Raw genomic sequence first — 57,045 nt, forward strand, 5'->3', positions numbered from 1 at the left:
TGCTTCTCTTTATGCTCGCACATGTGCCGACAAACTTGCAACAGCTCTAGTTTTGTCAATTGGGTCAGAGAAGGTAGTGTTTGGGCTGGTTCTGTCGTTTGAGCCAGGATGGGACCATTTTGTCCTGTGGATCTCCAAGAGGGCCACTTTGGCCCACCACAGTCCCTTTATCTTGCGACAGGCACCCACCTTGCATGCTATAGTTCATGGCATTCTCATTTGTGCTCATTAATCAGCTTCACGTAAGTTCACTTGTTCATTATTATGGTTAAGTGTCATTTTTAGTTCTAGAAGCATTCGTGAAGAAGCTGTCGGTATTGAGAAATTTTTTTCACAAGTGTTATAAAAAAAAATGGTGACTATTACCATTTTTAATGAAAAGGGTTATATGGCTCCTTTTTACCATTTACAGGGCAACGTTTAGTAAAAATAACCTTTTTTCAAATACGCACAATTTCTTCGCAAATACTTTTAAAGCAGAAATGACCATTAACTCTTATTATTATGGTGACATCTGAATTGTTCAAAATACAGTTTGCAACCCATCTATATATATGTTTTTTAAATCTGAACTCTGAGTAATTTTCCTAATATTCTACTTAACACAATAAAGTTAAAAAAATGGTGGGGTCATGAATAAAAAAGTAGGATTTTGAAGTGGGATGATCCTATAATCACGCCGGGCCAAAGCATCATTGTTGGTTTGGTTGCTTTCCGTTGTCCTTGTCTCTGTCATTTAAGAATATGGGGGACCCTTCCCAGATATTCGATCCTTATGATATTTTTTTCACATATTGGGTCCCAACTAATCTATCAAACTCCCAACTATTTTCCTTGTTTTTACACCCCATACCTATTTCTCACCAATAATGCCCTTTTCACAACACATCCATGTTCTCTATGCTCTAGCTGCTTGCCTTCATGATTACTCACATCATTATATTCCATTTACATAATAATTAAAATGGATCTTGTGTGTGTTTAAATGAAATTCATTTGTTACGAGAGATTGTCCAGTTAATTTAAAATTTATTTAGTTAATTAGGAAATATCAAAATACATCATGAGTTTTTAAATATAAGAATTAGTTGAAGGATTTGTTTTGATTCTAAATATAAAATCCAAATCAACTTTGTCTCACAAATTTAATGTAATTGTTTTCCCAAGAAATCCTATTGATTGCATATATTAAAGAAGGTATAATTTCTAATACAAATGACTACCACTTTGTTTCTATACGTGAGTCACTTATACCCTATTCTTACATATTAAAGAATACATTAAATTGATAAAAATTTTCGCACTTGCCCCTATCAAAGAAAGGTTGTTGGAAAAGAAAAATGTTTTACATTCTCTCTTACTATTATTATGTTCAACAGGGGGATAGAAATAGAGTGGTAAAGAGAATATTGTACCAAAAACAACACATATTTATTATAAATAATTAATTAACTAATTTTTTAATATTTATAAATTAGTTATCTAACTTCAACATTTAGAATATAAGGGAGTGATGAATACTCTCCCTTCCTTGTGATGAGAAATTTGATGCTTTCAATAATTAATAAATATTTTCCCCTCTCCCATGTACTCATCATATTTAATAAGGGGGTAGTATGAGAGTAGAAATTAGTATGATGGAAACTTAGTATAATTAATAAGGACAACATTAAAAATAACTTGAATTTTATAATAGTTTAATGTCTTTGATTGTTTTTAATTGTTTATATGATATATGTAAATTAGTCAGAAGTGAATTATATAAAAGATTAGAAAGTATCTTTTAAAAGAATTAATGATATAAATAAAGATTCTTATATTATAATAAACCGTATGAAAAAGCGTTGCAGGTACTATATCCAGTCTCAAACATAAGTACTAGTTTGTATAAACTAGTTCTTATATCTAAAACACGAGCTAACATGGAGAGATAATTGGACTGAAAAAAAAAAAAACTGTTTTCTGTTTGTATGGGTCCGCGTAAGGCTGAGAGAGGAAACTAGAAAGGATTTTGGCTGAGATTCCAGAGGGAAAATTGAAGTTCTTTATTCTTATAACAAGTTAACAACCAAACAGAAGACAACGAACTGCGAGAAAAACGACAGAGAAGCAAAGCAAGAATAAAGATTCTGTGATTAAAATCCTTAATTTCATATTTTAGGGTTAACATGTTTCGGATCTAAACAGACGGATGTCTTGTCAGGGTAGGGTGGAATCATCAATTTACAAGCAAAAGTTCAAATTATAATAATGCCAATCCCATGTGATGAGTGAGGCTATTTGTTTATTAAACTCATGGATTATCTTCTTCTTCTTTTTTTTTCCTTTCAAAAAAAGTGAAAATAGCTTTGTGAATAAGTTTCCTCTTTATAAGGACATATCCATAGTCTTATTTTTGGTCGGCCACATCTACTAGTCTTTGATGTTTTAAGAGTTTTTTTTACCTATCTATTAGTTTTAAACTCCAAAATATAATGATTTTTTCATTCTCAAGCTGGATAAACCAAAGATATTATTAAAGTGTTTCTAAGAGTTTTTAACATTCAACTAATTTTTTAAGAAAAATTATGAAAAAAAGCTCTCATAAAAATTTTATTGATGAGAAGAATCTAAATCAAGATATGTAAACTGTGTACACAAATTTACAAAAACACCAATACCTTCTATGTATAAAGATTTATCATATTTTCCTTACCACTGAAATAAAGAAGATTTTTTTTTTTCATTTTCACCTTTTACCTTAAAAAATGATAAAATTATTATTTTTTTTTTAAAAAGGACATGAGTGGGTAACTTTACCAACTGTTCTATCACTAGCAACAAAGTAGAAAAGTTGAAGGAAAAAAAATAAAGTTTCAACTTTTCAACTCGTGGGCTGTCCTCGATTCAAATTTGTGCAATTACCAAGACATGGATACTCATTCAACCAATAGGAACTGGGTCTAGCGAAAGGATTAATCCTTACAATATGACGAACTAATATTCGAATCTCCGTTAGGAGATGTGCCCACATTTAGTGCCCAACGTATCTCGAATAGGATTGCTTCTAATAGGAGGATATCTATGCTTTAGCAAAAAAAAAATCAAATCCTACTTAAAATTAAATTAAATTAATTTTTTAAAAAAATCATACTTTATCTCAGAGTTAATAAAAAATTTAATTGATCTAAATATATATTCATTTTGTCTCTCATATTTATATATTTTGTCCTTAACTCTTGTTTATTCCTCAAATTAGTAATTTACCTTTTAATTAATTAAAGACTTGATGTAGTATTATTTACAAGTTTTAAATTAAATAGTGCCTCTCATGACACGTTGATTCTTAATGTGACCCAACACAGTTTTAGAGTCGTCATATCCTCCCTTACCCTCAATGGCATTAATGGTACCCACGGCATCAGCGAGGTGTCGTTCAAAGCATCTTCAACTGGTCATCTTCTTCGACCAGAATGAGAAGGTATGGATTAAGCAGCTCGCTCAAAGAACCAAAGTGAAAAACGGGAGGTGGACTCACAAAGTTGGACGCGCCTTCCCTATTGCCCAAAGTCGGTTGTTTCCCATTATCAGACAGAGAAGTAAGCTTAGCAGAAATCTCTTAAGATAAAGTTCAACTTTAGCAATGGAGGATTTAAGATCAGAAATATCCTGAGAATGCTTATCTAGCTATGTAGGACAGAGTCAATAACAGCTTGTTGCAGGTTTAAGCGCTGCTCAATATCACCGAAGCGTTCAGTGGATCGTGTCTCCAGCATAACAGACCGAAAGGCAGCTCTGATACCTTTGATATCAAAGTTAGCGTCACCATCGTTAATTATCTTGATTGACACTGGGAGCACCCATAATGTGATCAACACTATCATGGCCAAGAGGCTCAATCTGAAGGTTACTGAGAGGCCAGAAATCATTTCTCTCCTATAACTAACTCATAAAAGGCAATATACGCTATCCAAAAGCCAATTATAGAAAACCCCCTGTGCGTATTATTTATTGTACTGCATATATATTATTTACCATATATCACTACAACTCAGCATACTGGGTTGGTGACAGCTCAAGTTAAAACACAAATTCAAGTGTAGTTGAGAAAAAACATGAATGATGAACACTTGTAGGGCCACAAAAAATTCTTTAGGAGTCAGCAACTCCTAGGTATCATAGACTGCCTATGACCTAAACCTTGCAACTGTATAAGTTAACCATTGTGCCTAAATTCAAACAACTTTAGTTCCATATTTGCACTAAAATGACCCAGCTTCCTCAACCATTAAGTACCCAGGATAGCATCATATCCACCTATCTTCATGACTAAAAATCATCACTGAAATGGTGGCCACTTATTTCCCAAGACAAAGCAGAACAATGCTTAGTGACACTAACCTTGTGTGAATCAACAACTATTAGATAAATTTGTTGTAGTGTTTGATGAACCAAAGCAGTTACCCCCTTCTCAACCTTTGACCATGTCATTCCTCTTAAAGATGACAAATCAATCAACTACAAATCCTATCGACATGGGCCTCTCCAAAGGTTGAAATTGAGAATCAAGTGCAGCAAATGCTGGATAATGGAATAATTCAGAGAGTTGTAGCTCTTTTGCTACTTCGGTGGTACTCGTGCGTAGAAGAAAGATGGCATATGGAGATTTTGTGTGGATTATCCATGATTGAATAATGCTAGTGACAAGAATAAATTTCCCATTCCGACTTCGGCCTTCCGAACGCTCCTTCTACTTTCCAAGGGCTAATGAATTATGTTTTTAAAGCATATCTACAAGAGTTTATATTAGTCTTTTTTGATGATATTTGGTATATATATAGCAAGGATTGGTTATCCCATTTACAACATCTGGAGATTACTCTAACAATGTTGCTGCAACAACAACTTTTTGCCAAGCCTCTAAGTGTACTTTTGCAGCTAGACAGATTGATTACTTAGGTTATATCATCTCTAAGCAAGAAGTTCAAGCAGACCCTAGGTAATCGAATGCCATCTCTTCTTGACCAGTACCTACCTAGTGCGTGAATTACAAGGATTACAGGCTATATAGCGCTATGACCAAGCCCTTGACTAAGTTGTTGAAGAAAGACAAGCGGTTTGTGTGGACCCTTGAAGTGATTCAACTGTTCAAGTGCTTAAACAAGCCATGGTTTCTCCACTAGTCCTTGCTCTTCCCAACTTTAATGACACAATCATTATCAAAACCGATGCCTCTGGTTATCGCATAAGGGCGGTCTTATCTCAAAATGGTCATCTATTGGCTTTTGTCAATAAAGCTCTTGCTCCTAGAGGAGGAAGTCACTATCTGCCTATGAAAGGGAGCTCTGGCTATTGTGGTTGTGTGAAACAATGACGTTCATATATGTGGGGAGGCAAATTCATCATCAAAACAGATCACTTACCACTCAAGCACCTTTTGGAGCAAAAAATTCTCAATCATAAGCAATTAAGTAGCTACACAAGATGTGGGCCTGAAATATGACATAGTATGGGTAGTGAAAACATTGCTGCTGATGCTTTATTAAGAAGGGCAGAAGTGTTATTGCTACTCTTCCATGTCGGTTTCACCCCTTTATGATAGAGTGTGAAATTCATGGTTAATTGATGATAACTTGCAAAACCTGGCTCTGATGCCATTGATAGTAGTAAGAGAGAATAGAGGCAAATTCATTCAACAAACCAAAAATGATCGAGGTACAGGGCTATATTTCCCAACCCCCTAGCCATGTCATCCTAAAATCATCTCTCTCCTGTAACTAACTCGTAAAAAGGAATATACACTATCTAAAAGCCAATTACAAAAAACTCCTTGTGCATATTATTTACTGTACTGTATATATATCATTTACCATATATCATCTCATGATTGTATTATTATGCGCGTGTGTTTTTATTTTATAAAAGATCAATTATATAAAATGAAAAAAATTATACAAGTAACATGGATAGCAAAGAGCTGGGAAGTAGGGAACTAAGAAGATATCAATTTTGTAAAAAAAGGTGACTAGAAAAAATTTTGAAACAACATGTAAACTTTTTTTTTTTAAATGCCACTTAAATCAGAACGAGCAAATAGATTATTATGCAAATTTATGACTAAAAATGCAGAGAATGGCTGAGCTAACAACAACAAGAGATGCAGAAAAGAACCCTTTTTATAAGTTTCATTGTATTTATGTAATAAACTGAATGTATATATATAGTATGGTACATTTTGGGCTGGAGAAGATGCATGCACGATACGCCGGGATTAAAATTTGAAATAATAAAAGTCAAACTTTTTTTTTAAATTTTTGGTCAAATGAGAAAAGTCAAGTTTTCATTCTCATCATGCCTTTGCCTCACTATCGTCAACGGTTCCCCCCCTCCCCAAAAAAAAAAAACATCATCAACGGATAGAACTCAACGCCTTTTTTCCCCCCCTTTTAAATACAGTCATTATTATTTTTCCTCGGAAAATATGGGCTTTGCTTTTGTGCAATCGGAATCATTGACGTGAATAAATGCCTCCTCCTCCTCCTCCTCTTCTTCTTTTTTCCTTCTTCAATAAGTCGACACCATTATTCTCAACCTCAACTTGTATATATACTTTTTCGCCATCCCCACGCGCGCTCATTACTTTCAGACAAATAAACCAAAATAAAAAAGAAAATTAATGATTGATTTTATATATGCAAGCCAGATCTGTGTTAGTTTACTATTCATATTTATATACAGTCAATTGACTATATATTTAGGGTCACGTTTATGCAGCTTTATGTGCACCATATTAAGGTGGAAAAGATCAAATGGCAGGCCCAAAAAAATTACTTGTGGGGGAAATCTGTGTCTACCATAAATATTAATTTTTTTAAAAAATATAATATGAAAATAAAATGTATTAAAAGAAACAATACAAACGTTAAGTAATATGATATGTTGTTATTATTATTATTGCTTCTTAGAATTTACAATTTTATTTATGGAATTTAAATATACCTTATTATAATTTGCAAGTTTATAAAATTTATTTTTATTTTCAATATGTAAGTGAAAAATTATATTTTTTAAATACACACACAAATATATATATGTGTATGTATATGTTAATATGTATGAGATTTAAAAAAATGTTCAATAAGAGTAAATGTGACTGGGCACAAGTGAAATTTTTATAAGGATGAGAAGTATGAGAAGTAAATCATTAGGGTTTATGTATGGAATTTAATCCCCCTGAAAACCGAAAGGATCAGCTTCTAAGGTATGAAGCCTGGAGAATGATAATGTGAAATATATCGCTTTCTCAGAGATGCTCAAAACGACAGGTCGTGCGCCGCCTTTAATGCCTAAGTTAGATTTTTTTGGCCTCAGTGCTTTAGTTAGAATACAGGATCATCACCTTACGTATGCGTTTTCATATTCCCTGGACTTTCCTTTTTATCTCTAATTCCAAAGCAATAAAGTAGCATCAACATCAACAAGAATCAGAAAAAAAGAAAAGAAAGAAAATCCGATTCCTCTTATGAAAGAAAGACGGGGTAATTTCATGGTGTTTGTTACATTTGAAAATTTCTTTGAATGCAGAATTAGTTTGAAAGTTTAAAATTATAATAATATTATCTTTTACTGTTAAAAATATTAATAGTTAGCATCATAATTTTAACTATAAACATTAGTTTTATTAATATTAAAGGTAATACTACTTCTAATTAAAAACTTTCAAGGTAAATTTGCATATTAACTCAATAAAGATTAGGTTGCCCAATTATAAGTCACTAAATGAAATATTAATTGTTAGGATTGTTATCAAGTGCTTCTTACTTAAGCATGAGATTATATGTTTGATCTATGAGTTCTTTTTGGTTTTAATATTACTCATATTTAAACTTTGATGCAATTTTTCTTTTTGGCTTCACAATATGTAATTCATAATTTCACATAAAGGTAATTTTATTTTATTTTATTTTCAGGTGGATTTTATGACTTTTTTTTTTTAAAAAAAAAAGAGTGGTTAGAAGTGTTTTATAACAGGCATAGCGTAATAATGAAGTTTGCTGAAATAGCTGAATAATCTGCAGTATCTTCTTGCATATTTTCAAGGAATGAAAAACCAATATCTCTTAATTAACCCCCAAAAAAAAAAACTATATCTCAGGGGGAGCTGGCTTTTTCCAATAATAAATTACAAGTGGGCATATATATTTCGAAATATGGATGTGAAAATAAAATATTTTGAGGAAGAACGTCCACGTCATGAAGTGCAGGGGCTCACCTGTTGGCATCCAGCTGGTTTTATTTAATTTGGCTTCTTACTTAGAGTAACAGCCACTGCATTATAAAATGTTTCTTTTTTTTTTTTTTAAATTTTTATAATATATATATAAATAAATATTAAGAACGGATGACCTAATATTTGACTCAATCAAGTTTTACCTCAATCATTAAGGGATTAAACTTACTGGTGACAGCATGAAATTACTAAATAAATGGGATCGCCCAACTAGCTTTCATATTCTGAATCGTCTGATCTCTTTGCTCTCTGACAGTGACCAAGTAGATAAGCCTGCCCTACCTTATTCCACTCATTCATATTCACAATTAAAAAGTTATATTAATAATAATTTATAAATAGTGTGGTTGGTTGTTTCAAATTTTAAAGCTGAAAAATATGTACAGATTAATGTGCTATTATATATTACTCCTCCAATTCTTAATGTAAGACTTAATGAATTAATTTAACTAGATTAATAATATTTATTAAATTAGTTAATATGATATTTTTTTAAATATCCTAACAATCTTCTTTAATTCCTTTCCTCTATTTTCTACTTGATTATTATTGGGGAACATCAATAAAGACTAATTTGCAAAAAAAATAATAAAAATATCAAATAGGTCTTATATATGAGACTAACATTCACTTCCTAATTAACTCCTACGTTAAGAATTGAAGGAGTACTATTTAATTGATTATATTGGCTACATAAATATATATATTCTAAGTTATTAGAAATAATACAAATCTTGACGGTGGTTTTTCCTGATTCATTATTAGCGATGAAAGGACCAAACAAGCAGGATTGCACAACTAACTTCCATACTCCAAGATTTTCTTTATTTGACTTGTGGTTCTGGTTTTTCAATTGGAAAAGCAAATCTGCCCAGGAAACTTCGATTTATTCATATTTACAAGTAATTAATTAACATCTACTTCATATAATAAATAACGAAGGCGACGAGACATGCTACAATCCAGGTATTAAAAAAGTTTGTTTGGAATGGCTTATAAATAATACAAAATAAATATATAAGAAAAATTGCATCTCATCTTATTAAAAGCACTTAAAAAAAACAGGTCTAAAAGAACTAAAAATTATTTGGCTTACTAAAATCTAAGCTATAAAACTCATGTAGAGTTTAAACTACTAGTTACTAAAATCTTAACTTGCTGGTAAAAAAAAAAAAAAAAAGTTACTGAAAAAATCTTAACTGGATGACACAGGCACAGCAGATATAACACACAAAAAAATGAAGGGAAAAGGGAAAAAAAAAAGGAGAATTAACTAAGAAATGCATCTCTTGTATTTTAGGAAACTTTTATTTGTCATATTCTAGACTAGATATCGAGATTTTTTTTTCTTTCCTCCAAATTAACAATTTTGCAATAAATATGATATCAGATAATAATTAAATCCTGATTTAATTTCTATTTTAGTTAGAAAAATTAGTCTAGTGCCATTTATAGTTTGACTAAATATTAATTTTACAGTAAAAATATGGGTACTTTCTTTAACGTATAAGGAATCAACCGTTTGCTGTCATTCCGGTGCAACCAACTTAGTTTACTAATTAATTACGTATCCAATTTCACCAAAAAAACAAAACAGTTAAAAGTTTACTGGTGTCTGTTTTAAAATGATTACTTTTAGCTATTACAAATTTTATTTTGATAAAATTAGGGCGTATTTATTCATCGCGATGGTAAACTTAAAATATCCCTGCAATATTAAGAAATATCATAATAATATTATTCTTTTGCCATCGTATTATTGTTTTAAAGAATGCACTCAATAATCATAAGGTATCATAGGAATGGTTAGATAGACTGATAGGGTAGTGAAAAAAAACACAAATTCATTCCTATAATTTTTTAAAATTTATTTTAAAAATCTTTACTAATTTTTAGAATTTTAGCATATTTCATTTTTTTCCTTTACAGCTTTAAAAAAAAAACAAAGGAGAGGCATTGAGCATGTTCTTCTGTACCAATTTTCTACCATGGCACATGCAGCAAAACAACCTACGCGGACTCGTCTTAATTATATTTTTAATCAAAAGTACTACGAGTATTATATAACATCAAAATAATAATTAATGACTTTCGCTTTCAGAGTTCAACGGTTGAATAGCCAACTGTAATGACAAGATTACTTTTCTAGTTGTCTTCATTATGGTTTGTCTTCTTGTTCACACAGCCCTTTAATTTCGTCTGAGGAATAACAATTTCATAAGTTCTAAAATTTTCCATTTTCACTAACCATTATTAATTCATTACCTCCTCGCTCTCATTAATGCAATAATTCTGCACCACAAGATCATAACATCCTAGTCAAATTACTCTCTGATCCTATATCCTATATATGAGATTCAAATAACTGGCTCACGTATATAAAAAGTCAATTAAAAATAACAAACATATAAAATGTGTATTTTACTTTTTCAAAATACCATTATTTTTGGAGAGAAAAAATTATCATGAGTAGAACAAATGTATGAAAAAATTTATAAATGCGTGATATAATATATAATTAATAGAATAAAAATAAAAAATTTATTTAAAGATTTAAAGATTTTTTTATGTATATCTTATAAATAGGTCATACTTATCTCAAAAAAAAAATGGCAATGGAGTATTTATAAAAATGCTCTCATGTATCCCCTCCTAATTATCAAAATAGTAATCATTTGTAAGTATTATTTGAAGAAACATAATCATTAGATTTAAAAAAAAAAGAAATTGCAAGATTTACTGGTGAATGAGATACCTTCGTACCATTTTTAATATCTAATCCACTTGGTACTTATTTGAAATACCTTAAATAAACACTTATAATTATATTTTATATGAATTGGGATAAAATTTTTCTCACTATTTATCTCATATTTTATTAATCATGATTAAAAACCTATTTATAAGTATTTTCAAACGGCCCCTTAATAGTGCAGTCACTATAAAAAGAAGGGAATCTCACTAGAAGGCAATCGTATGCTTTGGGAATGTTAATTATTCTGTAATTATCCTCCATTATTTATTAATGAAAAATTGTTTAAAATAGAAATACTTGCAGGCCTTTTAAGACTAGTCTGGATCATACTGTTTGCCTTTACCAAGTTTTTTCCTTGAATTAGCATCATGTTCATGATCTGGATGAAATCAAATATTTAACTTTCCATTAAGTGATTTCATTTATTATGTGAGAAATGGAAGACATAATTTTTATGCCACAAGGAGCTCATAAATTAGGAACAATTCCATTTAGTATATCAAAATGTAAATTATATTGCCAACAAAGATTGTTCTGGCTAGTATAAAGAATTCGGAATAGTAATTTCATTTGTTATAAACTTTGACTTCTATGTTAATCTATCAAAATGCAAATTATGTTACTAATAAATATTGAACTTAAAAGGGAGGATGCATCTTATAGCTCACAATAATAGGTTCAAATGTCCATTCTTAATGTGAGAATTTGAATAATTCATAAGCATAAATGAATTTCGGTAATTTTTATGTAAAAACGAGCTCTAGAATTCGAAATAATTCCATTTACTATTAAACTTCATCTTCTGTGCACCAAAATGCAAATTATGCTACTAATAAAGATTAATTCAAACAATAAGAATGCATTTTATAATTCATAATGATGGGTTCAAATCTCCGTTAGCAATGGAAGGACTTGAATAATTCATAAATGCGAGTCCTAGAATCGATTTATAAGTATTTTTAAAATTTGAGCCATACGTAGATTTTGGTAAGTATTTTTTATTTTAGCACCATCTAATTTTATGTCTGTAAAAATTAAATTGTATAATTTTCTAAAATTTGTTAATTATTAAAGTCATTAAATCTCCTTTTAAACTAGAAACAATTTCTGTTCAAAAATTTTTATTGAGTTTTGTTGGAACAAAAGAATTGTTAAAGTAGGTGAGAATTAAAAAAAAGAAGAAGGCATAATTAAAAATAGAAGAAAAATGGTTATTGATAAAAACAGAAGAAAAGGAACCGTCGATACGGACCAATGACCCAACAGACAAACAGAATGAACGAATCCAAAACGACCACTGTAACTGCGTAGGAAACGCGGCTCGCCTCGCGTGGGTCCCACTCACTCGTCTCCGGAAAATTAAAGGGGAAAATATATGCTTGAAAGGTGTGAAACGCTCTCTTTCGTCTGGTGCTCCCTCCCCTCATCTCTCTCTTCACTGTCTCTCCATTTTTTCTCTCCCTCTCTCTCCCAAGGTTTCAACTTCTCATAGGGTGAAATAGACGCAGCTTCAGCCAGTAATCGCGGCCTAAAAGTTTCATTTTTTTTTATTTCGGATTCTTTTTTGGGCAATGTCAGCGACGCCGTCTCCCGGTGCTGCGCCGGCACCCAAGTCGCCGCCGGCTCCGGCGACCAACAATACTTCCCCTCCACCCAGCCCTTCAGCTCCTCCACCGTCCACACCAGCATCACCTCCGCCAGCCACGCCCTCTGCTCCGCCGCCGGCGACTCCTTCATCTCCTCCTCCAGCTCCGGCTACACCTTCTCTGAGCCCTCCTTCTCCTTCCCCTCCATCATCAACCTCACCACCACCAGAATCTTCAGCGTCGCCTCCTCCACCGTCCAGTACCAACAGTCCACCGAGTCCGGCGAGTCACAGCCCGCCGTCTCCTCCATCGAGCTCAAATTCGCCGTCTCCTCCGTCGAGCTCAAATTCGCCTTCGACTCCGAATCGAAGTCCGCCGCCACCGTCTTCGTCGAAGTCGTCGCCGTCTCCACCTTCGTCATCGTCCTCATCGAGTAATATATCAACTGGGGTTGTTGTCGCCATTGCCGTGGGGGCTGTGGCGGTTCTTCTTGTGTTGAGTATTCTCTGCATTTGCTGTAGGAAGAAGAAGAGAAGACGTGATGAGGAATACTATGCGCCGCCGCCGGTACCGCCTCAGGGACCCAAAGGTGAGACCTTTTTTTAAATATGTATGATATATAATATTTAGTGTACATAATTGAATCCATTTTCATCTTGATTCAGTTAGAATTAGGCAGGAATTAGAATTCCTCAGCTGCTGCAATTTCTTTGTAGCACGCGCTTGCGTTCGGTGCTTTCCACTATTTTTAAAAACTGACCTTTGCACTGTTTTTCTCTTGCGGGATCTGATCATACCCACAAAATTAATCTTCAGGGTGCGAGGATCTAAATCGAATCTTTTATCCTTTAATCCATTCGTCGACTTTAACACTTCGATGGGTTCGGATTATCAAACTATCAATTTTCAGGATTAATGTTTCAGTTCGTTCTTTTTCATATACAGCTTACAGCTATATAAAGCGATCTATGTATGTTCGTGTGCGCATTGATTTAGTTGACTTTAGTATCGGATAACAAATCATTGTTATTATGATGAAATGGCTTCTGTTTTTATCCTGCTTTCATTAGGTTTTTGCCTGACATTGTTCTAAGATGACGATGGTGTTTTTGACTAATTTCATACTATTTTTTTCACTATTGCCAGTTGATCCATATGGTGGCCCACAGCGTCAGTGGCAACACAATGCTCCCCCTCCTTCAGATCACGTGGTCTCAGTAATGCCAAAGCCATCGCCTCCACCACCACCAGTTGCATCACGGCCTGCCCACTCACCCGTTTATGCTCCTCCACCGCCACCGCCTGCTTTCATAAGCAGCAGTGGTGGCTCTGGCTCTAACTATTCAGGCAGTGAAAACATTCTTCCACCTCCTTCTCCAGGCTTTGGACTGGGTTTCTCAAAGAGTACATTTACATATGAGGAGCTGGCCCGGGCAACAGATGGCTTCTCTGATGCCAACCTCCTTGGACAAGGTGGATTTGGCTATGTGCACAGAGGCATTCTTCCTAATGGAAAGGAAGTGGCTGTGAAGCAACTTAAGGCTGGAAGTGGGCAGGGGGAGCGTGAATTTCAAGCTGAAGTTGAGATTATTAGTAGGGTTCATCACAAACATCTTGTTTCTTTGGTTGGATACTGCATTACTGGGACACAGAGGTTGCTTGTTTATGAATTTGTTCCCAACAATACATTGGAGTTTCACTTGCACGGTAAACCTCATTTCTTCCTGTGGAAAAACCCTTGCTAAGTTGAAATTGAGCTGCAAGCACTTCTGTTTTGTGGCATAGTGACTTTAGCAGCAGGAGGCATCTGATGGGTGTTTGAACTGCAGGAAAAGGGAGGCCTACCATGGACTGGCCCACAAGACTGAAAATTGCTTTAGGATCAGCAAAAGGATTGGCGTATCTTCATGAGGACTGTATGTGCCATGCACCTGACTTTAAGTTCATCAGCAGAAACTGAATCATCTCAATTTTAATGTTAATTGCAATACCTGTGTGTACAGGTCATCCTAAGATCATCCACCGTGATATCAAAGCTGCTAACATTCTTCTGGATTTTAAGTTTGAAGCAAAGGTATGCTTGTCATTTTTCTTGTTAGCATCCTAAATTTTATTACTGGTGCTCATGTGTTCTACTGTGGCATGTTGTTTTATACTGGCAGGTGGCAGATTTTGGACTTGCAAAGTTTACGTCTGATATTAATACTCATGTTTCCACTCGAGTGATGGGGACATTTGGGTAAGACTACTTTCTATCTTTCCAAGAACCTCAAAAGTGAAAAAGAGGTGAAAATGCTGCTTGCTTGTACCTGTTATTTGGCATTGTTTCAAGCTCACATTAATTGCTGCTTGCAGTTACCTGGCTCCAGAATATGCTTCTAGTGGGAAACTCACTGACAAATCAGATGTTTTCTCCTTTGGAGTCATGCTTCTGGAATTAATTACTGGACGCCGACCAGTTGATTCAGGGCATACATTTATGGAGGATGGTTTGGTAGACTGGGTAAGCTTGAGTACACCTTCCATTTTCTGGGCCTAAATTTGAAATTGGAATCATAAGCTCTTAGGCAACAAGAAAGGGTTTTCCCCTTTTTTTCTTTTTCTGAGGGCCACAGAGTAGCCTTTAACTGCATCTTTGTCACCGCAGGCAAGGCCTGTGCTCGCTCGTGCTTTAGAAGATGAAAATTTTGACTCCGTGGTTGATCCAAGACTCCAACATGAATATGACCCCAATGAGATGGCTCGTATGGTGGCATGTGCTGCAGCTTGCATACGACATTCAGCAAAGCGCAGGCCAAGGATGAGCCAGGTAATTTGACCCAGTTTTTCTTTGGTTTTTTTTGTTCTAATTATTTTTCATGATCCAGTTTTTCTTCCGTTTGTTTGTTCATATTACTGTCTGTTACATTTAAGAATGTTTCTTGTGTATCTAACATGTATGCATCACAGGTTGTTCGTGCTCTGGAAGGAGATGTATCTCTAGCGGACCTTAATGAAGGAATTAAGCCCGGCCATAGCTCTGTCTACAGTTCTCATGGAAGTTCAGATTATGACACAGTTCAATACAAGGAGGACATGAAAAAGTTCAGAAAAATGGCATTTGGTGGAGGAACCAATGAGTATGGTGCCAGTGGCGAGTACAGCGGACCACCTACGAGTGAGTATGGCTTGTATCCTTCTGGTTCAAGCAGTGAAGGCCAGAGTCGCCAGACCACAAGGGAAATGGAGCTGAGAAAGATGAAGAACAGCCAAGGTTTCAGTGGAAGTTCATAGCATCTTGTTCCATCTAACTTGTATAAATCTATATCTTCCTTTTTTACACCTGTCAGTCTCACTTTGGTTGCTTTGACTGACATTCTGAGTGAGTTAACTTCTTTTTTAAAAATTGTATCTATAAGGGTTTTAATTATAAAACAAATAAAAACACCAGTTCCATTCTTTCATTTGTTTTTTTGGCTGCTGTTTATCTGTCATTTTGCTGGTTGTTGGAATTGTGGGTAGGGTTGGTGTTGTTAGCCTGTTGATTTTCAAACTTGTCATATGGAGTAAGTTTCCTAGATCTTGTCATTCTCAACCAAACTGTAACATTATTTCCCTTTTGGTTTATAAGAAAAATAGTGATTTCACCTCTGGCCAGATAAATAGTTGCATCTTCAGTCCTCAAAGGTGACAGAATTTGAAAGTAACTTTGTAGCAGAATTTAGATCTTGCAAATGCTCCAGGTGCATGAATGTTCGATCTCAGGTTCATCCCTGCATGCGACTTTGTCCTCCCCTTGGATGCTAAAATCTAGTAAATGAAGAGGAAGATATGCCTTTTTCATTGGGACAGAGATGCTAGATATTGAGTCACATGCATAGGATCAATCATTGAAAAGGGACGTTTGACGCAGGACAAATGTGCCACCATATTACAGGCACATGCCATTCTGCATAAAGAACTATGTAGTGGACCTCAAGTTGGTGTTGGCGAACGCTAAATTACCAAATGCTTCAAAGCGTATATGACCTGTAAAGTAGGTTGGCATGCACATGGCCATGGCGTGGTCTCACGCCCAATGTAGCTCAACTTCAAATGAATTTTAAATGCTCATAAAGAGTAATAATATACACGCGCACACGCACATATGTATTGTTGCTTGGCACATAAATTCTTCATTGAGAATCGTAGTCCTGCACAAACTGACTGGCTCAGTATGCCCATCATATGGCATATCTATTCATTATTTTATTTTTTTTTAAATCAGAAGAAACGGCGTGAAGTTTCAAACGAAATTGTACTTGTGACCTCCCACTAGTAAGAGTTTTCTTATGCTACTAGAATACAAGGTAATTGGTGATATCTATTCATATTTGGTATTCCCCAACTTGATTGTAGACATCTACGCATTGAAATATAAGGGGGCTAGTCTATTTTGTCCCCTCTCTTATTATGGGTTTTGTATAAAAAGAAAATGAAGGACCAAAAAGCAAAAAAATTGTCTTTTCCTTCGTCTCTTTTCTTTCTTTTTTTTTTTTGATAAGCATAGGAATAATCTTATTAGAGGTAATCTTGTTTGAGGTACCGTGAAACATTAAATGTAAGCACCTCTTTTAATAAGAATTCAAACCTTGATTTATTACGGACTAACCCACATTGTTTTCCTTCTCTTTAAAGTTTTCAAGCATTCAATAAGCATGAGCATTGAGCAGTCATACTTCTGGGCCTGGGAATCCCTTTAATTTTGTTTTTGGTACAAGTCCCTTTCATTGTTTGTTCGTTGCATCCCTTTGAATTTTAAACTTTAAAGGTTCACCTGGATGTACATTTTTCTGACCATGTAGTTCTTTGGGCCTGATAGGTTCATTACGCCCTATGCCCAATACAACTTGGGTTTTCCTCACACACCTACCCGATATTATTCATTCACATTGCTGGCCTCATTCATTATTCATTCATAATTTTTTATGATTAAGAACTCAATCCTTCTTAAGGCAAAGTTGATGTTCAAGTTTTGTGGATAGAAGTCATATTAAGAGAATTGATTCCAGCAAAAATAAACAATACTCAGAATAATTTTTTTAAATTTTTTTCTAATCTTGTAAAAATATCATGACAAAAAATATGGTGATGCAGATGTTAAAACTCGTGACGCCAATCATGAAATATTGTACAGGTAGAGAGAGATATATGTATCTGTGTAGATATATATATATATATATATCTGTGAATTGTGTGAGTGTTTGCAGGATTCACCTTTGATTTTGAGAAGTTTATATTACTCGCACGTAAGAGAAATAGTCTCGTTCACCAAAGCGCCCCGCCGCCCGGGGGGAAGGGTGAGAGAGGAAACAGGGCCTGTTGTTTTTTTTTTGGTCCTGTATTTTTTATTCCCAAAACAATTTTTTAGAATAAGTTTTTAAAAACAAAAAAAACTTTTTTTGGATAATAATTTTAAAAAAACATATAAAATCATACTTGGCAGGTGGTAGTTGTCACTGATAATAACAAGTGACGGATGATAGGTGAGAAGAGAAAAAGACTTCTTTAATTTTACAAAACAAAAAATAAAAAACCACAAAAAAATAAAGTTGTTTTATTCTTTAGTTTTTAAAAACAGATTATTGTTTTTTTGTTTTTTTTAAAACAATTAACTAAAAACAAATGATCAAACAAAATTTTTTATTTTTAAATAAAAAGTTGTTTTCAAAACAAGAAACTAAACAACCTTAGAGCCTGTTTGACTTAGTTTTGGAGGGCAATAAGTTACTTTTTTTCATACAGAAAGACATTTAAAAATTTTGTGGTATTCGAGTTGGTCATAGAGTAATCTAACTTTTGCATAAAAAGCTACAATAAATTATAAGTAAAAATTAGCTACTTATGACTTTTGAAACATAAAGAGAGAAAAAGTTAAGAAATTTAGTATATCATCTAGTTTTTATTATAAGCCTCAAATAACTAATTTGTAAATAATAAAAAATCATTTAAAATTAGTTGAAAGTAATAAATAAGTTAAACATATATTTTTATTTTCAAGTATGCCTATAGAAATCTATTTTTATTTTCAAATATGCCCTTATAATAAATAATAAAAAAATATCATATTAACATAAGCTTATAAATAATTTAAAATTATTATATTATGTAAATTGATAACTTTTTTTACTTTTCATATTTAATGAAATTCTTATTTATTTTGTTAATTTTATAAACTAAAATTACTTATTTAATCATAATTCAAAAAAATTATTTTTACAGACTAATTTTTATAAAATCTAATCTGAATACAGTAATATTCATATTACTGAATTTAACCTTTTCACAATAGATTACTTTTCTAATTACTAATTCAAACGGATTTTATAGTCTTACTTGCTGGGAAAAACAATCAACTGACGTTTCACGATGAATAAAATTTTATGGCAAATCTCATTCTTACTTAACAAATTACTTGACCATCATTGACAACTCTCTTCAGGAGCGTATCAATCTGTATAACAGGAACCAGATTTTCTAATTTATTTCTTTCTTCTATATGGATATCCTTATTATTTGGAGAAAAAAAAAATCCAATCTTTACTGATTGGAGTACGGACAAATTTTCATATTTCTGTGGATTTTGGGTTTGAGCTCAAGAGGGGGCCACAGTTGAAACCCCAATCACGTTATCAAGACGGAAGGAAGCTGAAGATATTGCAGAGACATATCAATCTTTGAAGGGCTAGGCAGAAATGCGATCCCTCAATATCCTTCCTTCATTGCCGTCGCTGCAAAACCTTACCTCGGACCACATTCACCTCTTCAAACCCGTTAGCCCCTTTAATTTCCACCCAAGTTCCAAAGCCCTAACCAACGGTTTTTGCTACAGAGTCCAAAGCTGTGGACTCCATGGCCGGAAGATTAATTGCAATGCTTTTAAGGATTCCGGCGAAGAAACTAAGGTTGTCTTGGACTCCAGTGGCGGCGATGATGGCGGAGGGAGTGGTGGTAACGGCGGTGATGGTGGTGAGGATGGAGAGGTGCAGAAAAAAGATGGGTCTTCGGGACCTTTGCCGGATTGGTTGAATTTCACTTCTGATGATGCAAAGACCGTCTTTGCGGCACTGGCAATCTCGCTTGCGTTTCGGTCGTTTGTGGCCGAGCCTAGGTACATTCCTTCCTTGTCAATGTATCCTACGTTTGATGTTGGAGATCGAATTGTTGCAGAGAAGGTAGTTCAACGCTTCTTCTTTTTCTTCTTCTGTATTTATTTTTTAAGCTTTCTTTAATTTTCATGTGGGTGAGGAGGTTGGTGTTCTTTCTTTCGTAATGTGAAATTTGAGTACATACTTGAAGTAGAACCGTTTTCTTTGAGTGTTAAAGTATTCTGTGTTGTAAGTGTGTATCTGAGACTGCCATTTTGAGTGCTAGGCATATGTGAAGATTTCAATTTCCAGGTCTATCTTTTGTAGTTAAATGTGTTTATAGTTTCACCTCCAGAAGCTTGCATTGCATTCCAGAAGCATTGCATTGCTTTGGAATTTTGACTTTGATATCACCATCCAACGAGCCTTCCCATTATGATACATTGTCATTTAAAAGATGCATCTTCATTGTTTCAGGTTTCATACTATTTTAGAAAGCCTTGCACAAATGACATAGTAATATTTAAAAGCCCACCAATCCTTCAGGAAGTTGGGTACACCGATGATGATGTCTTTATAAAACGAGTGGTTGCAAAAGAAGGCGATATTGTGGAGGTAAGATTTTGATACTCTCATTTCATATGTTCTTTTCCTTTTATCCTTATTAAAGTGGGTCAGAGTTGTAACTATGAACTGTTCCATTTCCTGATAGCAATGGCAAATAAACCAAATCAGGACAGACTAGAAGAAACTCAAAATTCGTATTGCACTTCCAGAAACACTTTTTATTCCACAAAACAAAATTAGAGTTTGTCCAAAATCCGGGAAAATCCCTTCTAAATACTGATATTTCATAATCTGTACAGTAGTCTCAATCCAATATTTAATTTCTTCTAGGGAAAAGAAAGAAAAGATATTATGGTCCCTGCAATTACATTATTATTTGTGCTTTTGTTGTTTGTCTTGCACTATAGATAACTTTCACAGACGCACATGAAAATGTCACAAGTAACAACATAAGGAATTGCAAATCTTGATTTTATTTCAAAACTGTGAATGAACCTGATTGGTATGGGTACATATGTAGAATTGGCGTATTGTTGTTTTACAAATTCAGTCACTAAGGCTCCAAAGTTGCTTTGACTACGGAGCCATGCCTATCTATTGTAGTGAATTGGATGATTGGGTTAAGGGCTGCCCCCCTTCCCCGGTCACTAAGGCTTTCACATCTCTCTTGTTACTCAGTTTTCTCCGTTTGATTTAGTTCTTTGCTCTTTTCAACTAAGAGCAACTTTGTTGTTTCAGGTTCATAAAGGGCGTCTTATAGTTAATGGGGTTGAAAGGAACGAAAAGTTCATCCTCGAACCACCCTCTTATGACATGACGCCTACAGTAAGTACATAAATGCAAGGCTTAATTCTCACGTGGCCGTATTAGATATGAGGGGTCTAGATTACACTATATAATGTTGGCTACAATAGGCAAGCCATTTTAGGCCATGTGGTTTCGCCTTCTTGCAGTTCTTTTGGGCTACTTGAATTTGAGGCATGGCATCAAAGAAAGAAGTGGGGATTTGTAGTTTCATGGGGTTGAGGTGGAGGGGAGGGAATATTTAGTTCAATCCTTCTTGAGAAGATTATACTAAAGGGATAGGATATTAGATTCAGAGCAAGTATCATTTAGTATTAATAATGTCTTGTTTCGCAGCGTGTGCCACAGAATTACGTTTTTGTGATGGGAGACAACCGTAACAACAGCTATGATTCGCATGTGTGGTAGGCGTTTTAGATTCATAATTTTCCAGATTCATCATTTTAATCATCTGGTTTTTGTCCCATTATATTGATGTTGTCATGTCATGAATATGATTTATTCAGGGGCCCCCTGCCAGCCAAGAACATCATAGGCAGATCAATTTTTCGGTATTGGCCACCAAATAGGATTGGCGGCACAGTTCCTGAGGTAAGTTGTCCTGTTGAAAGTGACCAGGGGACTAGCCTAGCTTCTCAATGAAACTTCTTCACCCATCCCAGCAATTTAAGGGATGTTTCTTTGTGAATTGTAAGATAAATTAGCCAATGTTGATTCTGTAAAAGGAATAGGACTTGTACTGGGGCCAATTTTTTTATGGCCCTTCTTGGTTCATGTAATATTTTGATAGACGAAGATTTTTAGGTACAGGCGTTTTATACTAGCAATGATTGCGCATTCCTTCTCTTGAATGATCATGTTCAATACCTGTTGACCCCCAAGAGCATTTTTCAGCTCTATCTACAAAGTAAAGCGGAACTCCTGAGTTTTTCAAGATAGCAGAACACAGTAGGTTGCAGATTTGACAATAATTTTGTAAACACCGAGGGATGTATTTGGGGTAATTGCGTTAAAAAACTTGGACTCTTGACTTTGGGGCATGCTTTAACCATGCATGGAAGAGCGTTCTACTTAGAAAAAATGACAGAAAAATAATTATTGAATTTAAAAAAAAACAAATAAGTTTTGTTCAATTACTTTTGTAATGATCTTGACTATACTTGTAATAATTTTTACTATTTAAAATCTGTCAAAATTATTTATTTATCATATTGAAATTCCTGTCATTTTCCCTTTTATTTAAAGTCCCTCATCCTGAGGTTCTTAAAACAACTTTCAAATGGAAACACAAGCATCCTTTGCTCCATCAGCTTTCGAGCGGGAAAAAACACGGTAGAATCCTTCTATCATGTCACTTTGGTCTTGTTATAAGTAACTTGTGGAAAGTTTTTTTTTATTCTAAATATAAGTTACTTGTAGGAAATTGAATGTTTATTTTTTAATTTTATCTTTATTTAATTTTCTTGCGACAGAGAGGAAGGAAAAGAAAAGATAAATAACTAAATATAGAGAGGAAAAACTTTTATAAATATAAATTAAAATTTATTTATCAATTCAATATATGTTTTTGATATATGAGAACAAGTGGCTTAACTAGAGTGGGACAATAGAGGAAGCAGATCAAGGGTCTCACTCTAATGTATGATGACAGAGCTGGGAACATGATGAAAAAGAATGTCAAACAAAAAAATATTAACTGATATAATATTTATACTCCTCCGGTCCTAATTATAAGACCCAATTGACTTATTTGAGGAGATTAAGGAAGTAAGTTAAGTTGGTTATTTATAATAAATAAGTGTTGTCATTCCTAAAATTGCTAATTAAGTATATTGGCTAAAACTATTATTATTAGAAGGATTATCTTAGAAAAAAATGCATAAATATAAGAGACAAAATGGATTGGGGTCTTATAATTAGGACCAAATAAAAAGTCAAATGGGATCTTATAATAAGGACCGGAGGAGTATATCCATTGGCCATATCCAAAACACACACACAAATGAAGCAAACAAGAACAAAAACACGTCTAGAAACATTATTGATTCTATAATTAATTACACAACGCAGCAATGTCGCTAGAAATAGCAGCTTAGATAACAGGTTGGCAAAAAGCAGCTCAAATAACAGGAAGGACAGCTTATTCCAGGGTGGAGTAGATGGGTGAGTGAAGGACTAATTATCACCTTCAAGATTTTATCCATCCCATTCCCCGTTGAAAAGCGATGCTACTAAAGCTTCACAAGTCTAAACCATTTCCTAGTAAAATTTTTTCTCATTTCCTGCCTAGCACTACCAGGTTGCAGCAAGACCATCATCATCAGTTGTATGTACAAGCATTCTCTTTAGGTTTTATGGGTTTGTTGCTGTGGGGAGTGATAGTAAACAAACAAGTAACATGCTTTCGATGTTTTGACCTCACCAACTTCCCCACAACATTACCTCGTGACTTAACTTCGAAATCTAGCTTCACTGGGACTCCATTGTCAATTGAACCAGCCAAGCTTGCTCCAGCACCATATAAAGGAACCCTGCTTCTCTGGAGACTGACATGCACAGTCTTGTGGGTTTTTCTTCCCTGATAGGAATTCTTCAACTGCAGCAAAATGTATATGAACATTGAATTAAAGAATGGTGGCAATCAATATGCAAAAGTTCTCTGCGGTTTGCATTTGCTGTGGAGCCAATCTTTATAAATTAAAAAAGTTATGGTCACTTTTAAAAATCTTACATCACCAGTTGCAACTGCAATCTCAGAATACATGAGATTCACTGACTTGGAGCTTACGTGAATCCCAAAAAATGTTGCCGGGTTATATACGGTCATTTTCACAGAGCAGTTCGTTGTCAGCATCTTGGTTGGAACTCCTGTGGGATCTGATCCTTCTCCCAAGTAGAAGCTATGTACTGTCAAACTCTGGAAGAAGTGAATCATTGCCATTAGATTAACCAAGTATTTCTTTATGTACAAGAACAGAGAAAAAGAATTCAAACATTGAGATGTGATAGATAGGAATTGGAACTACAGTAGACATTTTTAAAGTTTGTCTGCAAATGCCATTCCTAGTACTGTGCTTGTTTTGAACTCTATCAAAGCTTATATATTGTCCCAGTACACAAACAAAATCCCTCACTCCTCATCTTTGCAACCTCAGACAGAATAATAATAAAAAAATAAATATAAAATTATCCAAGTTTCTCACTATTCACATGTTCACTCTCAGCACATGAAATTATCACTCACATGCAAGCGGAGATTATCAATTAAATTTATAGAGTGATCCTTTCTCACTCCACATGAGGGCATGAATCAAATTTCCCTTTTTTTATATGCCAGCGCTGAGTATAAGGGAGTCATGAGGCCCCCTCAACTATCAACAAAAGAATATTCTCCTGAACAACATAAGCAGTGGCCATATAATACTAATGAAAGGAATTGCCCCTCTGATTCACATAATCAAAAAATTATAATATCCCAATTGGATAAGAGTTGGCAAAGCAAGCGTCAACAATCCCCGTACCTTGACACCGAACTGAGGTTTGTAAGACCTACTAACTCCCCAGATGATGAGACAGAACACAGTGAAGATCACAACAAACCCTAGCACAGCAAGTGAAGCTTGAGTCCTTCTCAACGATCCAACATTGTCACGATAATAACCATCATAGTCCCCTTCTTCTTCGATCACTTTACATTCAGGCCACCCTTTGTCGTCCCCTTTCCGATTCGATTTCTTTCCCCAGGCAGAATTGTAATTACCCGAAATCCTACTGGCAGAGGAGGCCCGAGAATGGTGACCGTAAGACTGGTGCAAAGGGGACTCCGTGGGACTGTTGTAAGCAGGAGTGGCTTGCATTGAGCAAGATTTGTCGCCATCGTGAGAATCCCTAGAGGGACTTTGCACATAGTAAGCAGGTCGCTTGGGAGATCTCGGAGATGATGGATCGAAACTAGTGACATCGGAATCAGACTTGGCGTGCATCGTGTAAGTCCCGAATTGAATCAAATCAGAAGTATTCCATTCAATGCTTTAAAATTGCAATGGCTGAGTAATTTAATTCTCCCAAAATAAAAATTTCACAAGCATGCTGAAAATGAACGCGCGATTCAGTGAAAAAGGAGAAGGTTCTGATCCAATAGGTACGAAAAAGAAGTGAGTAAAGTAAATGACAAAGGAAAATTCAGCTCACTCTGTAGCAAGAAAACTGAAAGGATTTCTGAGTTGCGTTTGACAGGCAGACTGGCAGCTCGTGAATCAGACTGCATCAGGGCGACAAGGAGGAAGACACCGCGCGTTAGATTTTATTATTTATTATTTTTTTATAAAAAAAGGAGAGCAGTGTTTGGTTTGGTGTAACTTTTTTCAGTACCCAGAAAAAATGGGAAAAAGAAATTGTAATGAATTGAAAAAGGAAATAGAAATTTGGAAAAAGAAAGGAAACAGCAAATGGATTGGAATGAATAAGATCAAAATTACTCAAATACCCTTCAATGTAATTCCCTTTTTTTGGCCTCCCCTTTGATGTAATCACTGCATCTTTTCTTTTCTTTTTTGTTTTTGAATAGAAGCTGAAATTCATTTAGGAGATAAACCCTAACAACCTTATAAGGAGTTAGAATCCTTCATCAAAATCCACCTAAGAACAACTCGATGGAGGATGATTAAGGATGCAAAAATTTCCACACATCATGAGAGGATTTTGTTAAAAAGGTAGCAATGCTTAAGTCCTCCCTAAACCTATGCAAAAATCTAACCTGCCAGTTTCTATACACAAGGAGCCTATACTCCTTAATCAAGTCTTTGAAAGGATGCTCATCCCCACAACCCATCAAAATGGGGTTAATGGCATCAGACACAACTACAATTTTTCTAAAATTCTCAAGAGTAACAGAGACTAAGACCATACAAAATGCCAAAAAATTCAGCTATTGAAAAAGGTATAGCAATGAGTTTACATTTGTATCCACATATCCATTCTCCTTGTGCTGTTTTTAGTACTCCTCCACATCTACTTGCCCACTTTGAAAAACAGATCCATCGGCTTCCAAAGCAATGCAATTTGCTTGCATATCCACATTTCTCACGGATCTGTATCCTCCATTAGTTTAGAACTCGCACCTGTCCATTCATTCCTTATCGGCACTTGCTCAGAATAGGCTATCATTTGCATTAGCATTGGAGGTTCTACATGTTGGGTTGAATAGATTCTCACATCTAATAACCCATATGTCCCAACATATATAACCAAAGAGTTTATTCCATTGGATTTTCTTAGTGTAATCCTTCCCTGCTTCATGTGTGAGGTTCCATTTGATCCAGCTTAGTAAGAAAAGAGTCTGCCACATTTTTGGGAGAGGACTGATTTCCATCTGTTCACTGCGTTTGAACAATCTCGGACCATGTGCATAGTGCCCTCAGTGCCATTACAGCCAAACGGACAAGAAGCAAGCTCAAGAAGTCCTCTTCATTGTCGAAACTCTACATTGTGTAACCTTCCATGTGATAGGAGCCACATGAAAGTTTTTATCTTCTCCGGCACTTGCCATCTCCAAATAAGTTTCCAGACATTATCTGCTCATCCACGAGTACTTGCAAAAAAAAAAGTTGCATGCAGATTTCCCAATAAACATACCATCAGTAGATGGTTTCCAAAATATTTTATCCTCTCTCCTATTCTCACAAGGGAGTGTGTGTGGGTAATTCGCTCAATGATATCATAAGAAAACAAGATGCCAAGTTTGTCTCTATGTCAGTCTCCTCTATGGTTTACATAGTCAGACGCCTTATCGTTTTGTCTACAAATCCCTTTCTTCCCGGTATTAGCTGAATGAGAGATATGTTCATCTTAGACCAATTATCAAACCAGAAAAAAGTAGACTTCCTATCCCTGATCTTCTTCCCCAAACCTTTTCCAAAATTGTCTCAAAATCGCTTGCCAGGTTCTGCATGAATTCGTCCTCTTCTCAACTCGAGGTATTTGACGATCCCCGCAGTCATGTTTAGATGTTAAAACCTTGAACTATAGGGCCTCTTTGTCTTGTACCATTTTCTAGCACAATTTCACGATGAAAGCTTCATTCTAGGTCTTCAAGTTTCGTATCCTTAGTCCTCCATTCTTCTTTCCTTCCATTACTTGATCCCAAGATAACAAATGCTCCGATTTTTCTTTAAAAAAAATTAATTAAGTTAGTTATTTATAATAAAAGTGTATTAGTTATTCTAGTCAAATCATGTGGATTGTGACTATTTTTTAAAAGGAACTCTCTTATTATATACAATCAATAGGAATACTTTAAAAAAATTATGGATTTAAAAAATAAATTGAATTGATGTCTTATATTTATAATTAAAATTAACCATTTGTCTAACTTTAATGAGTATACTTTTAACAAGTTTTTGTTTTTATCCTTATACTTTTAATATGTTTTGATTTTGGTCGCTATGTTGTGATGCTTAGGTTCAAGTTATTAATGTTTTAAACAAGATAAAGTATATAGATTAAAAACAACAAGAACAAAGTATAAACTAATTGAGTCTAATGAAAGAATCCTCATAATGTGGTGAATCAAAGTCTAAACCTTTGCTAAGAGAAATACTCATATTTAGTGCGTGACAATTTTTTGAATAAGATCACTATATAAAAAAATAACTAAAATAAAAAATCCTTAAAATATAAGGAGCAAAAGGAAGTTTAATCAAACTGAACAGACTACATTTTTTAAAAACAAAAGAAAAAACATTTGCGACATATTTTTATTTAAAAATTAATTCTGCTTAAATAAACATGTTTTTATTTAATTTAATTTTCATTTTAAAAAAGTTCATCTTTCATTTTCTTATCTAGATCATAATCTTTTTGATTTAATTTTTTATTTTCATTTAGAGTACAGAAAGAATTTCAAAAGAGCGGGCAGGAGCTGAAGAGTTGAGAATTTCAAAGAGTGATATCTTCTTCTTCTTTTTTGTAGTTTAGAAGTTATAAATAATTTAAATGTGATACATCTCATTAAATTGTACATGGAGTGTTTAAGGGCATCGATCTTATCACAGTAAGATAAGATAATGCATATTCAATCTTTGATGTAAAAACTAGTTTGATATTTAATTTTATCATAAATATAATAACCTAATTTACTTTATCTGTAATATTTTTCTATTTTCCTGTCAAGTAATTCCTATAATAGTTGTATATCTTAAGAAATTACTATCAATAATATAAACACATATGATTAATAAAAATATTTTAAAAATAACAATATTTATTTATTATAAATAATTAACTTAACTAACTTTTTTAATTTTTGCAATCGATACATCAAACCTGGACATAATATCTTATACACAAGGTAAAAAAAAGGGTTTAAATTGTGGGTGAATAATACGAAAATATAATTTTTCTTCATTAAGATTATTACTTTTCTCCTACATATTTCTATTTTTTTGTTTGTAAACCCCCACATATATCAGGTTAAAAAAAAAAAAGCCCCATGTATCCTGCAAGGATCTTCAATTCTTCACAGACCAGAAGATCAAAATGAAACAATGATTGGGATGGCCTAATTGGTATGTCCTTTTTACAAGACATTGATTGCGCCTCAAAGATGGTTTTTAGGTTTTTTTTTTTTTTTGAAATTTTGGTTCTTCCCACCAAAGATGGTTTCGAGATCTGTGTCCTCGCTGGTAAAAAAAAAAAAAAAACAGAGAGAGATCTCGTATGATAAACTGAAATTTAATTTCATTATATTCCAAACCCAAATAATTGAAATTAAATGAGTGGATACGAAAAATGCAGAGTCAACTCTCACAATCACACAACCAGTCGTTTTATGATTTGTGCGCCTTTTTTCCGAGGGGTTTGGAGGGCATGAATTTGGGAATAATTTGACACTTTGAAAATATAATATAGATAATTTTATAGGTTGATGTGTTTAAAATCAAAATTGAATATTACTAAGATCTAATTAATTGTACTATTTTTCAAACTCACAAGACCTACACTAAAATTCTCTTTGGTATGAAAGAAATGAAAGGGGGAGAATGAAAAATTTTAATAAGTTCAAGGAGTTAAAAAATTTCAACTAATTTTACTTACACTATGTTTGGTAAAGGGTTTTTGGAGCTCCTCTCCCCTCGTTTAGTTAAGATATTTTTTAAAGAGATAAGGTACTCTTCTCCCCTCCTCTTCCTTTCTAGCCTCCCCTTCAAAAGTGGAGTTTTTTAAAAAGGAGATGAGAAATAATATTTTAATATCTTATATACCATTTTGATTTTTTAACCCCTAATCAGTTGTAAGCATTTTTATATAAGAGAGTTTTTTTGAATATCTAGTAAGAGGTTGTTAAGATAATTGTCTCCAAAATTAGAGAGCATTTGTAAACCTTTTTTTTTTTTTTTCTCTTCTTCTAATTTTAAGAGGCTGTGGGTATTTTCCTTCGCCTTCAAGGACTTTTCTCTGATTGAAATCTATCACTCACGACTTTTTATCTGGATATCCTATAAGTATGTAACTGTGTCTTGCAAATCAAAATTGGTGAATTGCATTATATATATAGTTATATCTTAACAAAATAAAAAAGTGAGAAAATTCATTTAAATTTTATAAGGTTAAAACAGTTAATTTTTTATTAGAACAAAATTGTTATAAATATTGTATATATGTGGATGTTCATAACCCCCAACTCTTAGGATTCTTCATAGGATTCTTGATCTTTGAATGTTTTAAACCCATAACCCCCTAATGAATGACTTTAGAGGAGTTTTTCATGTTTATTGTCATTATTCCTTTATTTATTTCTTTGTAATTCTTGGATTAGACTTTTATGGTTGGGAGCCTATAAATAGAAGCCACATACAAGGTATTTGTACCCATATATGTATATGAGAAATACTTCTTGTTTTCTCTCCCAATTCTTGTCTTGCTATCTTCTTTCTACTCTCTAACTCTCTTATTTTTATAACACGTTATCAGCACGAGTTTGCTTTGAAGATTTGAGGTATGAGCCCTTTGTAAATTAATATATTCTTATAGTATATGATAATACTTTCTACTAACTTCTCCTTACCCAATTATTCTTTTTATTTTATTATCACGTCTAATTTTAATTTTCTATATATTTGCTATATATTATGTTGTTTGTAACATCCAAAAATATATATATTTAGATTTTAGTTTATTAAAATGAGATTAATTAATTATCATTGAAGCTAATCTTAATTACGGGTAGACTATTAATTAATAAATAATAGTTAAATAATAATTAATATATATTTAAAATATATATAGATGAATATAATATATATATATATATATATTAACAGTGGGTGGCACACGGCCACCCACTGTTTGTTTTGGGGGAGGGGAGTTAATCCCCGTGGGCCGTGACCCACCTTTTATTTAAAACAAAAAAACAAAAAAACAAAACAAGCTAAGGATTTGGGTAAAGGGGTCACGTGACCCATTATATTTGAATCATTATTTCCCCTTCTTCCGCCTCTCATCCTGTAACGTCTCATTGCTGCTTCGCGTTCGTGTTCCTCTGGTCCGCCATCCCGTCGCGAGAGAGAGTGAGAGGGAGAGGTTGAGGGTGTGAGCAAGGAGAGATTCTTTGGTCTCCTCTAAATTATTTAGGTAAGCTATTTTCTTCCTACTTTTTCTATTTATTTTTAAGTTTTTGGCAGAAAATAAGATGTGTTAGGGTTTGATAGATTTTTAATGATTTGAGGCTTCTAATTTATTTTGATGATATTAATGGAGCTTATGGAGTTAGAATAGAAGCCTTATGACTTAGATTTTTAGTTAATGGTTGATTTGAGGCAATGTGAGTTAGGGATTGGTTGGGAAATTGTGATTTGTATTAATGATGATATTAATTTCGAAATTTATCTCTTAGTTGAGTTCATTTGAGGTTATATTGAGGATCCAATGCTTAAACTTTGAGGATTGTTGTTGAAATAGTAATATTGATGATTCTTGGAGAGACTTTAATTAGTGGAAGTTGGGTGTTTGGAAGAAATTGAGGAAAATACTCTAAGTTATTGATTCTAATGAGTGGGAAATGATTAATGGAAGAAGGGAATAGGATTTTAATAATGATTGAAGGCATAGTTGATATATGGTTATTTTTCTAAGAGTTAAAGTAAGCATTTTTGGAGGTTTTTAGATGATTTAAAGGAAATATTCTTATTAATGATGTGAATGAAAGAAATAGAGTTGGGAAGTATTAGGAATTGTCACTTGGAAGAATAGATGAATTATTATTTTTCCTAAGGATAAATTTTTAGATAAGCCAATTATGGGGATTTAGTTAATAAACTATTTTAATGCTATATTAATTAGTTTTTTTATATTAATATATGTTTATCAATTTATTATTGTAGAGTGAGCTTGGTTTGGGCTCTTGAGTCTTGAATCCTCCTACTTTTACTTCTTGTGTCAAGAACTTGAGGTAACCACTTTCTAATTTACCTTGTATGCTTGTTGATGTGATTATAAGCATGTGTTGATATTATAAATATTCTCAATATGTGTTATGGTGGTTTCTGTATGAAAAGTAATTTATATATCTATATCAAGATTTAAATTTTGATAAATTTATTAGTTAAGTGGGCATGAATTATTTCATCTTATGAATATCTTGTTGATGTTGAACAAATTTGATTATTGAATCTGAGAATACTTTATGGATATGAAATTGTGTGGAATTGGATGGTTGGATTGGGCTGTATTGGTTGTGCTGAAATGTAGTTGTGGGAGGTCTGATTAATTATACCACGTGGTATAGCCGCTACTTGGCGCCCAATGGTTGGCATTAACATTCTTAGGGCCCTCGGTATCACCCTTCCTTTGGCCGGGTCAAGGGTCAGCCCAAGGGACATGACACCTTTCCATATTCCAAGGAAAGGGAACCCATGGTCCGATATGAGCTCTGTAACTTTTGGCCGAGTTACACCTCATTATTGGAGAGCTTGGTGCAGTCTTGTAAAAGAGATGAATCTTGTTATGTGTGAATATTCCATGGGTTCTGTCAGAGGTTACAAGGAGGTTATAAGGATGGTTGATGAAGTTCTATGCATGCAAGTTACTTTTTGAATTATTATATATTGTTTTCTGTAAAGATGTTTAACTTATATATTATTTGAAGTTGTACTTTGCCCGCTTAGCTATCTTGTAATCACTCCCTGGATACCTGTTGAATTGGAATTGTGGTTACTGGGTCAATTTGACTCACCCCGTGGTTATTTAATATTTTTCAGGCGAGGGTTCAGGTGTTGGTCCCAAGGGGAAGGTGTCCGAGGCTTGAGTTTTCTTTTCCACTCTGTATAGCCTCTATTTTGATATACATGTTTTTGACTGATGTATATTGCCAAACTTTAGGGCCTTTTTGTTTTAGTTAACATTATCATAGCCTTTCCGCTGCATTCTAGACTTGTTCTATTGGGCGGAGCCCTTTTTGATCATATGTGATCGTTATTTTGATTGCAATTGATAATGGGCAGTAGTAGTAGTTATTTTGGTGGACTTCAATGTCCTAGCCCATTTACAATGGGTCTTAATTGTAGTTGAGATTTCAGAGTATTGCTGATGGATTTGATATATACATGGAAAATCAAATGTTGATCCTTTCTGATTTGATTAACTACCTTTACTATTCTAGAACAGTAGCTACTACCTCGTTAAAGATTTGAATTGTTATTGACTATGGTAGATTTCTATTTGATTAGGTTTGTCCTTCCTACCATGGTTAGCCTTTTAAAGCAATTATCGTTTTGAAAATGATTATTTACCATGAATTACGGGGGTTGTTACATTGTTCTTTTATGTTATTTATTAATTTATTCTTTTTATACATTTTAATTCTATTATCTCCCCATTGTGATATTGTGTTATTTATTTTATTTATTTTTCCATACTTCTTATTCTACTGTTGGTTTACATATATCTGTTTGGTTTATATTATGTCATTTTATATCCATCGCAGTATTATATATATATATGATTATATAATGTTATTTATATTTGATTATGAATTTTAATTTATTTAATTTATTTCATTACAATTTTATTTTATTTTATTTTATTAAATGGCTAGAAGCCATATGTGATTAGATGACCAAAAGTCATATCACTTTTGTAATTGTTCTTTTGTGAAAGAACAATATGGATGCTTTTAAATGGAATGACAAGAAAAATCTATGGCACTTTGATGATTTGATAGTGACAAATATCAAAGCCCTGAAGGTTACATTGTGACAAATATCAAAACCCTGAAGGCTACATTGTGACAAATATCAAAGCCCTGAAGGCTAACAGTTCAAACATCAAATGGCATAAAAGAACTTTATTTGAAAAAATTTTACTATAGTCCTGAAGACTAATATTAGAATAAATTGATTATGTGATACTGAAAGTAAGGAACATGTCTATAAGAGTGATAAAGAGCATGCCCACATTATACTATTGGAATTAATAATTAAAGGGCAATAATATTTGGTTTTAGCTATTAAACCATAATTGAGGAGATATTGATACCTCTATAGTCAAAAACAATTATGAGTAAATATCATAATATGACCAGAAGTCATATAGACAAATATATGTACCAATCTATTGAAAGTAAATGTTAAAATTGGTTATGAAATCAAAAGATCAAAAGATATTATGAAAAATATGAAAATGTAGTTATAATACTCAAGGTAATGTCTTATAAAGAAATATGTTCAAATTAGTCAAAGTTGAAAAATATAATCATTAGCCCAGAAGGCTATATCCAAAAGATTATATAATATTATTTTAAATTTCTTGTGATTGATTGGTAGAAATGTATTATTATAAGTATTTGATATTAAGATATTGATAAACATTAAGAGTAGTTATTGGTCACTTTGAAATGTTAATTTATTGTGCCAATTTACTTGCATATTTATGAATATGAATTGTGAATATAATTTATTTTCATATCAATAGAATAGCCAAAAAAAAAATGGTCATATTATGATATTGGTACTTTATTGTGCTATTTGTGCGCTAATTAAAGAGATGATATATTGTTCATATTTTGTTTATTTATATGCTATTTGTATGATCTTAGTTTGAATGATTTATTTTGATTTATTGACAATAAATTTTATTGTAAGCATTTGAAATTATTTTCAGTTTAACTAAACAAGAAATTAGTTGAGAAAGAAAAGTTAAATATTCATACAATGTGTAAGTAATTTCTCAAAAAATATATTTTGAGTATTACAAATTAAATAAATAATATATATTGATGTGAAGAAGTTTTGACAATAAGTTCAATTTTACACTTTATTCTTAGAAAGTTATTTTAAAAGATATTCTATATTTGTGTTCTTTTTAATTATATGAGTTTGTTTATGAGAATGAATTAAGCTTGTGCATATGATAATTATAGTTTAAAAAATTATGATTATTGGATTAATTCAAACATTATTTAATTCTTTAAGTTCATACATTTTGAAAAAGTATAAAAGAAAATCGTATATCTACAATTAAATTAGTTTTTGTTGTGACATTTGAGAGAGAAAAAATCATATATTTATGTCACATTTGAATTGAGAAAATGGAAATTTATTTAACTTTATGAGAAAATTTATTATAAATAGTTGATATTAATTTCGATTGGTTGGACAAAATTATCTTTGCAGTATGTGTGAATTCTATATATATTACAAGTTAAACTTATGATACTTATAACTATTTATTATTATGTATTACGATATTATTAAGATGAATTTGTCTCCTTATTCTTCTCAAATTACTTAATTCCTAAAGAATTATGTGTAAAAATATTAATATGGTTCCTGAAAAACTAATACATATTTTTCTTTATGGGCAGATAAAGAATTAATGGTAAAAAAAAATATGATCCATTGATCTACATTAGAATTTCGGTTTCGAAAGAGTCAGAAAAGTAATAGCCTAATCGAATTAAAATCTATAATTATATATGAACTAGGAAGTACTTGGACTTCCAAGTGATAGAGGTTATTAGCCTATTATATGCTAGTCACTGTTTTTGAAATACATGAATAAGGAAAACATGTTTTTATGACCCATACTTGAGGGGGAGACTGTTAAAATACAAGTGTGAGTTGATGTTAGATAGAGTTTTACTTGCCCAATTAATGTGTAGTTGGGGTGGCTTGTCTAATTATCATAAATAACATATATGATGTAACAAATTATTGATGATTATGTATCGACATTCATTGAAGAACCAGAAGATTCTTCATGAATAGCAAACATATTATATGATCCAAGAATTCATATGCTGCTTATTCTCAATGAGAAATTGATTACATTGATATCACTAGTTATGATGTAAGATGGATCTCTACATTTCTGGAAATATATCAAATTCAGATATATGGGCCCATACCAATAGTATGTAAACCATACAAGTATTTAATAAATTTGATAGATGCATCTATAAGATGGTTACATGTATTATTATTAATTTGCAACCTGAAGTTTGCAAAATTACTTGAGTAATCATTATGTTGAGTGCACAAGTTTCAAACTATGAGATCCAGAAAATTTCTATTGAAAAAGATTGTGAATTTATATCCCAGAATTTCAGTGATCAACATGCATTTGTTAGAAAAATAATTGAAAAGTCTACTTAACAGAACGATCTGGCAGAATTATTAGCCTCTATGAATGGCTAGATCAATACTTTTGAGAACAAGATCTTCATCTCAGGGTTGGCTTGTTTAGTTTGATATGTTGCAACATTTATACAAATCAAGCCAATAAAATTCTCCCAATGAAATTGGCTTTTGGTTTGGAGCCAAATACTTTCCATCTTAAAAGTTTGAATGTGCAATACTTATGTCTATTGATCCACCACAATATACATATAGATGGATATAAAAAATTGGAATGAATGTTAGGTAAGAACCTCCTTCTTCTTGTTTGTATCTAAAAGAAACAAAAGGGATGTTTCTAAAAGAAACAAATGAATTGAGGAGACTCATACTGCATGATTAATTGATTGTCATTCGACAAAATTTTTCTAACATGAGGGGGAGAAATTGAGTAGCTGGAAAAGATAACATATAGAATGCATTATTATTATTAAGTATAGATCCTCAGATATATGATAGTATGAACCAGAAGTTCATCAAAGAATGCATCCATGAGATATTACAAAATATGTGCCAGATGCCATTACTGACCTAAGTGAGTATTACTAAATCTCATATTCCAGCTGAAAATACTCCAATTGGTATAAATAAAAGTGAGATATGCCTGAAGCATGAGAGATAAATCGGTTCCAATATAATTATATTGAACAAAAAGGAGCATGAAATTTAAAAGTTATATTAAGGAGGCATGTGCTCTAAAAGAGTATTAAGACATAACTAGTTAAAAAAAAAAGCCCCAGAAGACGTTCAGGTACCTGAAAAGTAATGAAGAGATCTCAATAAGTTATGTCACAAGGGGAAAAACGGAACCAAAAAGATAAAGTTGTCGACAACGTTTTTTATAATAATATCACGTGATTTTAAAAAGGATCTCATATGAAAATAGAAATTTGGCCAAAAGTAAAAGAAAAAGAGAAAAGATGCAATGGAAATATAATTATTATTTTAATATGTGAAAATTATAGACCTGCAGTCCAAACACATCAAATACAAAGTTATTACGTGACATATGAATATTTTTGTGAAAATAAAGAATTTCACAAAGGTCTAGTGATTATGATTAGGCATAATATTTTATGGTGGATGCAATAATTTTTGCATATATTACTAGTCTAGCAGTATATCAAAAACGAAATATATGTCTGTTACATATCGTCATAGCCTATGCATGTGGCTCACTAAATAATGAGGTTTACATGAGAATTCTTGAGGGATTTAAAATGCCAGAAGCATTTATATAGAAGAAAATCATCCAATATTTAAAATATTATGTTGAATAAGATAATCTGAGTATACATATCTGGCTTAATAAAAATATATTAGAAAATAAATAATTCCGTATCTTACTTGACCCATAAATCAAGTTATTGAATGCATCAATGATTGCAAAATGATTGATTTTGTTATGATAATTTTGTCTGCAAAATATATTCAACTAAATAGACTAGAAGTCCCATATATTTATTCTATAATAATATTTACATATATTGTCAATATTACGTGTTATAATTTTATTGGTAAAAATAAGTTTCTGCAGGTATGCATGTAATAAGTTTCTGCAGGTATGCATGTAAATAACGAAATTAAGATTGGATATATAGTTCTATAAAACTATTATATGATATCATTTTGTTCACATTAAATTAATCATACTGATGCAAGATATATTATGGTGTTTTTTTAGAGTAACCTTTCTTTGCAGTTTTCTTAATGCAAGTGAAGAATATATTGATAATTCCACATATCTAGAAGATATGTTAGAGGAATACATTTCAATATAAGCTGATGATGATATACTATGCATAGTTCGACTAAAAAGAAGATATGCTTGAAAAAGCATTGGACGACTTGAGAAACTAGTATATTTTATTATGATAAAATGATATAGAGTTATGCTGTTGACAGGGGGAGCAAAGATCATGCTGTACTCTTTTCCTTAACCAAAGTTTTGTCCCACAGGGTTTTCCTGGTTGAGATTTTTAATGAGGCAGCCTTAATATATATTGTGTACTCTTTTTCCTTCACTAGGTTTTTGTCCCACTGGGTTTTTCCTAGTAAGGTTTTAATGAGGCACAATATTTGTTATGGACATCCAAGGGGGAGTGTTATAAATATTGTATATATGTGGATGTTCATAACCCCCAACTCTTAGGATTCTTCATAGGATTCTTGATCTTTGAATGTTTTAAACCCATAACCCCCTAATGAATGACTTTAGAGGAGTTTTTCATGTTTATTGTCATTATTCCTTTATTCATTTCTTTGTAATTCTTGGATTAGACTTTTATGGTTGGGGGCCTATAAATAGAAGCCACATACAAGGTATTTGTACCCATATATGTATATGAGAAATACTTCTTGTTTTCTCTCCCAATTCTTGTCTTGCTATCCTCTTTCTACTCTCTAACTCTCTTATTTTTATAACAAAAATAAGGTATTATTAAAATTTCTCCCCTCCCTCCCTCCCCTTCAATCAATCTAAACAGGAGATTATTAAAATTTCTCTCCTCCCTCCCTCCCCTCCCTTTTGTAGCTACCCTCCTTTTTCCTCCCCTCTCATTCTCTTGATTAAAATTACTCTTTTGCCTCATATTTTCTATTTATCAAAATTTTATAACTTCATTTTTTAAGTTCATTAAATTTTTTTCTTTTCTCTTCTCCACTTCAATTCCCTCGTACCAAATTAGGAAATTTATTTCAAAAGGCTGCAACCAATTTCAAAAGTTCTGTGCTTCTTTGCTGTTTAATGTAGGATTATACCCATTTTGATTTCGTCATGTAATTTAATTCTTTCAAGTCCCAAATCTGGACAAGAGAGGAACAAGAAAAAGAACAAATCGTCCATTTTTAAGCCTACGACAACACTGCAATTCAACTTCAAAAGATAAAAATTACAATTATCCCTAACTCACCTGAGACTGTCAAGCTTCCCAGAATTCGTCCACTACTTACCATCTCAAACCCTTTTAACATATTATCTAAATCTTAAAAGCTACCTTCCTTTGTAGTCGCTGGTAACAAAATAGGGATGCTTGTTCCCGATGGTACCTTTAAACAATGTATAAAATTTGAAACATAAAATTCCTTATAAAGTACCCTCAATATATACAATCCCTTTCTTTCTTTCTCTTTGTTTTTTTTTTTCAGTCGGATTTCGTACAAGAGATTTTTAATTAAACAAAAAGCTAAAATATCCATTTAGTCTATCCTTTAATTTTAAAAAATATACCTTTAATTTTTTAATCTTAAAATTATTAGCCTTTGCTTCGTATCATATTTTTGTTAACAGAGGTTTTAAAGTTAAGAGACCACTGGACCAAAAATATAAAAATAATAACAATGCATCCGCGCCAATGTTTTGGCGGGCCGTCTCGTCACTCACGTTGACCCTTTTCCTTCAATTTCATTCTCAGCTAAATACACCTACCTAAACATCATACTTTTAGGACTTATTTGGTATAGGAGAGAAGAAGGAAACTAGAGCCGGTAATACAGGCTGGGCCCGCGGACCCAGCCTGCCAGCCCGCCAAAAAAGGCGGGTTTGGGTTGATGTTTTCCCAACCCGTCACGGTGCAGGCTACTCTAGCCCGCACTGCTTTTGACCCGCTCCGTCACGGGCTAGCCCACCAGCCCGCTTTTTTTTTTTTTTTTTTTTCTGATTTTTAATACATTATATAATATAGTTAGATGATTTTGACCATTAAACTTCATATGGACATTACCTCATCCATATCATTATATATATAATTAATTAAGCACTTCATATATATGTATGGTTATATGAAGAGCACTATCCATCTTTTATTTTTATATCTATTTGTCATTAGTATGCACGGCTTCATAAGATTAGATAAATATGTGATTTTCATATAGTCATACATACACACACATAAAAGATTTACTTAATTAATTTGGATAAAAAAACTAGTTAAATTAATTATTTATAAAAAATATATATGTTAGTTTTTCTTAAATTTCTTCTAATATTATAAATTAATTCTCTCTCTTTTTTTTATTAGAATCCATTACTCAAATTTAAAACTCGAAGCTTAATTTCAACATTTCAAATTAGACTTAACTCATACTAATATAATAAATTTAAAAAAAAAAAATTTAGGCGGGTTGGCGGGCTTTTGCCAACCTGCTAAGATGTGGGCTACTTCAGTCCGCACCGCATTTGACCCGCACCGTGACGGACTGACCCGTATCCGCACCGCCAACCCGCTTTCTCAAGTCTAAAGTAAATGGAGGAAATAAGTGTTTTCCATTTGTTGGGTTACTAAAATTTTTAAGCAGAGGCAAAATTCACTCATACCATAAACAAACCCCCCCCCCCAACCCCACCCCACCCCACCCCACCCCAAAAAACAATTAAGACGCTCCCCCCTCACACCCTATCTTGAGCCGAACACACCTGAATTTAATTATTTATTAGTGAAGTACTGAAGCATGATGACAGGCAAAAGCACCCCTCGAACCCACATTTATTATTCTATTTTTCAACATTATATTCTATCAGTTCTTAGATAGCATACACATTTCGGATCCGTTATTCTTCTTGCAGCCAGTCAATATTGTTCTAGATACTTTTTCTTTTTTTGCCAACATTGTTCTTGATATTGCCAAGCTGCGCACTGAGCTTAACGGTGCAAAGCCTGAAGGCTTGTTTAAGTTGTGATGTTTTCATTAAAAAGAATCACCAAGAGGCCTCCTTGTTTCTGCAATCCCTCTAATCCCTTCATCGGTGGTATTTGAACCAAAGTCTTTTCCCCTTTTCGCGCATCAATCAGGAATACAGGAGCAATGATGTGGCCTCAGACATTCAAGGAAGGATCAAGGGCAGCATAAGCTCTCAAGCCGGGCGAAAGGCGAAAGCTCTCAGGCGGCCACTGCGAATGTTTTGAGAAACAAGCCTTTGGATTTCTCATCATTGGCCATGCTTTCCCCTACCGTGAACTTACATACAAGGATCGCATTCCCACATCAAGTTCACAACTGTATAAAACATATTCACACAATCACAAGTTCACAACTCTTTCAACTGATTGATCATGCAACTCTAAGAACAACTACAATTCCCAAATCGCACATCAAATGGTTTCAATAAAACTGGTGTGTTTCGCAATCTATAAAAACCAGACACTCTTGTGCTTGAAGAACGAGAAAAATTTCACAGATCGTGAGGACTCTTGACAACTAGTTATGTGTAATTGAATCTCCTAAAGAAAAACAATTTGATTGAAAAATAAAGAACACCATACAGTTTTCAAAGGTGAACAGAGTTTTAGTTCTAATCAGAAATTCACCAACAATGATTTGACCTCAGACATCCAAGGAAGGATTAAGGCAGCATAAGCTCTCAAGCCTGGCGAAGGCGAAAGCTCTCAGGCGGCCACTGCGAATGTTTTGAGAAACAAGCCTTTGGATTTCTCATCATTGGCCGCATTTTTCACTCACACAGTAAATAGAGATATTTCCTATTACAACTATGCTAGAGAAAATCATTGACACCAACCATTCTATACTCTTCCATCACAATTGATCAAAACAAACATTCACGCAATAACCTATCAATTTACTTTAGTTCAGTGAACATAAAACATTAAGATTAATACAAAACAGAACATGCAGATGATGAGTAAAGGGTATTCAAAGTCCTGACAAGTAGTTTAATATATTACGCCTTTGTATAATCCAATCCTCCATAGAACATCCCACATATTAACCAATACAAAAAATATAAAAGCCACAACTTTGTGCCTTCGTAAAGGCCAGAGGCACAAAAAGGGGGAGAATGAAGTTTGATTTCAAATCAGAAATGCATGATCAACGATTTGTGACCTCAGACATCCAAGGAAGGATTGAGGCAGCATAAGCTCTCAAGCCCGGCGAAAGGCGAAAGCTCTTAGGCGGCCACTGCGAATGTTTAGAGAAACAAGCCTTTGGATTTCTCATCATTGGCCACGTTTTTCCACTGACGTCACATATACAGATATCAATATATCATACACAAACACATTCTTCGTCAAACTGTTATAACAACTAAATTTACACAACTATACTCTTCCTTCACCAACAATTCTTCCAAAAAAAGAGACACAAGCACACATCACGCTAATCCTATCTATTTATGGTTTGGTAAACCGAAGCATTCATGAGAATAATATCTGACATACCATCCATTTTCACAAAATACAGAAAGGATTTAAGCAGCATCAATTCTCAATCCCCAGCAAGGTAAAATTTAATCAACCAACATCGGGACACAGATGCATATGCAAGAAGGGAAGAGATCATCAGATAGGAGCGAAAGACGTAAAATAGTATAATCACTGAAATATCATTTGAACTATGCTTCTGTACATCATATGACCCTCTCAGGACGACTCCATACCCAAAATAAATATTTGGGGTAGAAACATAGCAATTAGACAAAAATGCAACGCCGATGAGATCCGGGGTAGGGAAATTGGCGAAGAAAATGCAGAGAAAATCACCCAAAAATCATAATGTAAGAAAACTAATTTAAAAAGAACGAACGAAATTAGATAAAAACATTACGTATAGTAGGCCTCATAGAGAAGATTAGATTGGTCTTCATGAATAAGATCAGACATATGCTTGTCTATTAAAAAGATTTAATCATCGGCCAATGTTGGATTATTGGGAATGAAAACAAGTCCCCCAAATCGTAAAACGAAACACTGGACAAAGATTTATTCTTGATACTAATTGGAAAATAAAGCCAATTTAAAAGGGACTCGGAATATGGGTGGTGATATATCAGAATGGTCGGCAATGACTAAAGCCAATTACGACGAACGAGACCTTAAAAGTAATCGAATCGTCACAGTCCCGTTCATTTTTTTTTTTTGGAAAACAACACAACTACGATACAGAAAAGAAGTTCAAGAAAAACAAATTTACATCCGTCGACGAGTAATCAACCAGCAAATAAAAACACAGAAAAGACGTTGCGGTACGGTGCTCATGAACTAGCGAGGAAACCTAAGGACATGGGGCGAAACATAACCGGCGGAATACAGAGGTGAGTCGCAAAGTTGGGTGCTTATAAAGAAGGCGACGGAGAGGCGAGATCTAGGGTTTAGTGGGTCAGGGAACGGAAGAGAGGCTGACGTGGCGCTAATGTCTAGAGTGTTCTAATCTTCGGGAGAATTTCACGGAAGGGCAAGCCCATTCAACTGCGAATTATTTTCATATTTGCTATCCTCCCACCTATTTAAGTGTCCTCTTTTTATATTTATTAAGTCAATAAAAATATGCTGGTAAAAAAAAGTCAATAAAAATAAAATTAAAAAAACTCATTAATTATTTTATAAATAACTTATATAAGAAGGATTTATAAATCGAAACAAAGTGATATGAATTAAAAAAAATATTTGCATATCCGTAACAAAAAATAGTTTAATCCCTCATAATAGAAAAAAAATAATTATATAAATGTCTTTCGCTTATTTTTTTTAATTTAAGAAAAATTCAGTCAAAAAAATTTTAATTACCTTAAAATCATATAATAACAAATTTCTGCTCAAGACTGTTTGATAATTAAATTCTTTACTTAGAATCTCACATCTTCCCTTTTTTTTTTATCATCTTTTATGTGGGAGAAAGAACTCATGCACATTTTAATTATATATTTTCAAATATGTAATCTCATAGTTAGGTAACTAAGTTGAAGACTCAAAAAATTAGTTAAGCTTTTTTTTTAATAATAAAAATGTGTTGATTTTCTTAAATTACCTTATTCAATCACGTACATTAAAACTATTTTTTGGTGAAAATACTTTATAATCAATAGAGATTTTTTTAAAACATATTATAAATTTAAAAAATAAAGTAAATTATAGTCTTATATTTAAGGTCGCCAACTAACTCACCTGTAAAAATGTATTTAGTATCAATTAGGTCAGAAAGCCCAACCAAAATAATTTGTTGTTATTTTTCTAAATATAGAAAATTTAAGATATTCATCAGGCATGTATTATGAGCATTGTGGCCGTTGACGCATGCAAGAAGGACAGAGGGGTAGTACTAGGAAAACGGGTTGGCCCGTCACGAGCTCAGACTTAAACGGGCTGACCCGTTTAAGCCTAAGTCCCATAAATGAACTTTTTTTTCAAGCCCTACTTGTGAGATGACAGGTTCAGGTAAACCCGTGTGCTTTTGGCCGGTTTAAGTAAGATGTAATTTTTAAATTTTTTTGCATATTTTATTGAAATAATAAAAATGAAATAATAAAAATACTAATAAAAGGTATAAATAAAAATAAAAATAAGTCACAAACATAAATATCATCATGTTTAAACATCTATCACAGTGTAATAGAATTTATTGAATAAACAAACTAAATAAAAGACAAACATAAACAACTAAATAAGTACTAAGTTTAATAAATAATTGCAATGATCTAGTTTAATTATAAATAATTAACAGAAAAGTTTAACTAACAAACATGGTATACATAAAGAATAATCATTTGTCCTACTGACAAAAAAGAAAAGAGTCCATCATCCCTAATTCTAAATTTGTTCCTAACTATAAAAATAATATATATCTTTATTTTAATTGAAACGATTCTTTAACCAATTCTATTTCAAGTATAAAAAATATGGGATAATGACAAACAAAGACCATAAAATTACATATACAGTATTTTAACAGGTTTTGACAACTTATAAATAACAACACATCTTGTGAGTATAACTAGTTTTAAATTTTGCAATTTTCACATTTTTTTGGTTATTTTCGCAACAATTATGGTGATTTTTTTTGGTGAATGCTATCTGTGTGAGTGGCTGGAGTAAGTAAAACTAAGAGTATGCTATGCGTAAAATGTTAGGGTTTTTCTTTTTAAGTTAAGAAAAAAATAGAAATTTAAAAAAAAAATGTTTGCGGGTTTAAACGGGCCGGCCCGCGACCCTACAAGGCCGGCCTGTTTATTTTTCAATCCTACAGAACTAGCCATTTTAAGCACGACTTCCTTTTAAAAATTTCAAAATACAAGTCCAATCCTCAACTTAAACTAGTTTAAACAGGTCAGTATAACAGGCTCGGCCCGTTTTCCAAGTCTGTGGAAGGCGCACCCTCATTATGTCAAGGAACAAATTTTTAACAATATCATCACCGTTCATTTAACAGATAAAACTGTACGGCCTACATTTCACTTTTACGCGCAAAACGAAGCCGTTTCTTGGTTTGGGGAGACAAGCCGGACGCCCTCTTCGATTTTGCTCTCTGCTTTCTCGCCGACGTCTGACATCTCAGCTGCCTAAACCCCTCTCTCTACGCCTCTTGTCTTCCGCGGCACCGCCGCGGCCGCCGCTCCTTCCTATACTCTCCTCCACCCAAGTCATCTTTCTCTACCTTCGCTTCGTTCTTGGACTGGTTCGTCTAGTCTTCTTCGTCTTCGATTTACCTGTTTCCACTTCGTCTCTAATTATTTATCCTCCTTGTTTTTTTTTTTTTTAAACTTTTATCTTCTTTTTCCTTTTTATTTTTTATTTCTTCGAACGAGCTTCGTGTATCTGTTACAGTGTTAGAATGTAGAGGGTGCATGGAAGAAATTTTTTTTAGTGAGAAAGAAGGTTTGATCTTTGAATGTGTTGAGTTTTACCATTTTCGAAGGCTTGTTGCTTTCCTCCCATTTTCTTGTGTAGTTTTTAACCTTTTAACGTGTCCCTCCTCTCTAGGGTGGTGAAATCACATTCACAGTGACAGCAATCTCATGACCATTCCGCTAATTCTATTGCTGTGCGCGGACTGTGGAGTTTTTTTTTTTTTTTTTTAATTTTTTTAAATGTAGACTCTTCTTATTCCAAAAGCATTAGTCTTTGATTTGTTAACTTCAGTCTGGAATTTTACTCATGTTGGTTATATATTTTTCATACAATATGATAATATGAACAATATAATACGCATAATGCGTATTCATGTATATTGATCTTCACACATTTATGCATGGATAAAGGTGTATATGTGCCATACATCTTGAATTTTTATCAGAAGATAAATGGAGAATATGCAGAGTGAATGAAACAGAACGTTAAAAAAGAAGTGCACTGCATGAAAGGCCCTGGCCTCGCGTGACCCTGTGCACCGATTGGCCAGGACATCAGGATTGCTCACGGGCAGGGGTTTGGACCTCTGTCCTGGCCTGTGAACACCCCTACCTATTGGCCCCACCATAATTTGCCGTAGGTTAGGTAAACTCTACTCATCATGAACAGATTCAATAACCTCAGAATGAACCTGAATTCGGTTTCAACTGAAGGATTTCAATCTCAAGTGCTTTATATGTTCTCCCCTGAATTTCTATTGGAACTAAAATGAATCTACATTCTTGCTCATGTTTTATTTTGTTTAAAGTGTTTAATATTACTTTCCAAGGTCGGATTCTTACATAACTCTGTTTCTATTGAACAGTAATTAGATACTTATCTCTTGAAATGGGTTGGAAAGCTGCTGAGAAACTTATTAGGCACTGGAAGGTTCTTAGAGGGGACAATGTAAGCTAGTATTATTTCTTTCGCATCCTTGTTATGCCCGTCTCTATTCTTCTGTCTTATCATTTTGCTTTGAAAGGGATTTATTTTTGTCATTTGTTACAGGTAATGATTATTAGGGGAAAAGACAAGGGTGAGACTGGAGTTATTAAACGTGTAATCCGCTCTCAGAATCGTGTTATCATTGAGGGAAAAAATCTGGTGAGATGAATTTTTCATTTTGCCTTTCTTTGTTAAAGTTTTTATGTGAAATATTAAACATATCAGCTTGGGTTTGTCAAGCAAGATCCCTCATCAGTCTGGCAATCAGTATTTTTAGACATCAAAACTTAATTGGATTTATGATATTGGTGAACTTACTGCTACGGAATATGTCATTGCTTCTGATTCTGTCAGGCAAGAAAGATATGTACTTTCTTAAATTCTCTGTATCCCGTGGATCACAAAGTAGATTGAGCAACAATTTATTCCATCTAGGCTTGAATATGAAGATCTATTAAACTGTTTATGAATTTATTGGAAATTTATGGTGACATTAGACCTTCTATGTTGTGAATCTCAGAGCTGTTCCGTCCCATAATAATAAATAATTCATATTTTGACAACTATATGTGTATGTGTTATTTGCACAGGCGAATTATCTGAGAAGACTGAATCTTTTAGCATGATGGATAGTTGGTTTTCTTTTTGCCATACTAATGGTTTGGTTTTGTTATGCAACTCTTTTGATTTTGCCCATCCAAAGGTTTTCATGCTATAGGAATAGAACCCTTCCCAGAAGGCGGCTATTCCTTAAGTATCTTTTTAGGTGATGCATATATTTTGTTCTTGGTAAATGGAGTTTACATTTTACCAAAACAAAACTGTATGTTTATGTGTATCACAATTTATTTTCCTCGTGAAAATCTGAATTAAATGGTTCCTTGAGCGTCTAGTTTCTCCATATGCATGATATATTTTCACTTCAATGCTTTTTTACTTCCTTTTAGGTAAAGAAACACATTAAACAAGGACAAGGTCATGAAGGGGGGATCTTTACCGTTGAAGCCCCGATTCATGCCTCAAATGTGCAAGTTGTTGATCCAGTGACAGGGTGTGTACATGTTAATATACTAAACTGGTGATGGCATGCAAAGGTTTTGGAGTCAGATAATTTTAAAATGACAAGCCTTTTCTTGTTCAGGAAGCCTTGCAAAGTTGGAATTAGATATCTTGAAGATGGTACTAAAGTCAGAGTGTCCAGAGGTATGGGAGCATCTGGCTCCATAATCCCCCGGCCCGAGATCTTAAAGATAAGAACTACCCCAAGACCTACAGTCGGTACACACTTAAAAATCACGCTTCTTTTTGGTTGAAGCCTTTTTATTTCCATGTCCTAATCATGTACTTACCTCTTTCCTCTTCAGTATGTCTGACCTGAGCAGTAACACTTACTGTTGATCTTAATTGTTATCATAGATCTAGTGAAATGCACAAATTGTTTTTGAATAAATTCACAAGACAGGTGGAAAAGAAGGGAGTGAGGGTTATTTGTTGAATTTCATGTTTAAATTGTCAACTTGCTTCTACTTCTTGGATGCATGTAAGTTAGTGCTAATGTTTATTGGTATGGCGTAATACATGCCTCTTTGAACAGAGGGATGTGGGTGATGCATCTGATTATACCCGTAACCCAAATGTCACACTTCAGTTGGAGAGAATTTGAGCAAATATGAATGTTTGTACTTTATATAATTTGGGTGAACACTGGTGTTTATTATATATTTGTATATTGAAATTGAAATTATCCTGCTGAGTTTCAAAATCCCTTCATTATTCTTTTTGCAGCTGGTCCCAAAGATACTCCGATGGACCTTGTGCTGGAGAAGACTTACGATGCCAAAACAGGGAGAGGCATGCCTGACCTTTAAAGAGATTATGCATTTTACTGTGGCAGTGATTGGCAAATTGCTTTTGAATAGTTATGGTCATAGAAATGGACCGTTGTTGCTCCACTTCCGTGCTTTAGGTCTAGTACCTCATCACCCCCGTCATGCCAAGGAAGTTCCTGTTTCAAATGCGACTTTAAAGGTTAGCAAATAGTTAAATCGATTAATGAATGATTCTTCAGCTTCCCAGGTGGAATGAGGTCTATTTAATTGATGGCAACTTCTTTTGTTTTTTTTTGTTTTTGAGCAAAATTGATGGCACCTTCAGAAGGTCATTTTCCTTCATAAAATATTGAAGCTGCTGGACTATGCTTTCATAATCCATGTTTGAAGATGGATTTTTCTTGCTATTACATATATATATATTATGAAATATTCCTTGTCGATTAACCCCTCCGACACCCCCCCCCAAAAATAAAAATAAAAGAAGAAAAATTGTGTTGCCTGAGCAGTCGATATGTAACGTGGTTATGTGAAGGAGAACTAAGCACACGGTTTCTGGTTAAAATTGTTGCTTGAAATATTTCAATGACTTCATTCACTGAGAAAAAAAATATTTTATTGACAGTAAATTTTTTAGTATTATACTACTTCCGATCTTTAATATAAGATTTTGTTTGATTTTTATTTTGATCTTAATTATAAGACTCTAATCTATTTTGTTTCTCATATTTATGCATTATTATTCAAGATAGTCATTTTAATAATAATAGTTCTAAGTAATAAACTTGATTAGTAAGGATATTTTAAGAAATACAATACCTATTTATTACAGATAACTAACTTAACATATTTTCTTAATTTTTTCAAATTAATTAACTAGATTTTATAATTAAGACTAGAGGAAGTACATATGTACATATTATATTTATACATTTGCACTAGACTAATTGCATGGGTCCCCTGGGGGAGTCCACTTCACAAATTTGAATATTAGTTGAGCTGTTAACTTGAAATTTATTTTTAGGATTAGAAGTGTCTTTTTGCCAACAAGGAAAAATAAATTCCTTTTTGAGCATAAAGAGCGAAAAGCAGGTTTCTAATTCTGTTCTAGATGCAAAAATTAGATATGTTAATTGAGCAAAAAAAATGTGAAAGCAATCTCATTTGTTTAAATAGTCATATACTAAAAGAAGAATTTTTAAAGTTCTGTTTCGTATAAAATGAAAATTAAAAAGTTTATGAATTATCACCTGTTATGTATATGAAAAATTTTCTTAAGAAACAGGACTTTCAAACCTGAACCCTGCCCCATTTTTCATATAGAAGCACTTATTTGGCGTAAAATGAAAATTAAGAAGTTAATGAAATATCACCTGTTACAGGACTTTCAAACTTGAACCCTGCCCCTTTTTTCATAGAGAAGCACTTATTTGGCACTGCTTATATCAAGTGATTATGGCCACTGAAACGACTTGCTTCACATATTTGTGCCTCCTACTTAGTAATTCATGATTAAAAAACTACAAACAAGTACTGATTTCACTTTTCGTCAAACCCAATTTCTCTACACCGTGCCGAGTCTCATATTAACGCAACTCATTAACTACATTTTTAAGATAAAAAAAGATTTGTCTCAATTTAAAAAAAAAACCAAAAATGATAAAACAAGCTAACGCAATTTTTTCGATAGGAGTAGGCAAGGCAAAGGGCGCCATTCTGAAACAAGACTTCCAAAGCAAACGCCTAATAAATTCTACATTATATTACATAGGAAAGAATGTTACAAGTGCCATCAGAATCTGAAACACTTTCTCATAAACCACCAAATTCAAATTTGCATTCCAAATGCATGCTGGAGTGCATTATGGCCAATCTGATGGCTCCATATGGAACGAACGAACGTAGCAGAAGAACCACAACCAAGTCTAGCATCAGCTTCTGTCAGGTCTACTTCTATCATTTGTAGTAATTACCACGCGAGAATCGATCGTCGACAGAATCTGTGGCATTGACATCCCTCCAGAAACAACAATTTCTGCAATGTTCATAGCAATTTCAACTTACTAATTCAGGATTATCTGTTACAACTTCAAGGCTGATCAACCCATGCCTGGCTCTTCAGCCAACACACACACACACACATGTTCCTAGTTGCATACATCCATAATATCTAAACAGCCTATGCCCAAGGATGATATCTTAGAGAATAAGTCAGTATTGACTTGATCTGGGTTCTATACTTGAGAGACTTATAAGAAACTATAAAAACCAAAACAACTCACCAATTCCTTCACGGACGGATAAGTTTGGTCTAATGACATCACGGGTGTTGACAAGAAATATATCACCAATATAAAGATGGTTCGTGGGAACATAGACACAGCATAGCTCCTCATCTCCTGAATAGCTCTGCAAGAGAAAAATGTGAAAATTTAACAAGCTACTTAAACTTTAAAACTCTGATAATAGAATGTTAGAATTTTCATCAACGAGCATTTATCGTTAGCTTAAACTTGACAGACAAACAGTTTTACACCTACTGAACTGTAAACACGTGGCGTGGGCATCAAGAAAATGACAACTGATTATGGAGTACGTCAAGAATCTGAGTAACTCAAACTGTTGCATTGCACGTAGCTTCAAAGACAACAAAGGGCAAGGAATTTGAAGTACAAAGCAATCAACAGCATACAATAGGAGATGCAATTTTGCAAGTTAACAAACATGTCACGGTGAAAAAAAGAACCACACTAATGGAGAATAACAATTGGCTCAGCCTTCCAACATGTATATGTATAGGCATCAACAATATGCGCTTCGGACGAAACAAGCAAATGTATCTAGGGAAGTGTGAATCCCACGAGAAACATTGATTTGCATTATCAATAAGCAGGCAGAGACTCAGACCAACAAAACTCAGCCAGAAAACAATCGGGATTACAATATAGAATATAAGGACATCATAGCTACAAAAAGAAACATTCTACTCATAAAAATTACAAAAAAGAAAAAAAAAATCTTTCGACACATTGAAGTTCTTTAGAAACCTGAAGGACAACAGATGAGGTGATGAATCCAAATGCATATTCACCAACTCGAGGATGCCGAATGATTGCTACTTCTTTGAAGGCTTGTGTATTTTGGTCTGTAACAACACATTAACATATATTATTCTCTGACACGCTATCACATTCCAATCAAGCTCAAAAGATGTTTGAATACAGACCTGGTGAAATAGCAGCACTAATTTGTTTGGAGGCATTATAAATATGACGTACAAGTGGCATTCGCTTGATAAACCACTCCCCAAGGCCCAGGACAGATGCACCCAACCATGATGACATGAAAATCCCGACCAAGAAGATGAAAGTTATGGAAGTTATGAATCCAAGACCTGATAAAAAAAAAAAAAGTTATGGGCAAATAATTTTAACATGTTTACTACTAGTAGGCCACATGATTAGTAAATTGAGAAGTTGGAGAGAATAATAAGCCATATTTCTATTCTCCACTAATCACTTCACTAGTTTTGTTGCACTGAATTACGCAAGGTTACTAAAACAGAAAACATTGAAGAACAGCAATAACAAGTCTTATCCTATTAGGTGAGGTCGGCTACATTGAAGTGAAAAAAAAAAAATTAATATTAATATTAACAATAATGTAAAGCCATGAAAACTGAATTGCCATGCATTGAAAACATTGTACAAGAAAGTGCTTTTTTCTAACATTTTATGCACTGGACAGATGTTGCTGATTTTAAAATATCATGGACAAAAACAGTGATTTGCAGCCACTTTATCACATACATTTGTTCCGCGAGAGGTGAAGGAATATAGTAGACTTACCAAAAATATCGATTCCAAGTTGAGCATAGATAGGAGAAAAAAATCCATCCACGAAATGAACAAACCACCATGTTATATAGAAGGTTATTGCAATTGGAAAGAGAATGACACTGCAAACAAAGTAATGGTCAGCTTCTGGAGCATTAGAATAAGTTAATGCATTTTCAGATATGGTAAGTACAAGTCTCATGAAACAATCAGCTTTGGCTAAAGCAGGTAGCAGCTAGGTCTTATTTAATATCACCAGGAGAAGAACATGAACAGCAGTGTTCCAAAAATCGCATACAATCATCCTAGCTCATCACCTATTTTTCGAAGAATAGTAAAACAAAAAAGAAAGAAAACTTAAATTAATTGATAAAATGCCCATACTCAGGAGTTCAAAAAGCAGCATTAATGCATAAACGGGCATTAATATGATGAGGTGGAATTTCTCTTGTTTGGCATATGAAAGAGGACATTCAAACAAAAAAAAAAAATTTACATAAATCCATCACTCCCTCCTAATCTATTCATCTGCTTTAGAATAGGGCTGTTTTCCTAGCCTTTTCATGTCTTCCAGCTCTCATATTTCTGATTGAGTTGCCCTATATATCTCCGTATGTATAGACACGAATGAAGACTAAAAATTGCCACTGCGCATTTGGTTTAGATTTCAGACAACAGAGTTTGGAAAGCAGACTGACAACAACTATAATAGTAAAAATTAACTAGGCCATACGAGCACACCTGTCAATGTAGGAATAAGCAATAGCATAGCATACGTCCAAGGCAATAATACCGGTATTAAAATTTGACGTGAAAAACTAAGAATTACGCACCATCCAGTCATGAACTTTTTAGACGCCCAGCTCCGAACAACTTTGTAGAACGTCTACAAAGGGACAAACAAAACTGCAATCTATCAGTCAAATACTTCAGGCAGAGGAATAAAATATACACCTAAACAAGAGAGATAACTTTCGTCAGGTGTTAAAATCTGTGAAAAGTATTTAAATTCAAACATATAACCATGTAAATCTTGCGAAAATTGAGATGCTTAAACGGTTTGACCAATAGATTTCATCACATTAACAGGCATGAGAAATAATAATTACGGGATTTAAAAAAAAAATAAACCAGCTGAAGTCATGATATGTTCAATTTAAAAAAAGTGCTTAGCAAGCAATCACGCTTCAATTCAGCATAAAAACGTAGCAACCATGCCCACAACAGTAGCAGGCGATTCGACCAAGGCCGTGATGAATCGCCTGTAGTTGAATTTTCCATCATTTTCTATTGCCGGATAAAGCAGCCAAAGACCAAGTAAGCACACATGGACAAATAGAAACCCTAAAGCAATGAATGAATCAATCACCTCGCGGCCAGCATGATGAGTGGAGGAGGAGGGAGAAGGCTTGGAACCGGCACCGTCGTCGCCGGAACCGGCCACCGGGATGAGAAGCTCCCGATCTCTGTCTCTGTTAGCCATTAAGGTCGGCGATTGGTTATCGCCCATCGGGAGAAGGAAACGACAGCAAGCAAGCAGCGCCGCTTGAGAAATCAAAACCCCACAGCTTGACCTCGCAGGTCTCGCTTCTGAATCTGCGTCCCCGGTCGGAACGAAAGAGAAATGTCAAAATTTTCAAAGAAACGAAAATAAATCTTTCCTACTCCAGCAATCAGAATCTCTCTCCGGCTTCAACTGCTTCATTTTCAATTATTGTTGTTTTTGTTTTTTGCCATATTATTATTCGGGGTTTTTTGCCCTGATTATTGGGGGTTGAAAATTATATGTAGTATTAAAAAAATGATCTTATTTATCGGATTGCTTTGCCTTCAAGTGAGCACGGATTTCTTTTCTTTTTTTTTTAATTCATCCAACAAATATTATCTATATACTGCTAGTTAATATATTTGTAATTGTAATTGTAAGTATACATATAATACGTTGAATAAGTTAAAATAAAGTACGGCTTGAACTTTTTTTTTTTTTGAAAATTCAATGTCTGACTTGAATTATTAATGCAACATACTCCCTTTCGTCCTTGATAATAAAGTGATTTTACAATCCAAATCATGTAGATTAAAATATTGGTAAAAAATAATAAATGGATAAGAAAATATATAATTTTTTTGGAAAAATTAATCTTTTACTCATGTAGTTTTAACTTGTTTAAAATCTAATCTCTTTATTTTAGTTCGGTGTAACTCAGTCCTTATAATTTTGACTCGGTTATAACATAATCTCTGAAATCTGATTTGGTGCAATCCACTTCTTATATTTTTGACATTTTATAATTTAATCCCTATCTTTATTAGACGTATAGATATATAGTTTTATTTTTCTAAAACAACAAGACTAAATTATAAAATTGTTAAAACTATAAAAATTGAATTGCAACTAACTCAAACTATGAAGACTGAATTACATAAAGTTAAAGTATAATGACTAAATTATAAATGAGTTAAAATTATAAAAACTAAAAAATTAATTTTTTCAGTCTTTTTTTTTTCTAAATATACCTTTATTTGTTGAGAGAGTAAATAAAAAGGAATGATTGAGAAAAATTGAGACTATATAATACTTCTTTGGGTTTTAAATATAATATTTAGTGCTGCCAAAAAAAAAATATTTAGCTTGTATTGTACTGTAAACTAGATCGAGGTACTACTTTGCACAAGAAGTTAGATGTTACATTTAGGAGGGAAGGAAGTGTGATATCAAATGGGAGAGAATTTGTAGTAATTATTTTATAGATATAAAAAAAATAGTTAAAATTTCTGGTAAAAAAAGTGCAACTCATTTATAATTATGGCACCAGTCCTATCATTAATTAGAATTTCATGCGTGAAAATAAAAAAATTTCAATAGATATGGATCTTATGAGAAAGAAATCAGCAATATAGAAAATCAAATGAATTTTGATTTTACAGCACCGGACTGAGCAGAGATTATCAAGCATGAGGGGGGGCATGCCGCTAACTTGGGAATAAAATAATTTAAGGTTAATAATTAAAATAATTATCCATAAATCTCAAGTATAAATATAAATAGGTTTTAAATTTAAAAAATTATTTTTATTTAATTTTTTTCACATGAAATCAGCTAATTTTCCCTTAAAAATTTAGGGGTGACGAAGGAGCTCATGTGAGATGAGGATATTTTTAAATTATATAAAAGGGTAGTAGGTGGATAATTGGAAGAATTGAAGACAAGATAAATGAGTAATGGAGGATTAGAAATGGAGCCTAAGGAAGCCATTTGATTGGGCTGCGTATAGGGTGGCGTCACGTGTCAAGTGTTGTTAATGAGTTGTCGCCAATAAATTTTCGTTGTCTTAGCCGCTTGTGGACTGTAGTGGGCTGCTTCATAAAAACGTTATTATGTATTTTTATAATATTATCAGAAATAATATGGTAATATACTGTCTCTATTCCTTGATGCCTTCTGCGAATTATATTACAAACTAGATATTATATTTAAGATTAAATATAATACTCTTATGATCCTATTTATAAGGCACAGAAAAAAGATTTTTTAGCCCTATTTATAACTCACTTTATTAAATTTTTAGTATGAATGTATTATTTTGTCTTTCATATATTACGGTGCACTAATAGGTAGTTATCTTTTTTAAAAGTTACATATATTAAATATGGGTAAATTTAAAAAATTATTATATTTTAATGGAGAGTTAATGTATTTTAAGGTTTTTTTATCTGTGTGAAATATGTTAGAAGTGCTTTATAAATAGGACCAGAGGAGTACTCCCTCCGTCCCTTATTATAAGATCATTTTAACTAAATTACTCGGTTTAAAAAAACAGTTAAAATTAATTGAAAGCAATTAATATGTAATAAATATAATTTTTTTTAAATATACCCCTATATATAAATGGGTAAATGTGAGAGAATAATAGTGAGATAAATGAAAAAAGAGAATGTATTAAATGCATTAAATTAAAATAAAATAAATAATAATGTATTAAATATTCAGACAAACTCAAAAAAGATCTTATAAAAAGAGACAAATCCATTCAAAAAATTAGATCTTATAATAAGAGACGAAGTAGTATAAGATATAAATCAGATCCTACACTCTAGTTCTTACTATAAGACATTAGCCGGGTCATTAACGACTTTTTCTTAGTTTACCCCTGGTTACAAATTATTAAATATCATAATAATATTTATTAAGAAACATTCATGTAAATCACATTATTAAATGAGAGTAGATTTGGAGAACTTTATAATTTTAAAATACATTTAATGACAAAACTGTCATTTCTTAGTCTGTGTGAATTAGTTGATGACATTTTATAATAAGAACTAAATAGAGTATTAAGAATAAAAGTTAGTAATAATTAGATCATGAGAAACTTTGTTGGAAGTTGCATCATAAATATCAATTCACATTGCTGGAAATTGCAAATATCAAATGTAAGTCAGATTGTTAAGTTCATAAGTTACTTTAGTGATTTATAATGCTATTTCACCATCATTTTATAATCAATACTTTGATATTTAAGTATATCTAAATTGGTGTTTGCAGCTCATTTTTAATTAAATTGTTTGAACCTTATTAATAAATTAAAATTTCAAAACCTAACCATCATTCCTCCTATTATATTTAGTATTACGATTGAGAATTGAGATTGAAGAACCAAGAATTGGTTGCATATCTCGTCCAACATGATGAGAAAATCAAGTTTAAAAAAATATTTTTATATAAGTCCAGAAAAAAACTCTTCCTACCAATTCGAGAATGATACGACGCCGTCCACACCCCTGCTGCCAACTTCTTTTACTCCTCCACCCCACCACAACACGGCTCAGTGCAGCGTCTGCACTGTAACTAGCTAATCGTTGGTGAAGCTTCCTCTTGTGGGCGAAGGGGAAGAGATGGCAGTGAAGATTGCCTTGCAGGTTTATTTCTGCCAGACAAAGGATGAATTAGAGGAGGAGGAACTCGGGAGATGCATGGCATCCACCTCAGCATAATCAGTCACCAAATGTTGATTGTTTAGTTCTGTTAGGAAAGATTAATATTGCTATGATTTTGCTG

At 33.2% G+C, this 57,045-nt stretch overlaps 5 protein-coding genes and 5 non-coding genes across 14 annotated transcripts; 3 read left to right on the forward strand and 7 right to left on the reverse strand.

Moving 5' to 3' along the window:
* Positions 1-12,448: 12,448 nt before the first annotated feature.
* LOC114744476 (proline-rich receptor-like protein kinase PERK1) lies at positions 12,449-16,195 on the forward strand. Its single transcript, XM_028932654.1, has 8 exons — positions 12,449-13,199; positions 13,757-14,317; positions 14,440-14,526; positions 14,614-14,684; positions 14,773-14,849; positions 14,966-15,113; positions 15,258-15,419; positions 15,560-16,195. The coding sequence occupies exons 1-8, from the start codon at positions 12,596-12,598 to the stop codon at positions 15,881-15,883; spliced, it is 2,034 nt and encodes a 677-aa protein (XP_028788487.1). The 5' UTR covers positions 12,449-12,595; the 3' UTR covers positions 15,884-16,195.
* Positions 16,196-19,238: 3,043 nt separating this feature from the next.
* LOC114744470 (chloroplast processing peptidase-like) lies at positions 19,239-22,015 on the forward strand. The gene is made up of 5 exons (XM_028932645.1): positions 19,239-19,803; positions 20,194-20,331; positions 21,022-21,108; positions 21,424-21,491; positions 21,594-22,015. The coding sequence occupies exons 1-5, from the start codon at positions 19,324-19,326 to the stop codon at positions 21,727-21,729; spliced, it is 909 nt and encodes a 302-aa protein (XP_028788478.1). The 5' UTR covers positions 19,239-19,323; the 3' UTR covers positions 21,730-22,015.
* A 1,205-nt stretch (positions 22,016-23,220) lies between these two features.
* On the reverse strand, positions 23,221-25,324 carry LOC114744471 (uncharacterized). Of its 2 annotated transcripts, XM_028932646.1 has the most exons (4): positions 25,279-25,318; positions 24,609-25,176; positions 23,819-24,004; positions 23,377-23,683 (listed from the first exon to the last, which is right to left on the reverse strand). In XM_028932646.1, the coding sequence occupies exons 2-4, from the start codon at positions 25,068-25,070 to the stop codon at positions 23,408-23,410; spliced, it is 924 nt and encodes a 307-aa protein (XP_028788479.1). In that variant the 5' UTR covers positions 25,071-25,176; positions 25,279-25,318; the 3' UTR covers positions 23,377-23,407. The 2 variants fall into 2 exon arrangements, with proteins under 2 accessions (XP_028788480.1, XP_028788479.1); XM_028932647.1 differs by having other exon boundaries at positions 23,221-23,683; positions 24,609-25,324.
* Positions 25,325-40,566: 15,242 nt separating this feature from the next.
* LOC114744479 (small nucleolar RNA SNORD14) lies at positions 40,567-40,692 on the reverse strand. Its single transcript, XR_003740106.1, has one exon. It is a non-coding gene; the product is annotated as a small nucleolar RNA SNORD14 (small nucleolar RNA).
* Positions 40,693-41,074: 382 nt separating this feature from the next.
* On the reverse strand, positions 41,075-41,198 carry LOC114744477 (small nucleolar RNA SNORD14). The gene has a single exon (XR_003740104.1). It is a non-coding gene; the product is annotated as a small nucleolar RNA SNORD14 (small nucleolar RNA).
* A 396-nt stretch (positions 41,199-41,594) lies between these two features.
* On the reverse strand, positions 41,595-41,719 carry LOC114744478 (small nucleolar RNA SNORD14). Its single transcript, XR_003740105.1, has one exon. It is a non-coding gene; the product is annotated as a small nucleolar RNA SNORD14 (small nucleolar RNA).
* Positions 41,720-42,044: 325 nt separating this feature from the next.
* Positions 42,045-42,133, reverse strand: LOC114744480 (small nucleolar RNA snR60/Z15/Z230/Z193/J17). The gene has a single exon (XR_003740107.1). It is a non-coding gene; the product is annotated as a small nucleolar RNA snR60/Z15/Z230/Z193/J17 (small nucleolar RNA).
* Positions 42,134-42,513: 380 nt separating this feature from the next.
* Positions 42,514-42,612, reverse strand: LOC114744481 (small nucleolar RNA Z43). The gene has a single exon (XR_003740108.1). It is a non-coding gene; the product is annotated as a small nucleolar RNA Z43 (small nucleolar RNA).
* A 2,367-nt stretch (positions 42,613-44,979) lies between these two features.
* LOC114744472 (50S ribosomal protein L24-like) lies at positions 44,980-48,560 on the forward strand. 4 transcript variants are annotated; one of them, XM_028932650.1, is made up of 6 exons: positions 44,980-45,194; positions 46,200-46,282; positions 46,385-46,480; positions 47,269-47,372; positions 47,463-47,599; positions 48,107-48,560. In XM_028932650.1, the coding sequence occupies exons 2-6, from the start codon at positions 46,223-46,225 to the stop codon at positions 48,187-48,189; spliced, it is 480 nt and encodes a 159-aa protein (XP_028788483.1). In that variant the 5' UTR covers positions 44,980-45,194; positions 46,200-46,222; the 3' UTR covers positions 48,190-48,560. The 4 variants fall into 4 exon arrangements, with proteins under 4 accessions (XP_028788483.1, XP_028788482.1, XP_028788481.1 ...); XM_028932649.1 differs by having other exon boundaries at positions 44,980-45,161; XM_028932648.1 differs by lacking the exon at positions 44,980-45,194 and adding an exon at positions 45,232-45,361.
* A 1,133-nt stretch (positions 48,561-49,693) lies between these two features.
* Positions 49,694-53,673, reverse strand: LOC114744467 (protein LIKE COV 1-like). The gene is made up of 7 exons (XM_028932642.1): positions 53,356-53,673; positions 52,820-52,872; positions 51,999-52,108; positions 51,377-51,544; positions 51,198-51,295; positions 50,433-50,559; positions 49,694-50,185 (listed from the first exon to the last, which is right to left on the reverse strand). The coding sequence occupies exons 1-7, from the start codon at positions 53,494-53,496 to the stop codon at positions 50,082-50,084; spliced, it is 801 nt and encodes a 266-aa protein (XP_028788475.1). The 5' UTR covers positions 53,497-53,673; the 3' UTR covers positions 49,694-50,081.
* Positions 53,674-57,045: the final 3,372 nt, after the last annotated feature.

This window comes from Neltuma alba, unplaced genomic scaffold, assembly GCF_004799145.2.
Source record: "Neltuma alba isolate B1F8T4 unplaced genomic scaffold, ASM479914v2 tig00004371_pilon, whole genome shotgun sequence".
NCBI lineage: Eukaryota > Viridiplantae > Streptophyta > Magnoliopsida > Fabales > Fabaceae > Neltuma > Neltuma alba.

Coding starts and splice junctions, on each gene's coding strand:
- LOC114744476 (XM_028932654.1), top strand. CDS start 12,596: ATGTCAGCGACGCCGTCTCCCGGTGCTGCGCCGGCACCCAAGTCGCCG. Junction 14,685..14,772: donor ATTTTAAGTTTGAAGCAAAG/GTATGCTTGTCA, acceptor TTATACTGGCAG/GTGGCAGATTTTGGACTTGC. Junction 14,850..14,965: donor CGAGTGATGGGGACATTTGG/GTAAGACTACTT, acceptor TGCTGCTTGCAG/TTACCTGGCTCCAGAATATG.
- LOC114744470 (XM_028932645.1), top strand. CDS start 19,324: ATGCGATCCCTCAATATCCTTCCTTCATTGCCGTCGCTGCAAAACCTT. Junction 19,804..20,193: donor ATCGAATTGTTGCAGAGAAG/GTAGTTCAACGC, acceptor TCATTGTTTCAG/GTTTCATACTATTTTAGAAA. Junction 21,109..21,423: donor CTTATGACATGACGCCTACA/GTAAGTACATAA, acceptor CTTGTTTCGCAG/CGTGTGCCACAGAATTACGT.
- LOC114744471 (XM_028932647.1), bottom strand. CDS start 25,070: ATGCACGCCAAGTCTGATTCCGATGTCACTAGTTTCGATCCATCATCT. Junction 24,005..24,608: donor AACCTCAGTTCGGTGTCAAG/GTACGGGGATTG, acceptor CACTTCTTCCAG/AGTTTGACAGTACATAGCTT. Junction 23,684..23,818: donor TTGCAGTTGCAACTGGTGAT/GTAAGATTTTTA, acceptor ATTTTGCTGCAG/TTGAAGAATTCCTATCAGGG.
- LOC114744472 (XM_028932648.1), top strand. CDS start 45,331: ATGGAAGAAATTTTTTTTAGTGAGAAAGAAG. Junction 46,283..46,384: donor AGGTTCTTAGAGGGGACAAT/GTAAGCTAGTAT, acceptor CATTTGTTACAG/GTAATGATTATTAGGGGAAA. Junction 46,481..47,268: donor TCATTGAGGGAAAAAATCTG/GTGAGATGAATT, acceptor ACTTCCTTTTAG/GTAAAGAAACACATTAAACA.
- LOC114744467 (XM_028932642.1), bottom strand. CDS start 53,496: ATGGGCGATAACCAATCGCCGACCTTAATGGCTAACAGAGACAGAGAT. Junction 51,545..51,998: donor ACTTGGAATCGATATTTTTG/GTAAGTCTACTA, acceptor TTTTTTTATCAG/GTCTTGGATTCATAACTTCC. Junction 50,186..50,432: donor ATCCGTCCGTGAAGGAATTG/GTGAGTTGTTTT, acceptor TGAACATTGCAG/AAATTGTTGTTTCTGGAGGG.